At 42.7% G+C, this 72,089-nt stretch overlaps 1 long non-coding RNA gene across 1 annotated transcript; it reads right to left on the reverse strand.

Moving 5' to 3' along the window:
- Positions 1-9,054: 9,054 nt before the first annotated feature.
- On the reverse strand, positions 9,055-31,245 carry LOC147417980 (uncharacterized). The gene is made up of 3 exons (XR_015187238.1): positions 30,991-31,245; positions 28,884-28,939; positions 9,055-9,223 (listed from the first exon to the last, which is right to left on the reverse strand). It is a non-coding gene; the product is annotated as an uncharacterized LOC147417980 (long non-coding RNA).
- Positions 31,246-72,089: the final 40,844 nt, after the last annotated feature.

Here is a 72,089-nt window from a genome sequence, read left to right on the forward strand (position 1 = left end):
ATCTACCTGTGATGGTATTCTACCCATAAAACCAAATACCAGGGACAAATTGTCTTTTTAATTAGCACTGGTGGGACAGATATCATGTACGCATTTTCCACTTCCACCACATGTGGTAAGCTTTTCTTCAAGGCCTGGAAGGCCGTCTCCCCAACCGAAGGGATGCGGGTAGACTCGCCTCGCTTCGCCCGTTTAACAGACCTCTTAAGGTGATCATCCTACTGGGTCTTGCTGCTTTCTTGCTCCCCTCCCTTGGGACCGGACGACTTTGCCTCCGGATGATGGCCCCGGGAAGGCCCTCCGGCCACTACCTCCGCATATGAGACCTTTGGTGGGATCTCCATAACACTCAATAGATATTAAGTCCTTGTAGCGGACTTGCACTATTCGCCTCCGGTGGGAACGGCACCTAGGTAGTCAAAACTAACCCAAAGTGGGTAGTAAAGGTAATGAGCGACGAAGATAAGTCACGCACAAGATAAGAGCGCGCCTATTATGATAGAGGAAGGGACGTTGAAGAAAAAGGTGTGCCTAAGATACCATGCAACTGTCGAGTACGGAAAGGCTTAGCGCACACCACTCCATTATAATCTGCACGTCGAAGATACAAAAAGCCTAGCAACTGCCCCCACCCCGTAGCGATGCTATTCCAAGAGGTAACACCTCCTTCTTCAAGGAGGTAGCTACCGCAAACAAACTTGCGCACCGACTCCTAGAAAATACCGTAAGCAAACTCCACTCACTTCCATTCCCCACACCCACGATCCAGGAGCTCCGCCCGCAATCAAGGAGAGAACCCTCGCTCACAGCTACTTCACATCTATGCCATCGCTCTGAGCCCGCCAACATGACTTCTGCAACTTCTATGTGATCACTCACTATGCTTAAGTCTTGGATTTGCAATTGATTAGTATTGGTTCGTTGCTATGATTTTGCTTACGATTTACGATCACTAGTACAACGGCGCCGCCTTCGGCGGCGGCACTACCTTCTCCTCTCTCTCTCTCTCTCTCTCTCTCTCTCTCTCTCTCTCTCTCTATATATATATATATATATATATATATATATATATATATATACATCTTGCCTCAAAATGTCTTCTCTCTCTAAAATACCTACCCACCCACTCTCTCAAGGTGTGTAAGTGTGTGTGTGCTTCGACCTACACACGACTCTGTGTGTGTGTGTGTGTGTGTGCGTGTGTGTGTGTATGTGTCAGTTCGGGAAAAATCATTTTCCAGGACGTACAAAATTCCTTTGCTTGAATTTGCCAAGAGGAGATTTCAAAACGTTGGGTTACTTTCTTTATTTTGGGATAGAATTTTTACTTTTTCCACCGGCATATTTGAAATTGAAAACGACGTGATATTAAGTTGAGACACATTTTTCCCGAGCACATCCAATGTGTGTTCTTCTTCTTCTTCTTCTTCTTCTCTCTCTCTCTCTCTCTCTCTCTCTCTCTCTCTCTCTCTCTCTCTCTCTCTCTCTGTGATTTGTGCACCTTGTCTTGTTTTCATAGATTCGTTGGCCTACCCTGGTTCACCACGCTGTAGCTGGCAGCCCCACAACCTGCTACAACGCTGCAACGATTGACCCCAGGAGCCCGAGCCTGAGGCCGTGCCATTGTCCTGACCCGTACATCTCTCTCTCTCTCTCTCTCTCTCTCTCTCTCTCTCTCTCTCTCTCTGGGTGAATTCGGGAATTTTTTTTTCCAAACGTACAAAATTGCTTTGCTCGAATTTGCCAAGAGGAGATTTCAAAAAGTTTAGTTTTCTTTATTTTGGGACGGAATTTTTTCTTTTCCCCTTGTCCTCAATCGGCATTTTTGAAATTGAAAATGGCAGGATATTAAGCTGAGACACATTTTTCCCGAACACAATGCGGCAATGTTTGTTCTTCTTCTTCTGTGTGTGTGTGTGTGTGTGTGTGTGTGTGTGTCAGTTCGGGAAAAATCATTTTCCGAAACGTACAAAATTCCTTTGCTTGAATTTGCAAAGAGGAGATTTCAAAAAGTTGGGTTACTTTCTTTATTTTGGGACGGAATTTTTCCTTTTCCCAACGGCATATTTGAAATTGAAAACGACATGATATTAAGCTGAGACACATTTTTTCCGAGCACAGCCAATGTGTGTTCTTCTTCTCTCTCTCTCTCTCTCTCTCTCTCTCTCTCTCTCTCTCTCTGGTTTGTGCACCTTGTCTCGTTTCCGTAGATTCGTTGGCCTACCCTGGTGCCGCCACAACCTGCTATGATGCTGCGACGGTTGATCCCAAGAGCTCGGGTGTGAGGCCGCGAGATTGCCTCGGCCCGTACATCTCTCTCTCTCTCTCTCTCTCTGTGTGTCAATTCGAGAAAAATCATTTTCCCAATCATACAAAAATCCTTTGCTTGAATTTGCGAAGAGGAGATTTCAAAAAGTTTACTTTTCTTTATTTTGGGACTGAATTTTTCCTTTTACCCTTGTCCTCAACAAAAAACGTTTTAGACACGATATTAAGCTCAAACACATTTTTTTCGAACACGACGCAGCAATGTGTGTTCTTCTTCTTCTTCTTCTTCTTCTTCTTCTTCTTCTCTCTCTCTCTCTCTCTCTCTCTCTCTCTCTCTCTCTCTCTCTCGCCCACTACGACTAACCATCTCCCTGGTTCTCGGGCTTCGCGCACAATTGGGACAGCCTCTCCCTCTCTCTCTCTCGTTCGTGCACCTTGGCTTGTTGCCACTGATTTGTTGGCCTACCCTGGTTCACCACGCCATAGATGGAGCCCCCACAACCTGATACGACGCTGCAACGATTGACCCCAGGAGCCTGAGCCTGAGGCCGTGCCATTGTGCTGACCCGTACATCTCTCTCTCTCTCTCTCTCTATCTCTATCTCTATCTCTCTTTCTCTCTCTCTCTCTCTCTCTCTCTCTCTCTCTCTCTCTCTCTCTCTCTCTCTCTCTCTCTCTCTCTCTGTCTCTGTGGGTGAATTCGGGAATTTTTTTCTCCAAACGTACAAAATTGGGACGGGATTTTTTCTTTTCCCCTTGTCCTCGATCGCCTTGTCCTCGTCGACTGCAGGCCCTGAGCCTCTCTCTCTCTCTCTCTCTCTCTCTCTCTCTCTCTCTCTCTCTCTCTCTCTCTCTCTCTCTCTCTCTCTCTCTCTCTCTCTGCGAAATGCCCCCTACACCATCGATCGTTTATGCCTCCATTCCTATGAAACCCACAGCTTGAAAGCTAATGAACCCAAAGTATCGGTGATCCTTCTGGCAACTAAAACGGGCACGGTATTAGGCTGAGACGCATTTTTCACGAAACCCAAGAGTCAAGGACTCCAGCAGTGTTAGAAAAAAACCCGAGCCTGAGGCCGTGCCATTGTCCCGACCCGTAAATCTCTCTCTCTCTCTCTCTCTCTCTCTCTCTCTCTCTCTCTCTCTCTCTCTCTCTCTCTCACTCACTCACTTTGTGGGTGAATTCGGGAATTTTTTTCTCCAAACGTACAAAATTGGGACGGGATTTTTTCTTTTCCCCTTGTCCTCGATCCCCTTGTCCTCGTCGACTACAGGCCCTGAGCCTCTCTCTCTCTCTCTCTCTCTCTCTCTCTCTCTCTCTCTCTCTCTCTCTCTCTCTCTCTCTCTCTCTCTCTCTCTCTCTCTCTCTCTCTCTGCGAAATGCCCCCTACACCATCGATCGTTCATGCCTCCATTCCTATGAAACCCACAGCTTGAAAGCTAATGAACCCAAAGTATCGGTGATCCTTCTGGCAACTGAAACGGGCACGGTATTAGGCTCAGACGCATTTTTCACGAAACCCAAGGAGTCAAGGACTCCAGGAGTGTTAGAAAAAAACCGGGGTCTAGTGTATTTTAATCGGTTGAAATCCTAAAATCCCGATTAGATTTTGAGCTTGCCTTGAAGAAAACCGGGCAATTTTCATAAGTTTTAGTGTAATTACCGGCAAAAGCATTAAATTTCGACCAAAAAACCGGGAGTATTTCAAGTTTGCCCTTATTTTCTTCGGGTAGGAAAACTGTTTTTCTCTAGCCCTGGACTCCAGGAAATTGAAAAGGGCACCGTATTAAGCTGTTGCCCCTACTGCACGTGCAGAGTGCGTATCCGTTATGCGATAGAGAGGGAGGCTCTCTCTCTCTCCCCTACTGCACGTGCGCGCAGGCCAGTGCTCGAAAAAACTTTTTTCTAAAAACTTGGCAAACCTACATATTTGAAACAATAGAGGTAAATTGACAAAATTTGAAGGTTTTTACACCAAATTCCACTAATGTTTTCATTATTTCGTAGGTTTTGTGACCTTCAAATATAAAATTTAGAGGTAAATTTTAAAATTTTATATTTGTAGGTGGGATTACACTGAACTTAGGTTTTTTTCGAGCACTGGCGGAGGCACTCTCTCTCTCTCTCTCTCTCTCTCTCTCTCTCTCTCTCAGACTCTCTCTCTTTCTCTCTCTATCACGCAGCCGGCGGCCAGTGCAGGCTCTCTCTCTCTCTCTCTCTCTCTCTCTCTCTCTCTCTCTCTCTCTCAGACTCTCTTTCTCTCTCTATCACGCAGCCGACGGCCGGGGGTAGACTCTCTCTCTCTCTCTCTCTCTCTCTCTCTCTCTCTCTCTCTCTCTGTGACTCACTCTCTGACTCACGCGCGAGGGGCAGCGTCTCTCTCTCTCTCTCTCTCTCTCTCTCTCTGACTTACGCAGGGCACATGCCACGGAGCGCCGTCTCTCTCTCTCTCTCTCTCTCTCTCTCTCTCTCTCTCTCTCTCTCTCTCTCGTGCAGTGTCTGTCCGCTGCCGTTCGCCAGGGAACACCTGTCGGATCATCCTGCTTCCGCCACGTGTTGGGGGGGGAGCCGACTCCCCTCCCCTATTATCCGTAGTATAGATTATCGACCTATCTTGATCCAATCAATGCCGCCCTAGTATTTACACACACACACACACAGAGAGGGAGAAGAAAAAGAAGAAGAAGAAGAAGAGAGTTTTAACGTCGTAGGAAACTATCCCAAGAGCGAGCTGTGAGAGAGAGAGGGGGAGGGGGGGGGGGGGGGGGGGGGGGGGGGGGGAGAGAGAGAGAGAGAGAGAGAGACAAGAAAAGGGGCGGGGGGGGGGGGGGGGTTTACTTTGCTCTCACTTTTTTTAAAATTGATCTCATAGGTCATTTGGGCTTTTTTTTAATCTCATAGGTCGTTTGGCCTTTTGAAGACATTAATATAACATTTCATCTCTCTCTCACTCTCTCTCTCTCTCTCTCTCTCTCTCTCACACACACACACAGCATTTGACGACGTTAATATAACATTTCATCCCTCTCTCTCTTATGTGACATGCATGGCGGCCTATGAGCACTTGCGCCATGCTCTTCCCCCATTATGGCTGCCTCTGACTGAGCCCAACAAAGGCGGACAGTCGGACTCTCTCTCTCTCTCTCTCTCTCTCTCTCTCTCTCTCTCTCTCTGGCTCTCTCGCTCTCTTTGGTACGCGCTTGGAAGAGAAAGTGGCGCGCCCATTCTCTCTCTCTCTCTCTCTCTCTCTCTCTCTCTCTCTCTCTCTCTCTCTCTCTCTCTCAGCAGCCCGGTTGCAGTGCACACACCTCCGGAGCTAGCCGGTTGAAGCTGCTCACGCCACGTGTCACGAGGGGGAGCCGGAATCCCCTCCCCTATTATCTTTTCCCCTTGTCCTCAATCCCCTTGTCCTCGTCGACTGCAAGCCCTGAGCCTCTCTCTCTCTCTCTCTCACTCTGCGAAATGCCCCCTACACCATCAATCGTTCATGCCTCCATTCTTATGAAACCCAGAGCTTGAAAGCTAATGAACCCAAAGTATCGGTGATCCTTCTGGCAATTGAAACGGGCACGATATTAGGCTCAGACGCATTTTTCACGAAACCCAAGGAGTCAAGGACTCCAGCAGTGTTAGAAAAAAACCAGGGTCTAGTGTATTTTAACCGGTTGAAATCCTAAAATCCCGATTAGATTTTGAGCTTGCCTTGAAGAAAACCGGGCAATTTTCATAAGTTTTAGTGTAATTACCGGCAAAAGCATTAAATTTTGACCGAAAAACCGGGAGTATTTCAAGTTTGCCCTTATTTTCTTCGGGTAGGAAAACTGTTTTTCTCTAGCCCTGGACTCCAGGAAATTGAAAAGGGCACCGTATTAAGCTGCTGCTCCTACTGCACATGCGCAGTGCGCATCCGTGACGTGACAGAGAGGGAGGCTCTCTCTCTCTCTCCTACTGCACGTGCGTGCAGGCCCCTGCTCGAAAAAACGTTTTTCTAAAAACTTGGCAAACCTATATATTTGAAACAATAGAGGTAAATTGACAAAATTTGAAGGTTTTTACACCAAATTACACTAATTTTTTCATTATTTTGTAGGTTTTCTGACCTTCAAATATAAAATTTAGAGGTAAATTTTAAAATTTGTAGGTGGGATTACACTGAACTTAGGTTTTTTTCGAGCACTGGCGCATGCGCTCTCTCTCTCTCTCAGACTCTCTCTCTTTCTCTCTCTATCACGCAGTCGGCGGCCAGTGCAGGCGCTCTCTCTCTCTCTCTCAGACTCTCTCTCTTTCTCTCTCTATCACGCAGTCGGCGGCCAGTGCAGGCGCTCTCTCTCTCTCTCTCTCTCTCTCTCTCTCTCTCTCTCTCTCTCTCTGACTCTCTCTCTTTCTCTCTCTATCACGCAGCCGGCGGCCGGGGGCAGACTCTCTCTCTCTCTCTCTCTCTCTCTCTCTCTCTCTTCGTGCAATGTCCATCCGCTGCCGCGCGCCAGGGAACACCTGCCGGATCATCCTGCTTCTGCCACGTGTCAGGGGGTAGCCGGAATCCCCTCCCCTATTATCTGTAGTATAGATTATCGACCTATCTTGATCCAATCAATGCCGCCGTAGTATTTACACACACACACACAGAGGGAGAAGAAAAAGAAGAAGAAGAAGGGAGTTTTAACGTCGTAGGAAACTATCCCAAGAGGGAGTTGTGAGAGAGAGAGGGAAGGGGGGGGGGGGGGGGGGGGGGCGGGGCGGTTTTGGTTTGACCTTGCTCTTACGTTTTTTAAAATTGATCTCATAGGTCATTTGGGCTTTTTTTTAATCTCATAGGTCGTTTGGCCTTTTGAAGACATTAATATAACATTTCATCTCTCTCTCTCTCTCTCTCTCTCTCTCTCTCTCTCACAGCATTTGATGACGTTAATATAACATTTTATCTCTCTCTCTCTCATGCGACATGCATGGCGGCCTGTGAGCACCTGCGCCATGCTCTTCCCCTATTATGGTTGCCTCTGACTGAGCCCAACAAAGGCGGACAGTCGGACTCTCTCTCTCTCTCTCTCTCTCTCTCTCAACAGCCCGGTTGAAGGACTCTCTCTCTCTCTCTCTCTCAGTGACCCGGTTACAGTGCACACACCTCCGGAGCTAGCCGGTTGAAGCTGCTCACGCCATGTGTCAGGGGGGGAGCCGGAATCCCCTCCCCTATTATCTGTAGTATAGATAGATGCCATGTTGGCAACTTACATGTTTTGTTGTTAGCATGGACTATTCTTTTCTTGTGAAAGTGAATCTGACACATACGACTAGTATATACTCGTTTACAAGCCTTATAATTCAATTGTTGAATTGGCACATGGCTTATTCAACTCAAGATTTTTCTACTCTTGTTTTTGAGGTCGAAAACATCTACTAAGATAATATGGCGGAAGGGGGAGCCCTTTACACGTGTTGTAATCTGCGATCTGAAAGCTAAAATCTAAAACAAAACTAAACCCCTTTGCACACGATAAAGAGAGAGTTTTGGGGGGGGGGGGGGGGGGGGGGGGGGGGGGGGGGAGGGAGAGACCGCCGTACTAGTTTCCAAAAAGGGAAAGTAGTGTCAAGACCAGGGTCTTGTGAGCATGGTCAAGCTAGGACAAGGGTCCTAGGGCATGAGCCTACCACATGTTAGACATATATTGGGGAAAGGAGAAGGGGGGGGGGGGGGGGTGTGTGTGTATGTGTCTTTCTCTCTATAGGAGAGCATGGTTGGGAGGTTAGTGGCATGCCTCGCACTTCCTTGGTCTTACAAAAAGAGAGTTCAATACATGAGTATAGTATCATGGATAACTTACGAGGCAAGGATTGAAGATTAGAGTAACACCATAGACCATCAAAACTCTCTCTCTCTCTCTCTCTAAATTATACCACTCTTGACCATCCACACACATTAAAATCCAAGGTGTGCAAAACTTCTACACACTCGTTTCCACATGTTGACACAAACAAACACAAGGAAAATGATAGAATGGCATGCACAAAACCTTATAGGTCCACAACTCTTATTATCTACTCAACACATAATCGCGCATCAACTAGCTATTGAACGCCGTAGCCACTCACAATGTACAAAGTAGGGAGTACTTAAGAGCTTGAGAGCACCATTATCTCTAGAAACTAGTAGAAGCATTACCATGGCTTGAACTTGTCAAAGGGGCATACATTAATTTATTAATGTACCATATTCCCTCCTGAGATTATTAGCCGAAGGAAAAGTGGGCTCTCTTGGGGTTCCCACGGCGTCAACAGGTCACTGCATTCAGCTGCAGACAACACCCGTCTCTGTTGTCCGTCCCCTTTGCTGTGCAACCTCATGCTCTGGATTGTGGGCATCGACGTCCTTCCCATCGCATCCCTACTCAACACACCTCTGTTTGTGTCCGCCCTCAAAACCCCCAGCAACCTCCCCGTTTCGTTCCTCCCAAAGCACCCGCCATGGCATCTACAAAGCGATGCCTACAGCAAAACCCCCCCAACACACACACAAAAAAACAATGCGGCCAAAAAAATCTTCTGACGTGGCACCGCTGTCTCTCTTCTCTCTCCCTCTCTCTCCTCCACGTGCTGGGTCTAGCGTTCTTCTCCTCGAAGGCATCAGAGCATCTACCCACATTCCCGTCAATTTGACTTGCTTCAGAAATTAGAGCCACATACTCATACGGAAAGTACAAAGAAAGTATCTTCTGTAGCGGGTGAAGAAATTTGCACAACATTTTCCACACATTCAATTGCATACTCTTTAATAGAAACGAGACCAAAATTGAGCACGCCTATTTAGGATTATACCTTGTAGTGTGCACATATTATTACATGCTTACAAAGGCCAAAAGGCACAAAAAAGAAAGAAGGATCTTTACGTATCACCAATCCATGGTTAATCCACGCTTTATTTATTGATAGTTCAAAAGTCTCCCAAAACTTGCAAATTACCTGAACAAGAAGTAAAAGATGAGGATGATTAATAACAGCAAGACTATGCTCACTTAATAAAAAATGAATACGAGACTTACATGAATTTTTTATGAAACGAAACCTAGGAACCCTTTTTTTAGAGAGAACACGGCGGGGAGAACAGAAGCGGCTTTTCTTCTACCCCTTTACCCCACACAGCTTGCATGAACCCTTTTCTTCAGAGCATCATGCAATTATATTGATTGGGATAAGCCGTGCTTGCGTGTATAGCATTTGCGAGAGAGAGAGAGAGAGAATAAATGCAATGGAAAATTATTTAAATATCCCTCTAATTTGTGGAAATTCCCAAAATACCCCTCAAATTTCAAAATTCCCAAAATACCCCCTATATTTCCTCATAAATTCCCAAAATACCCCTGGTGTGAGATTAAATTTCTCCAAAGATAAACAAACTTGTAGCTTTTCATAAGAAGACGATTGCCTATCAATATAAGAATCTGATGCTAAATTTAGAATTTGAGTTCGTTATGTAAGCTTTGGAGATGAATTGCTTCATTATTTTTAGACATAATTGTTTTTTTCGGTGAGGGAATTTGTGACCATGTGCTTACATCTTTCGTAGACACAAACACTAAATTTGGAAAGCTTTTTCTAGATGAACTCCCTCTTCGAGATGTGGTCTTCTGAGATGCATTGATCATTGCAGGGTACACAAACAAAGCGAGCCCAAAAAGTAGCGAGGAGTTGTGTTTGCGACAAATGTATAGGAAAATACCTCTAAAAGTCCCTGGGAACTTCTGTGTCCGAATCCTCCGCCCAACCTCCCTTTTATAGCCGCTTGGCCCTAGGATCCCTTCTCCACTGGGCAGCCGGCCCTTGGCCAGGTCCTTGACCTCCAGGGTGGCCCTTGGCCAGGTCCTTGACCTCCAGGGTGGCCCTTGGCCTAACATTACTCCCCACTTGGAGAAGCGTTCGTCCTTGAAAACACGTGGTAATATCTTCGTAAGAACACTGATGTTTTCCTTATTGGCATCCCATACGCGAGCCAATTGTCCATATGATACTTGGTGAAGTGAGGAGGTTCAATGAAACCAAGAGCAACATCTTGATTTTCAACATTGTTGTCCTTTTGCAACCACTTGTATCTAACCAGTTTTCAGACTTTCTGAAGCTACTGGAAAAAAGCAAGAAAGCCTTGGTGCAACTTTTCATGAAGTTGTGAGCCAGGTTTCCAACTCACTGTTGGGGCATAAAGCCCAATGTGGTCGCCCAGGTAAGTGGGCAGGCCGCCAGGTATGTACACATATTCTTTTGTTAAAACCCAATAAGAACTCACTATGCTCTACACATTAAGATAGAGCGAGTTCACCTATCGCCATGCTCTTCTTCTCGCACTCTCTCTCTCGCGTCGCACTTCCGCTCGTACTCCTTCAACTGGTATCAGAGCCGACGGTTTGGCACTCGACACATGTGCGAGCTCTACCCAGAGATAAGGTGCAGGAAGCCTTAGCAGCTGAAAAAATCAAAAGCTGGAGATTTTCTGTTGAGTCTGGAAGAGGTCGAATCTGAAATTTCAGATTTGTTGTGAGAAGTCGAAGGCTTTAATTGCAACCTACGAGCTGTAAGTTTTCAACTTGCTGAGAAGAAATCGACAATTTGCAAAGAAAAAGCTACGCTATCAAGCACAAGGTAGCGTGAGGCTATTTTTGCAACAGCGTTATCAATTTTTGCTGTGAAGACCAAAAACGAGCTATAGCAAGAGAAGCAACGCTATGAGAAGGCATTGATCTACAGCACGCCATCTGCAGAGCTCGACTTGCAGCTACTCTGAAGCGCTGTGTGAGCTCGTGGCCGAGCAACCCGGAATCGGCAACTCTGTGTGAGCATTGATTTGTTGTGTGAGCTTTGATTTGTAGCAACTCTGAAGCGGAGGTGTTTGTTTACGACATCTACACACAGACTGTAGGCGACATCCACTAGTTCATCAGGTAGCTTGTGTTTGCTGCTTGATATTCCAGATTTCATCCTGACATTGCAGGTACTTTCCCATGGGATGTATTGTCAGAGTTGATGTATGTATGTTGAGGGTTTGCTGGCTGTGAGTCACGCAGCAAACAACCGCCGCAGCGATTACAACATAGAGTGGGAAATTTGTGGATGTATGGCTTTGTGGGAAGTCTACCTACTGTCAGATTTATTGCAGTCTTTGTTGAGGGTCGAGTGATGTTTAATTGAGCTGGGAGATTTTCGAATGTTGAGATCCTTTCGGTGATACAGGTCTTGGAGCGATCCCTCGAGCACCCTTAGATAGGCAGCTAGGATGTATTGACTGTGAGTTAGACAGTTGGGATTTCATCTTTGCTTTACTGCCGTTGAGGCATTGTCACAGTCTATGCTTATAGGACAGTGAGGGTTAGTACAAGTGTAGGACAGCTTTACCCGCAGCTTACAGTGTTAGAGAGACAGTGTTTTTTGAGCTGTTTTAGTCTATTTTTTAGTACACCAGAGCCATTTTACAAAGGAGACTGCCGAAATTTCTGCAGAATCTGAAGCTTTCTTGGTTCATTTGACAGGTTGATATTGGTTCAGAGGTCAGTTTACAGGGGAAACTCTGCCGAATTTTTCCCAGGAAAGTAAACTACTGTGAAGCGTAGCTATGGCTAGATCACAGGACACTGCTCTTTACAATATCAAGAAGCTGGATGGAACCAATTTCCCATTGTGGAAGAAGCAGATTTGGCACGTGTTGGTACAAAAGAAGCAGATAAAACCTATAAAGCTCAAGGGGATAAAACCAGAAGATATGGACGAAGATGAATGGAGCGAAATGGATGAATTGGCACTTTTTACCATTATGCTGACTTTGGCAGAAAGCGTTTACTTCAATGTAGCAGACGAGGTGTCGGCTTATGAAGCATGGACAAAGCTGAGTGATCTTTATGAGAAGCAGAGTGCAGCTTCACAAGTATACTGGCTTAAGAAGCTTGTTGATTTGAAGATGAAAGAAGGGACACCTATGTCCAATCATCTGAATGAATTCAACACCATCTACAGTCAGTTGTCAGCTCAAGGTGTCAAGTTTGATGAACCTGTTAGAGCTATGTTCCTGTTGATCACATTGCCGAAAAGTTGGGATACTTTTCGCACAACTTTGAGTAATTATGCACCTCTAGATGGTTTGACCATAGCAGGTGTAGAAGGCAGTCTGCTTACTGAAGAAACCAACAGAAAGACAATGGACAAAGGCAAAGGAACAGCCTTAGTTGTCAGGGGAAGGACCAAAGAATAGTACAAAGGTGGAAAGAGGAATCAGTCTCCTAGCAAGTCCCGCAGTGCTAAAGGCAAGAGTGACATAGAATGCTACCATTGTGGCAAGAAGGGTCACATGAAAAGAGACTGCAGAGAATGGAAAGCAGAAAAAGGCAAAGAGAAAGCTGCAGACCATGGTGAGAAGAACAAGTCCTCAGTGAAGATTCAAGAAATAAATGTGACAAACACTGTTGCAGAGGATGACAGTCTAGTGTCAGGAGACATCTACTTCTTGAAGAATACAATGGACTCAGCTCTTCTTATAGCATTTGATGGAAATGCACTAAGTGACTGGATTATAGACTCAGGGGCATCACTTCATGTGTCTCCAAACAAGGAGTGGTTTACCTCTTATGTGACCACTAAAGATCATGTTCGGCTAGGCAATGGGTAGACATGTGAGATCTTAGGTGTTGGAGATGTTCAATTGAAGTTTCAGAACGGCTCTTCTTTCACGCTGAAGAATGTGAGACATGTTCCCGCAATTACAAAGAGCTTGATCAACATAGGTTTACTTGATGATGCTGGCTACGTCACCACTTTTGGACAGAACATGTGGAAGATATCCAAGGGTTCTATGACAGTAGCACATGGAGTAAAGTCTGGAGGAGTTTACATGATTTATGTATCAAATGTCTCTAAAAATGTAATCAATGTAACCGAGCAGCCGAACGTTTCTTTGTGGCATAGCCGGTTAGGACATATGTCCAAGAAGGGAATGGAAATCTTGTCTCATTCTGGTTATTTGCCTGGCTTTTCATTTAATGATTTTGAATTCTGTGAACATTGTCTGTATGGCAAGCAAACACAACAGCCACATAAGCATAGAAGTAGTAGAAGAGATACACAGTTGGCACTTGTTCATAGTGATTTGTGTGGACCTATGCGTAACCTATCTCTAGGGGGAGCTTCTTACTTTATGACATTTATAGATGATTACTCGAGGAAAGTATGGGTTTACTTTCTCAAGCACAAGGATGAAGCGTTTAGTGTTTTCAAAATGTTTGTGACACTTGTGGAGAATCAGAGTGGCAAGAAGCTTAAATACTTACGCACTGACAATGGTGGAGAGTATGTTTCAAAGGCCTTTCAGGACTTTTGTGAGTCAAAAGGTATAAAACGTGAACTTACTGCTCCTTACAATCCTCCTCAAAATGGTGTTGCTGAGAGGATGAATAGGACCATACAAGAGAAGGTCAGAAGTATGTTGTCTAATGCACAACTGCCAAATGGGTTTTGGGTTGAAGGTGTATCAACAGCTGCTAATCTTATAAATAGATCTCCTAGCAAGGTTTTGCAGAAGGATTCAGTGGCAGAGATGGTATGGTCAGGCAAGGTGCCCTCATACAAGCATCTCAGAGTCTTTGGTTGTGAGTCATATACTCATGTTCCAAAGGAATTTAGGAACAAACTTGAGCCAAAGAGTAAAAAGTGCATCTTTCTAGGCTATGGTAATTCTGGTGAGATGGGGTACAGACTTTGGGATCCCGAATCCAGAAAGGTTATCCGCAGCAATGATGTTCACTTTAATGAAGCCAAATATCATTCTAAACCAGAGAGGGTTGAGGAGATTAGAAGAGTTGTCTTCCAAGAAGATGGACCTGCACGTGTAAGACAAAATGTCAGGGCTCAAGAGGAGCAAGGATAGGATAGAGTGGAACCACAGGTTGTGGCTGAGCCTGAGCCACCTATTTTGTGTAAATCTGGACGTATCTCGCGACCTCCTGATCGGTTTGTTCCATCTATGAACTATGTCATGTTGATTGATTGCAATGAGCCTTCATATTACAAGGAAGCAGTGCAAATGAAGGACTCCTAGAATTGGCAATTGGCCATGAAGTCAGAGATGACAGCTCTGCATAAAAACCAGACATGGAAGCTAGTTAAATTACCACAAGGCAAAAAGGCTCTACCTTGTAAATGGGTTTACAGGTATAAGATCACCGCTCATGATAGTCAGCCAAAGTACAAAGCAAGGCTTGTTGCCAAGGGCTTTAAGCAAGCACAAGGCATTGACTTTGATGAAGTCTTCTCTTCGGTGGTCAAGATGACTACATTGAGATGCTTTCTTGCATTGGTTGCCATATTAGATTTGGTGTTGCACCAAATGGATGTCAAGACAGCGTTCTTGCATGGTGATTTAGATGTGGAAATTTACATGCAGTAGCCAGAAGGGTTTGTTGAGAAAGGCAAGGAAGATTTGGTATGCCAGTTGTTAAAGAGTCTTTATGGCTTAAAACAATCACCGAGGGCATGGTACCATAAGTTCCACAAGTTTATGCTTTCTCAAGGCTACAAACGTAGTGAGTTCAATCATTGTCTATATACAAAGAAGGCTAAGGATGGCAGTTGGCTGATCCTTATTTTGTATGTGGATGACATGTTGATTGCTGGCAAGCACTTGGAAGAAATTTCAGCATTGAAGTCAAAGGTGGCAAAATCGTTTGACATGAAAGACATGGGTGAGGCAAGTCATATACTTGGTATGCGCATTGAGAGAGACAGATCAAAGAAGTTGATTTGGTTATCTCAAATAGAGTATATTGACAAGGTTTTGCAACGTTTCAATATGGAGAAGGGAAAGGCATTGAGTGTTCCAGTGCCACCATATGTGAAACTTAGCAAATAGGATTGTCCTGTTTCTGAGGAAGAACAGGCTGAAATGGATAAGATTCCATATGCGTCTGCAGTGGGTAGTTTGATGTATGCAATGATTGCTACTCGCCCAGACATTGCATTTGCAGTGGGAATAGTAAGTCGATACATGTCAAACCCAGGCAAGAAACATTGGGAGGCAGTGAAAGGAATATTGAGATACCTGAAAGCTACAAAGAGTATGCGTATATGCTATTGGGAGTCAGGAGCTAAGTGTAAAGGGTTCTACAGACTCAGATTATGCAGGTGACTTAGACAACCGAAGGTCTACGTCAGGGTATGTCTTTACATTGGCTGGTGAAGCAGTATCATGGCGTTCTAGATTACAAGATTGTGTTACTCAGTCTACTAAAGAGGCTAAATATGTTGCAGCATCAGAGGCATGCAAAGAATCATTTTGGCTTAATCGACTAGTAACAGATTTGGGAATCAAAGAAGAGATGCCTGTGTTATATTGTGATAGTCAGAGTGCTATACAATTGTCTCGCAATCCAGTTTATCACTCAAAGACAAAGCATGTGGATGTGAAGTATCATTTCATCAAGGAAATGATCGAGGATAAGCAAATTCAACTTGTCAAAGTAGACACCACAGAAAATCCTGCTGATCTACTTACAAAAGGACTTCCCTCAGAGAGCTTTGCGCATTTTCGCAAGCAGTTAGCTGTAGAGTAGAACATCACTTCTCTACATCTCTTGTATTTTAGCTTGTATAGTATCTTCTCTCACACTTAAAGTACCACATTTGACTTTAAGTGGGAGGTTGTTGGGGTATAAATCCCAATGTGGTCGCCCAGGTAAGTGGGCAGGCCGCCAGGTATGTACACATATTCTTTTGTTAAAACCCAATAAGAACTCACTATGCTCTACACATTAAGATAGAGCGAGTTCACCATATCGTTGTGCTCTTCTTCTCACACTCTCTCTCCCGTCGCACTTCAGCTCGTACTCCTTCACTCACGTGAGTATCTTAAAAAGCTCATAGCTACTAAGAAGTAGAATAGGGTGTGTCCTTATGTCAGACTTCTGAACATTTTACAACACACAGAATTACATGTTCACCCCTAATGAAGGTTACCTGCCAACATACTTTGTCAACACACCTATTAAGTCCTTGACTTATGAAACTATTGAAACGGTATCCAACCCCACCACAATAGGTGTTCAAAGTTGAAAACCTTACTTAAGCAAATTCTAGAATAGGGAGAGAATCGCGCATTCAGAATGCGTTGTGCTAACATATGCTCTTAGCAGATCCTTTAGCAAAAAATATTGGTAAGCTGCCCATCCAACACGGGATAAATAGCAGCAGTAAGAGTGAGGTGCTTTCCCCCAACCGCTTACAGACAGTCTTCCACAACTGATGATAGACTATGACTCAACCATTGAGTATGCATCCATATATTTGATATGGAGTGGAGACAACCAATTAGGTTGAAAGCGGGTTGGACTGGAGTAAGCTCATAGAGTTTAGACCATCCAACCACAGACACCCATCTTGAGCCATAACCTTGTATGGGAGGGTGTAAACTCATAATAAATCTGCAAGAAAAATTGCACTTGAAGTGCAAAAAATTGCATAAACAAGAAAGTCCATGTATTTGCATGCCGCTTCGAACAAATCTGTGTTAAACACTAGGTCTCATAACACCTAGTGTGCATGCATTTAACACAAATAAATTCGAACTGCAATTCCATGGCGATACTTTCCACGGCATTTACGTGAAAGCCTTCCAACAAGAGTTGGACCATAATAGAATGTTAAAGCTTAGTCACACCTAGGTACTAACTGTGAGACATTCTCATGAACGTAGCATACTTGTCTATATGTAGAAACGACCCGCCATTAAGGTGGTTTCACAGCACTTGAAATCGGAACATGCCTGTACTTAGTACCCGGCAATTTCTCGCCACTGAAATTGTTCATGATACGGTGTGCTCCAAATGGTCTGATAAACAAATGCGACCAACACGTAGGGACGTCGTCGCAATACATCATTAGGAATTAGGCGCCACTGTCAGTCCGAGAGACTCATATTCTCCACATGTGGAATATGTTTCAAATGAGGATGCCCGAAAAAGCAACATCCATCAAGTACAAGATGTACTTGTGTGTGGAGGTAACTACAAAACACCCCTTAACAAGAGTGAGAGGGACCCTCATTATCATTGCTCCACAAAGGCTAAACTAAACTCCTTGAGTTCCTAGACCATGTTGTACCCTATGTGACAACATGTGCCAAATCGAACCCGACAAGTGGGTTCATAACAGCATAATGTATATTGGACACTACGGCCCAAAATACTTTGTTCCGACATGTCCTTGGCATGGCTCATAAATATTCAAGCATATTTATACGACTTGAGCAAGCAAAGCATACTAAAAAATGGAATAACACCAAATCAATAGATGGGTATCTTACTACCTGGAGATTGAACTGAATGTTCACTTACCCGTATTCAAATACACAGGAGCACCTCGCCCATCTGTGAAAAAAAACAAGCAACATTGCACTGAAAACCTTGGGTGTTGCCTTCGCAATCCAAACCCTTTGGTTAGAATCTGCGTAGGCAAACCCGTTGGTAAGACTCATTGTAGGAACTGCTCAATTAGCAGGTCACGATAACCAACATATTCAACCGTATACAGAATGATTGGAATCAACTTGAAAAGTTGAATTTGTCCACTACCGCGTGGTAGCTTGCGGACGTCTTTCCTTGAAAGTATAATGGGAATAGATCAAATTGTGATCCTTAATGCCTATGGATGATTTAGTAAACATCCATTGGGTCTTATCCCAAAACTATGATGCGATAGACACTCGTAGTGCTATAGAGAAACCGGGAGGTCCATGCATGGCGGACCCCTAGCTCTTAGGGACAACCATGTTGTTTGAAATGTTTGCTGCATTTATACGCCGTGCTATAGATCAGCTTATGTGAGTGTAAGTTTAAAAAACTCAGCTCAATCGTCGCACCAAAACATGTAGTGCTTACAAAATACCCAAAAACATATGTAATGGCAAGACTCTTGCTTGGCCATTAACATCGATGGGGAGTCCACTAGGTAGGTCTGCTCAAGCTGGAGAACAATTACCCAAGAAATGCCAACAGTTGGGTCTTACCCTAGATCTGACAATGTCTCTTACCCAGCATGTGTGGGTCTTAGCAAGTATGTCAATTAGTTTTCAATCGACGAACCGATGAAGACTAATTTGGATGGCGTCTTGGCCAATTTCTAGTTGAGAGTTAGAGCAACTTGGCTCAGGCTGACTCACAAGCAAAACATGTATCAAAATCTTCTTAGAAAGTTTTCATTATTCTTTGGGAGAAGTAAGAGAGAGAGAGAGAGAGAGAGAGAGAGAGAGAGAGAGAGAGAGAGAGAAAGAAAGAGAGCATGCTGGGCTAAGGAAATTTCCTTAAACAACTATGACATGTATAGTTGATTGCCATGCAATCCCTGTTGTCACGCCAGGAGACAGGGAGAGATTTTTTGCTATGACTCTCTCATTGAGAAAGGTAACAAAAAAACACAAACAAGTCACCGACGGACCCACCTACCGTGTATGTGGTTGTGATGACACCAGTGTGACTTAATGACAGCAGTTTGCCTTTGAATGAAGTCAGAGTTTTAGGTTCTTTTTAGTGTTGTTGTGTTTGGACAACAACCCAAAAATCATGTTAAATAATCCAGAACTTATCTTGTCCTTGACAAAGTGTCTGGTGTTATAGTGGAAGCATAAACCAAAAAGTGGTGCAGGTCATTCCACCTGGCTAGCATGCCTTGCATACAGACTGGTAAGCCCTTAGCGAGAATAATGGCCTCAAACGTGAGAGCCAAAACAAGAACTGCCTTGCACAGTCTATACTGGTAGGGATTTTGTGAGGTGATATTCCCTATTTTACCAGTTTCTCCAAACTTGTGTGCAAATGCCCCTTGATTCCAAGTCAATGGACAATATCTTGGCACAAGTGAGAAGCCTTGCTTCGTATTAAATTGTCAAATCACTTTGGTTTGCACAAAAATAGTAATTTCCAAGCAAAGGTATAAACATGGAAAAATAAGAAGAATTTAAAATTGGCTAACCTAGTCGTTGCGATAACCAGTGGTCTTGAGATTTGGAAGGAAAAAACTCATTCCCAATTCATAGCGATATCTGCTTTGCAAGAGATTGTTGCAAGAGAGTTATTGTGTATGCACATACACCCTCTTGTATCATATACGTCCGTCTTGTACGTGATGAGACAGCTTGCAAGCATATTGCCAAATCCTTCCCAAGTGTGTATGCGCTGATCATATGCCAAAAGTGGGAAAGCTCAATGCAAAATGAAAAAATGGAAGCCTTGCTTCACATAAGTACGGATTTATTAGCCAACAGATGCTGTTGCCAACATACAGATATCATTGTAAACAAAAATTGACCTTGTCAACGAAAATTGGCTAGCGTTGTGTGGCTAGCATCTTTGTTGGCTTCTAGAAGCAATGACAAGAATTTGGCCATGCTGAGCCCTATGCACCCCTCATGAAGGCGAGCCACATGGTGTGCCGATCTCCTTGAGAGTCCATTGGCACAAAAATTGAACTGCTAATGATCTGTGCGGCAGATCAGTGCGGCAGGTACTAAAGCCATGCTTGAGTCAATTTCGCAAGTTAAGCATTGAGGGGATGCCAACAATGAATGCGAAGAGCACCATACTAGGCGCATACCTTACTGGGTGTTGAGATACCTCAACTACCACTTAGCACTTGAGGAGTCAATACAAGCCGTGCTTGTAAAAGACAATCAAGCCGTGCTTGTTACATGTCAAGGATTCATAATAAAAAACAGTTGATTGCATAACTAATTGAAGAAGTAATGCCAAAACGTACACAGAAATACCTGGAATCATGTCGAAAATCCGTGAAGGCAACACAGTACTAGAAGGCTCCTGCTCTTAGTCGAGCATGCCAAACATCTTGACTGTCTTCATCAATCCTTGTTGGCATTGCTTTTGCTCTTGAAAACTTTTTGCCACGAGCATAATCCTTGAAACTACAACCTTGTCGTGCATGGTATGCTTGGTAGGCCTTGCACTTTGCTTGCTATGTCAAGTCCAAATCCAGTGAAACTTGCTAAATATTGAAAGCTTAAAAAGTCAAAATTTTTGACATCCGTAGCTTTTCCCAAGTCGATTGTTCATGATTAATTCCTGCAGCCTTGAGGATCGTCCACCCTCACATGGTCGCACAATCCCCGCACAAATGCATATGGTTGTGTTTGTGGTGCATGTGGGTGGACTGGGCTATTGTAGCGGGTGGGAAAGGCCAATTTACTCAAGGCCCAAAGGGCGGCCGAATCTGAACGAGGGGGTTGGAAGCCATGGTGGCAATGGGCAACAGCGCAGAGGAGGAAACGAGAGAGAGCTCGCGCTCTGCAAGGCTCCTCACACCGCCACAAAGCAATGAGATCTCCACCTTGCGCATCCAACAAGCCTACGCATGCAGGATTCTGCCAAACTGTCAGGGTCAACCTCGATCCTCAATCAACTAGGGCGCTTGCCCACGGTCCTCAAACCTGCTCGACTTCGTTCCCGCCTAAGCGGCCATGCCCACCATGTTGCATGAGCATGCTAAGGAAGACCACGCCCTCCTCCTGCTTTCCCAGAATAATCTAAGGCTCTGATACCAGTGAAAGGCCCTGGGAACTGTCATGTCCGAATCCTCCACCCAACCTCCCTTTTATAGCCTCCTGGCCCTAGTATCCCTTCTCCACTCGGCAGCCGGCCCTTGGCTAGGTCCTTGACCTCCGGGTGGCCCTTGGCCTGACAACCTCTTTGATTGTCAAAGAGCTTTTGAAGTGACGAGGCAAAGAAGCACTAGATTGTTTTGATCGAATGCAAAGCGAGGATACCTCTTGAATGTGATTGCCTATGCTTGCATCTGGAAAGTATGTGGCACTATGTGTCTTTCTGATGCAAAATGAGGGCCTCTCCCCAAATGAAGTCAACTATGGAAATTTTGACAACATTAATAAGTTGTGAAGAGCTGCCAACCTCATGCCAGCTCTCCTTCAGAATGTTGTCACTCGAAGTGAATTGAAATTAAGGTTATGCCGAATGGAGCTAAGGCCACAAAGTAGCGGTTGATTTTCTATTTGGATGCAATTACCTATGCTCACATCTGAAAGGCATTATAAGCTATGCCAGAAGTCGATTGAGGAAAATAATTCATGATAAGAGGGGATCTTGAACAAAAACATCGTGATTGGGTGAGGAAGCTGTAGGTTGTCTTCATCATATGTATAGTGAGGGCCTCTATCCAAATGTGACCACCTATGCATGCATCTTAAAGAGACGTAGATGGATAAATATATGCAAGGTGGAGTACTCGAAAGGGGCAAATATTTCAACAACCTGCTGGTCACCTATTGGTTAGTATGTATACCAAGTGCAATGTACATATGTTTGTATTTCGATAAATATTCAATTTGTTCTCTACCCATCATTCACCAACATGCCAATCACCCCCACCCACCCCGTACTAAGGATGTCCAATTGTGTCTGAGTTGGCATCCATCACCAAGTTTCCTCAGTTGACATCAGGTAGCATTGTACAGTGGTAGAGCATGGATTGGCGATGTATAGAAATAGACACATATACACAATATACATGTACTGATGGTAAGAGTGAGCGAGACCTGCTAGTAGGCGGAGCGCGCAAGCTAGTTTATGAGAAAGAGAATCTTCACGCATAGCACCTAGAGGCTAGCAATGAAAGGTCCTTTCTACAAGCAGTTGGGTGCACCATCAAATGTGGATGATACGTCGACTAGGCTGTGCCAATGTTGGATTCATTAGTTTTGAGGGAAGATGCCATTTGAAAAACTAAAGCAAAACTAGAGTGGGTGAAAAGGAAAAGCCTTGCCAGGTGGACGTGGAGTGATTTTGATGTTGCAGGTCTTGCTGCAAGGATTGCAACTATTAGAGTTGTTTTGCCTACAGCAGAACAAGATCATTGGGATGTAAAGGATGCACAGGCTCATGCATTGATTGCATTGTCTGTGAAGCGCACCATTGTTTCTCACATCCGTTCAGCAAAATCTGCAAAACAGGCTTGGGATATTTTGGCTAGTCTTTATGCAAGTCGCAATGAGGCTAAAATTGCTTTACTACGTAAAGAGCTGGAGTCGAAGATTATGCATGAGGAAGATGATATGGACACTTTCCTTGCTAGTGTCAAGGATATCAATGAGCAACTTATTTTTGCAGGTGAAGTCATTTCAGACAGTTCCCTTGTGCAGACTGTAGTTGATGCCTTACCAGATTCTTACCATACTTTTGCTAATACTTGGAGACTGATGACACAAGGAAATCCTGAAGTTGTCAAGTTTGATGCATTATGCACATTGCTGTTGCAAGAGTCACTTTCTAGAATAAATAGGACTAGGCAGCGTGCAGTTGAACATGCTTTTATTGCTTCTCAAAGAAAGGGTGGTAACAGCAATGCAGCCACTTCTTCTGGTTCTGCTGCGAGTGGCAAAACTTCTATTCCTAATGCTTCTGCTGGCAACAATTCGTCTCGAAATTCTAGTGATAAGGGCAAAAAGAAGATACGTTGCCATTATTGTAAAGCTAATGATCACTTGATCAAGCAGCGTCCTAAGTTGAAGGCAAAAGAGGCTAAGAAGAAAGAGGGTGGTTCCACTGCAAATACTAGTTCCACTACAAATGCAGCCATTGTTGAGTCTTCTGTGAAAGGAAACTGTGATGCTGATGTTGATGCAGAATGCGCTTTTAGCGCAGAGTGCACTTACAATCCTGCTGTCCATGATGCATGCTTGTCAGTTGCTGCAGATTCACATGTGTGGTATTTCAACAGTGGTGCTACAAAGCATATTACGTCACATCATGAATTGTTCACCTCTCTCGAGTCTGTCCCTCATGGGAATTCAGTCACTTGTGCCAACAATGCCTCTTATCTGGTTCAGGGAGTTGGAAAGATTGTGCTTACTGCTGCAAATGGTAGTTCTTTCACACTTATTGATGCACTTTATGTACCTGGGATCAAGAAGAATCTCTTGTCTGTATCCACACTTGCTAGACTTGGGCTTGTAGTCAAATTTGTGGATGACAGATTTACAATTCATGATCTCAGTTTTGGTGATGAAATTGTTGCATCTGGCCTTTTGTGTCGTGGGCTGTATAAGCTCACTTTGTATGACAAGTGTGGAAAAAAAATTTCAAATGTTGTTGCAGATTCAAGGACTGTTTCATATGCAAAATTTTGGCATGCACGTTCTGGTCATCTGAATTTTGGCAGTTTGTTGCGTTTGCAGAAATCTGATATGGTTGCTTCTTTGCCGCCTCTTGAAGTACCTGTCAAACATGTTTGTGAAGGCTATATTTTGGGTAAGAGGCAACCTTCTAAGTTTCCAAAGGATGGTTCAGTTCGGCGGGCCACATGCAGGTTGCAACTTGTGCATATTGATGTTTGTGGGCCCATGCAAACTCCGTCCTTGGGCAATTACCTGTACTTCGTGACTTTTATTGATGATTACTCCAGGCATGCATGGGTATTTCCGCTTAAAGCAAAGTCCGAAGTTTTTATGTGCTTCAAACAATTTCTGTCTATGGTTGAAAATGTGTCGAAATGTACTATGGGCACCCTCCGTTCCGATCGAGGGGGGGAGTATATGTCTCATGAATTCAATGCATTTTTGGCTAGTCGTGGGATAAAACACCAATGTACAATGGTGTTGTTGAGAGAAAAAAACAGGTCACTTACAAAAATGGCACGATGTATGGTCAAAAGTCAAGCTTTGCCGCATTCTTTTTGGCTAGAGGCCATCATGTGTGCCACTTATGTACTAAACAGGTGTCCTACGAAAGCTTTGCAGTCTATTACTCCATATGAAGCATGGCATGATAGAAATCCTTCTATTGAGCACATGCGTCTTTTTGGTTGTTTGGCATATGCTTTGGTGCCGCAAACACAATGCTAGAAATTGGATAATAAGGCTGTCAAATGTATTTTTGTTGGTTATAGTGTTGAAAGCAAAGGTTACACGTTGTATCATCCGCAAACAAAACGAACTTTGGTTTCACGGGATGTAGTGTTTGTGGAAGATTTTGTTCAGCCCTTGCTGTTATGTACTAGAGACAGTAATGTAAGCTCACAGGACATTTATGACACTTTGTTGCCTCTTTCAGTGGTGGAAATACAAATGTAAGTTCCAATGAGGCAAATGTACAGCCTATGGGGGTTTCTGAAAATGTTCTAGATCAGCCTATTATTGATACAGATGTACATGATGTACTTGATGAGGAAAGGACTGAAAATGAGTAGGCTACAGGCATGCCAAAATGGCTGGTGCACACCTTGCGTGACAGTAAATTGGATGCACCTTTGTCTAGTCGTACTCGTTCAAGCTCTCACCATGCATCTTATGCATCAAATTGTTATGCTTTGGCTGTGTCTAGCTTACATGATGTTGAGGAGCCTCTGTCTTTTGATGAAGCACAGAATTCAAAAAATTGGATGGCTGCCATGCAATCAGAATATGATGCGCTAATAGAAAATGACACATGGAATTTATGTGATTTGCCTCCTGGCAAAAAGGCCATTGGTACGAAGTGGGTTTACAAGTTGAAACGCAAGCCGGATGGTGAGATCGATCGCCATAAGGCTCGACTTGTTGCAAAGGGTTATGCACAGCAAAAAGACATAGATTATGACGAGACTTTTGCTCCCACTTGTCGTATGACTACTGTGCGTTTTCTATGTGCATGGGCAGCTCATTTTGGTTGGGATGTACATCAATCAGACATTGTTACTGCTTTCTTGAATGGTGACATATTTGAGGAAGTTTATGTAATGTAGCCTCGCGGTTTTGTCATAAAAGGACAAGAGGACAATGTGTGCAGACGTAAGAAGTCTTTGTATGGGTTGAAGCAATCTCCTCATGCTTGGTATGAGAAAGCTGACACTCATTTGGTCAAACGAGGCTTTCGTAACAGTCCTACAGAAAGCACATTGTATGTAAAGCGTGGGGGTGATGTACTTCTCATTGTGGTTCTTTATGTCGATGATTTGCTTATCACTGGACCAAATGAGAGACATATTGCTTAAGGCTTATTTAAATGCTACTTTCAAGATGAAAGATTTGGGGCTGTTGCATCATTACTTGGGTATACAGTTTAAGCAGTGTGATGGTGGTACTGCCTTGTGTCAGAAAAGTTACATAGAGACATTGCTATGTAAGTTTGGACTTGAGGATTGCAAACCTATTGCCACTCCCATGGAAAGTTGAGTCTACATGATGTTGGTGATACTGTTGATGTCACTCTTTATCAAACTGTTGCTTGCTGTCTTATTTATGTATGGCAACACGAGGCTGGATATTCAATTTGCAGTCTCACAGGTCAGCAGATTTATGCATAGCCCAGGGTCTAAGCATTGGCAAGCTGTCAAGAGGATTTTCTGCTACCTTAGTGGCACGTTACATCTTGGCTTGTTTTATCCCAAGGGGGGATCATTGCCGCCAGACTTACATGCTTTTTCGGACTCAGATTGGGCTGGTTGTTTTGACACACGAGTAACCACAAGTGGTTTTTGCTTCATGCTTGGCAGTTCATGTATATCATGGTTGAGCAAGAAGCAACCTACTATAGCCACTTTGAGTTGTGAGGCTGAGTACAAGGCAGTCTTCACAGCTACGGTTGAGTGTGTATGGCTCAGACGCCTTATGGCTGATTTGGGTGTTGGACAAGACACTACCAACACTATCTACATTGACAGTCGGAGCGCATTGGCAGTTGCGAGGAACCTAGTTTTTCATGCTCACACAAAGCACATTGAGGTGCATTACCACTATGTGAGGGAGAGGCTCTCAGCAGGAGGGATCAGCTTGGCTTATGTGCCAACACAGGACAGCCTTACAGGTCTTTATTTTCTTGTGAGAAGCTCGAAGCTTTCCGCAAAGCTTTGGGCTTGCTCCCCTTTGTGGACTAATCATGTCCTCAGGGCATGGTACTTCCCTTTACGCATGTGCCAGCTCTCGTTCACCGAATCACTCCAGGGGGGGTTTGTTACCATATACATGTGGTAGTGATGTGTGTGAATGCACTAGGACCGCCGGGGCATTTTTTCCCTCTTTCGGAGGTTTTTTCCCCCCGAGCATTGGATATACGCCCATCACTCTAGGGCTATCCATCTTTCCAGTGCACACTAAGTAACACACTCTCTATTGTTTGCCTTGAGCTTCCTTCGTCTTCTCCAAGCTGTGTGTGTTTCTCTGCAAGCCTAATTCCAACGGAAATTCTAAAAATACCTGTCAAATTTCAAAAATTCCCAAAATACCTTTGTATATGTTTTGGTCGGATTGTTCAAGATTTATTAATCTTTATTCCTTTTTGACAATTGAGATCCGTTTTTCAGTGTTTAGCATGTAATTTGCCACAAATCACTTGGCAAAATAATGATGATTATGTCTCAAAATAATGAAGCCATACATCTCCAAAGCCAACTCAAATTCTAGTTTTAGCATCTTGTATTCACAGACAATCAGTCCCTTATGAAAACCTACAAAAAAAATTATCTTTTGAGAAATTTAATCTCATGACCAAATGTATTTTTTATTTTTATTTTTATTGGAACAGGAGAAGTGCAGGGCGCATGTGGCGGGAGAGATATGAAGAGAGAGAGGAAGGGAAGAGGTTTCCTAGGAGAGACAGTCGTTGTAGAAGCGTCGTATGGCAACAAACTCTCTCTCTCTCTCTCTCTCTCTCTCTCTCTCTCTCGCAGGCGAGGACATCTGTGTGTGTGTGTGTGTGTGTGTGTGTTTGTCTATCTTGTTTGCATTTTGCTCACGGCTTGAAGCAGACGCAAGTGGCGCAGTGCATCTACTGTACGCAACAAAGTATCCTGCATGCGACATGTGACAGGGAGAGCAGGGCGCCACGCTTAGGGCATCAAGGCGTTGCCCTTTTTATGCGATTACTTGATGAGGAGCCAGCAAGGGAGGCATTTGCATCTGGCCTCTCTCTCTCTCTCTCTCTCTCTCTCTCTCTCTCTCTCTCTACACGAAAGGAGCTGCTCCTATAGACCAGTGCTAGCGATCGCATGCATCAAACTGTTGGCCATGGCAAGCATCGTGTGCGTCACGATGCAGAGATGGGGACAGGGGTAGGAGTTTGTAGACATAGTGGTAGGGGTTGACGATGACACTTCACTTCCTTTTGCTTTGATATTAGTATTCTTAGTGAAAAATTAATTGGGCTTCGAATGTGGACCAACGGCAGAAGAGAGGGGAGTCGCCAGCTGCCTGAAGAGGGGGACCTGGCTTTCAAGTGCAGCAAGTACTAGAGTGGAGAGCATGAAGGAGGAAAAAGTGTGCTACTGTCTGAAGAGATTGATGCATGCAATCGGGAAAGGGGAGCTTCGCAAGCAGGGATCAAGCACGAAACCAGTTTCATTCGCGATAGCAAAATGTCTGGCTAGGACTGCAGATGCGACGGCAGTTTCTCTCTCTCCTTGTGGTTGCGAACGACATAGAACAGATCCTCTTCTCTGCAGACTGAGTAACAAGCAGTAGAGAGTGAGGAGGATTCATGTGGGTGGGAACTATCGCAAAGGGTGTAGGCTTTACTTTGTTTAAAGGGAGAGGGAATCTCCCAATCTAATTAACTAATCGATTGAGAATGGACCAAGGTGACCACGAATCGGAACGGGAGGAAGTCAATTAGAGGGTGAGATACCCTCTTGAAAACGAAAAGGAAAGAAAACTCGACCACGCAAGGGCAAAGATAAGTTAAAGGAAAATAATACAAACTTTTGATCAGAACAAAATGTTTTAAGGTTAAATGGTAGCATAAGGGTGCATTCACACACCTTCAAGGTAGTGTTTTGTTGACGCAAGACGTCTTGGCAAACATCCCTCAAATGCTTGTTGTCTTCTTCTTCGCTGTAGTGCACAAGATGAGAGAAGGTAGAGAGAGGAGGGTAGCGTTTTGCCAGCTCTGTCTAAATAATTGGCCGAGTTGAACACTCTAGGGCACCGTTTCGCTAACCGACAAAAATTGCATATGCCATCAAAGTGACCTTATAGAGCCCGCGTCATAAAATGCCAGATGCAACAATTTCATCGCTAAAGCTGAGATCATGTATTGTATTTCTGTTATCCACAAATTTGACTACAAGATCAAATCTAGCAAGTGTAAATACAAACAAAAGATTCTTCTTGATCATAGGTACATACAATGCATCAACAAGTGTGAAAGAACTTCCATTTGCAACAATAAGCACAATCTTTCCAACTTCTTGAACTCGATAAAAAGCGTTGTTGGCACAACGGGAATGTGCCCTAAGACACCATCTTAGAATGCCTCTTGCAAAATGAAAGGGAAAAGCAAGGAGACATGCAGGTCGTAATTTTTTGTATAGTGGTGGATCGAAAGTCATGATAGCATCATGCGCACAAGCAATTGCGTCAGGGCAAATACTTGCCCTAAACTAGAAGGTGATGAGCTAGGCTGTGAGGGCTAGAGTGAACATTTCCTTGAAAGGTAGGTATGAGGAATCCAACAAACGGATGCTGAAAGATTCCCAAGTTCAAAAAACATTGTGAACGTACAAAACTAGAGTGCTCGAAAAAAAACCCACAATTAGTGCTATCTCACCTACAAACTTTAAGTTTTAATTTTAAAAAATTGTTCCTTACATATTCATAAAGACTTACCTGCTCCGTGCAAAATCTCTTTTATCAGGATGCTCAAGTTGATTCGGAAATGGCACCTATACAATTACATTTAGATTATCAATTTAGGGAAAATTACTAAAATACCCCTCAAACTTCAAAAGTTCTCAAAATTCCCTTCAAATTTTTTAAATTTCTCAAAATGCCGATTAAATTTCTCCAAAGATAAAAATATTTGTAGATTTTCATAAGAAGACTAATTCTCTAACAATAGATGCTAAAACTAGAATTTCAGTTGGTATGTAGGCTTTGCAGATGAGTTGCTTCATTATTTGTAGGCATAATTGCCATTCTCGAGAGATAATTTGTGCAATTACATGCTAAGCACTCAAAAATGGGTCTCAATTGTCAAAAAGGAATAAAGATTAGAAAATATTGAACAATCCAACCAAAATAGATACAATAATATTTTGGCTCCACCTAGAGGGAGAAAAAGCTAAATGTTTTATGAAAAAGCTCGCGTCTCATCCCTCCGTGCACGTGGACGCACACAGGGCGTCCTGCAGAGGTGAAGCTTGATGTCATATGTGGCGCAAACACACACAGAGAGAGAGAGAGAGAGAGAGAGAGAGAGAGAGAGAGAGAGAGATAGCCCTAGCACAACGAGGGGCACGGCCAACCAGCCAGCAGCAACAGGTTGGAGAAAATGGCATGCCGATGAGCTTCGAGGTCTTGAGCACAACAAGAGAGTTAGCCGGAGGATCGAAGGTGCAGAACGTGCCAGCTAGGTGGGAAACAGGCGGAAAGCTCAGGGGAAGCAGGTAGCGAGCTGAATGGGAAAGGTGAGGCTTGAGCTACACCGGCCAGCCAGCCATGCTCCGACCATGAAATGGGCTTGCCACGTTAGCACACGACCCTGCAGACCTCCATTCGGTTGGTTGGCTGGAGGAGTTGTGTTCGTCAATGTTACGATTTGACGCCCTTCTTCCCTTATTTGACTCTCGAGCCCTTCGTATAAAGGCCACTTTGAGGCAACACCGGTGTTTTGAAGGAAGAAGGAAAAATATGCCCATCCTCATGGAAGGATGCTAATCCCACTCTCCTGTCATTAGAAGGGCAACCCTTAGGAAAGCCCTTCCTGGACTTGAACTGAGGTCAAGGCCCACCAAAGGTAGGAGTGGAGACATTTGCATTTTAGATATTGACAGGAATTAAAAGTAGATGAGGGGATCGGGGTCTGTGGTTAAGCCATTCATAATTTGGTAATTTTATAAATTCTAATGGGAAATGGGCTAGTGGCCATTGCTAAGTTCTAACGTAACCTAACGGGAAATGGGTGACTCGGTGCTCACCCAAAATTTTGAACGAGCAAGACTCCAAAGCCGTGGTGCTAGCACCGCGAGTGTAACTCTTGCTCTCAACCTCTCTGTGTAGGTGCCTGTAGGAATTTGGAAAGATATTGAGTGTCGATGGTCACATGGGGCTAACATCATCCCCACACACAGCAAAGGATCTGCAACAAAAGAGGGGAAAAAAATGTGGGATTTGCTACGTCAACGCATGAGAGAGTTGGAAGGTCTTGTGACAACACAAAGATTCATGAGGAGAGACTTGCGAGCAACCTTCGGACTCTTCTCAAGCTCTCAATCTGCCCCCTATTAAGCTTCAGCCTCGGATAGTGTAAAAATTGATTAGTTTCTCCAATAGAGTCTACTTGTTTCTTGTATGGAAAATGGATGCCTTGACGTTCAATTTGCATTGGTACAAATGAATGTTGCTACGACTCTTTGCTGGCGTTTGTCATGAACAAGTATTTGGTAGTGCTAGAAATTGCTTGTTCTTTAAGTTTTCTGTGTTGTGTAAGGGGACATTTTTTACTCTTCTGTCATTGGAAGGGCAATGTTAAATTTTTCCCTTCTATCCAAAAGGGCATACTTCTTGCATACCTGTCTGTTGACATTTTGAGTTGAGAATCAAATCCTAACACTCGTGCCCGTGCTAAGAGAGGGGAACTAGAAGATTGATCCCAAGAAAGAGGAAGCAAAAAGCAAATGGTTTATGATCTCGAAAAAAAAGAAGAAAAGCTTTGTTCGCTCTCTCTCTCTCTCCACCGGCCCCAAAACAACACACAACAGAGGAAGCAACCTACCGAGGAGAAGCTTGACGTAGTGGCAGCAACTGACGATGTCCTGCCATAGAGCTCGGGCTGCGAGGACCGTGATACGCCGCTTGTGGCGAGGGTAGTGGGGGAGGTTTGTTGGGGGCTTTCGTAAGGACCCCCCGCCCCAATGAGACGAGGAGCTGGAGAGGGAAGATTCACAGAGTGTACTTGCCTCAGAGAGGGTAGACACTGATCCAGAGCTGATAGCCATAGCTTGGTGTTGAGAGAGAGAGAGAGAGAGACGAGCTAGCTTGATGAATGCAGGGTGGTATGCAGCACTCAGGTGAGTCACCACGCCTTTCTATACATGCAACAGAAAAAGGGGCGTGGAGTCTTTGTGGCAGCCTTCCTTTCGTCCAAAAGGGAGTGGACAGTCTAGACAGGTTCCGGACCTACCACATGGAAGGGCGATCTCCTACGCTATTTTTTCAGCGTGACAGGACCAAGCTTGATTCTTGAAGGTTGCTTGCCGCTCCGTAACTGTCTTGACTTGTGGGAATGCACAGATACTGTTGAGGCCGACTGCCTCTACGCAGTCTGAAGTTTGGACCGCCCTTACAGCCCGGGTAGTGGGGCCACTGTGGGGTAGTAGGGCTCGATGGAGATTAATCGACCCTGGATGGACACGTGTCATTATTAACGAGGCACGTTGATTTGTAAATTATTAGCGAATCGCAGCAAAGCACGCGCGTAACGGCGCGTTGGGTTGTCAGCAATCGCAGCCAAGCAGGCGTTGGTTTCTGCTGACCCAGGTGGGCGCACAGATCAAGAGAGAGAATGCAAAAAGTAGGAGAGAGAGAGTGGCAGCGTTGAGCCTTTTCCCTAGCACTGGCAGTGCTCGAAAAAAACCTAGGTTTAGTGTAATCCCACCTACAAATTTTGAAAGTTACCTCTAAATTTTATTTTTGAAGGTGAAAAAACTTACAAAATTGTGAAAAAATTAGTGTAATTTGGTGTAAAAGCTTTCAAATTTTGTCAATTTACCTATGTTGTTTCACATATGTAGGTTTGCCAAGTTTTTGGAAAAAAGATTTTTTCGAGCACTGCCTAGCAGCCAAAACCTACCTGCGTACATCAGCAAAACTCTGCCTTCAGGAAATTGACCTAATACCTTTATTTTTGAGTGGATTAGAGTGCTTTCTCATAGCCCTGATAAAACTACTCCTGAAAGTGCAACTGAGTTGAAACGTCATCCCCATACTCCATCCAAAAACGCTACTGGACCAAAAAGTGCCTCTAAACTGGAGGGTGCTTGAACCACCCTCTACAATCGCATTTGCGTAGCTTAACGGGCTACCTCCAGTTCATCTTAACGCTCCACCTATTGCACGAGCCATATTTAGCCCTGTTTTTTAACTGTTTGGTTGCAACAGTGCCTTCTCCCTCTCTGCAGCTTCTTTTGCTAGTTCGCTTGTTTTGTATGGACACGTCAATTGATTTTTGGAGGGCCATCCCATTTAAAAGGCCCTTCCGTAGAGCTGCAGTCCTTTCCTGCCTATGAGAAGGCGCTCTTAGTGGAACGATTGCAGGGCTACGAGAATTCAACGACTTTACTATCAATGGCGTTTACGGCTGCTCCTTCCCCTACTGTCCCCGAGTGAGACCCAGCCCTAAGAAGCGAGTTCCCGGATCCCGTAGCAAGCGAGTTTCTAGGAAGCTTCTTACTCCCCCCGTGGCCCCTTGGTTCCCGTGCTGTCCCAGCAAATCCCCTCTCTAAGCCTCTCTTGCTCTCTCAGACTCTCTTTCCACGGAGTCCGGCTCCTCTCTCTAGCGGGCGCGCACACATGCCACTGGTGCCAGAAGACTTGTCTCTCGCTCTCTCTCAAACTGTCGCACAGTGTCCCACTTGCGAATCCGCGTCTCTCTCTCTCTCTCAAACGCAGTGACGCTTAGCAAGAAAAAGCAGACCGGCAACACATTATTATTGCATCAATGCGCGTCTCTCACACTCTCATATTTGTCCTTTGTGGGGCCATAACGACGAACCAAATTCGCCCATCAGAGACTGGCCCACAAGGGCACCGTCTCTTTCCCTACCCCGTCACTGGTGCCTTCACGTCGATTGCAGCCATTCCTATGGACACTATTGGGCATTTTCAAATGGGATCAAGGGTGGGGATCATTTGAGCAGTCGGATGCGTTTTTGTAAATTCGGTCTTTCTTGTCGAATCAGGGCGAAAAGTAAATTTGGGCCCACACCTTGAGCAGCAAGTGCTTCAAGTACAAATAATGGGGAGGTGCAAGCACTTAGATTGTTGATGGGGGGGAGCTCTTGATGCCGTGAGGTGTTGGTTTATATAGAGCTATTGATGCACTGAGGTATGGCATTGTGGCCTCGTCCCCACACACACACACACACACACACACACACACACACACAGAGAACGCATCAGGAAATTCAGGTCCGAGAGACCTTATATATGCGATTTGACCCAGAGAGAGAGAGAGAGAGAGAGAGAGAGAGAGAGAGAGACCCGCATGTCGAGGAGCTGGCAAGGCCGCTTCACCTCTTCGATTCAAGGAAAACAACAATGGCAGGATCGCTCCTTCGATTCGAGGAGAACAACAACAGATAAAGCATAATAAAGAATCATTTTTCTTTGGAAGTGTAAACCACCTATTTGAATATTAAGCACAAGAAGGTTCCAAAGTACCCATCTAGATCTTTTTATTAATCAACTCAAGGAGTTTTGGCAAATGAGTCTTTGGGACTAGAATGGGGCACAAGTTTCAAGTACATGAGGGATAATGAATATTACCATAGGAGCAACAATGGAAGGATCAACACACCCTACCTCATGCGGACCAAATGTAAAAGCCTTTCCATGTTTGGCAAGCTCTCAAGCCAAGGGCTAGGATGGACATGCGGTCAAGGGGCACCATATGGGACGGCTAGGAGCTATATATGGCACGGTTGGGTGGAGAGTTGCATGATCCAGTCCCCTCTGTTCTGACATTGGTATCAGAGCTCAGGGGAGAAGGAGAGGCATGGAGGAGCAATCAAGGCTTGACATGGTTTCTCTCCGATCTCTTTCTCTCAGGCGTATCAATTCTCGTTTTTCCTCTCGCCATGGAAGTAGCATAGCATTGGAAATGGAGGGGCTGCATGTTGCTCGTGGAAGCTTTGCATGCTGCTCCGATTTCGCATGGCGCTGGGATGCCACAAGGTGGGTAAGGCCCCTTGGAAATCTCGGCATGCAGGGCCGTGGGAGCAGTTGCCTGCACACAAAGAGGACCAGTGGCAGACCTGCACCGAATTGGCTTTGCTCGGCGTCGTTGGGTTCGCATGAGGCTGCCGGAACATACCTCAATTCCAAAAAAAAAATTCCTTATCAAAATGATGAGCTCTTTGACATGGTCGTTAGCTGCACATTGTCAAGGATGAGATATTCGACATGGTAGATTCAATTTTCTTAAGATATATGGAGGTCGATAACAGCATTTGTTGGCTACACATTACTTACGTGAAGCACGGCTTCAATTTATGCATTTTGCATTACGACTTCCCGAGACTGGCATATGCTATGAGCATACAACCTTGGGAAGGATTTGGCACTATGCTTGTAGGATATTTCATTACGTGCCAGACGAGCGTAAATGATACTTGAGGGTGTATATGATACACGTGACAACTCTCTCTCATGTAGCAGAATTGTCTATGAGCCAGATTTGAACGAGTTTTTTTCTTCGAATTTTCCACGCAAGGGGTTATAGTCCGGATGACCAGGCTAGACAGTTTTACACGAAGCAAGGCTTCTCGCCGGTGCCAAGATACTGCCCATTGACTTGGAATCACCAGCTTTGGCACACAAATTGGGATACCTCCTCTTATGTGTGGCACCATCTAGTTATGACGTATCTCCACCAGTACATCTATGCAAGGCTCTTATGGTTTTGGCTTTTACGTTTGAGGCCGTCACTGTAGCCATGGGCTTACAATTCTGCATGCAAGGCATGCTAACCAGGTGGCATGAATTCCACCACTTCATGGATTACGCTTCCGCTATCACACTAGCAGCTCTATCAAGGACAAGATACATTATGGATTGTTTCACATGATTTTTATTTATGTTCTTCGGTGGTTGTTAATGCACAACACCACTAATAGAAACCTAAATCTAAGACTTGATTCACAGGCAAAGTGGCATATTCAAGTCATCCTCGTACAGTCACAACCCCATACAAGGTAGATGGGTCAAGATGTGACTTGTGTTTTATGTTGCCTCTCTGGATGAGAGCGCCATACAGAAAGATTGTTGCACGCTTATCAAATAAGCTACACGCTAGGCATAAGATGCATAAGAGCATGGGAACCAACTATACACGTCATAGTAGTTTAAGGAAATTTCCTCAGCCCAGCATGCTCTCCTTCTCTCTCTTTCTTATTTCTCTCAAAGAATAATGAAAATTTTCTAAGAAGCTTTTGATACATGTTTTGCTCGTGAGTCATGCTCTCCTTCTCTCTCTTTCTTATTTCTCTCAAAGAATAATGAAAATTTTCTAAGAAGCTTTTGATACATGTTTTGCTCGTGAGTCAGCCTGAGCCAAGGTGCTCTAACTCTCAGCTAGAAAGTGGCCAAGAAGCCACCCAAATTAGTCTTCACCGGTTCTTCTGTAACAATTAATGGCCTAATAACTTATGTGTAGCGGAAATTAGCATGAACATAGTGGGCATTTCATTAGAATAGATTCCTAATGAAAATTACAAGAGTGCTTGGGTGGAGAGAGCAACTAAAAGCATAACACCTAGTTAGATAGCATCGACAATACTTTCAAAAGAGAGAGCAATTAAGCTATTGACAACAGTTGAGGACCGGATTTTCATGGAGCCGGTCCCCCCTCCAAAAGGCTTTGTATTATGGTTTCTCCCATCAAGAGAGACATTGTACAATACAATTCTTTGTGTTCCTTCAAGACTAGCTAGTGCAATGAAGATGGAAACTTCATGCACTAAGCAAAACACTTAACAAACACAACTTGAATTATCCCCGTTCTCAGACCCAAGACCTCACACACCTTCGAAGATGGTGAGAGCTAGCAGGGTATGAGAGTAGATTGAGAGGAAGAAGGAGTATCTTACGAAAAAGATGTACATCTCCTCACATAATCACTCATATGTAGCATAGCTTAGCTTAGTAATTAGCTTGGTAGAGGAGATGAGCATGCATTGAAGCTTGGCTCTTGTTCGGATTTGCATCCACATGCCAAGAGAGTGTTGATGTAGGCTTCTATCTCACAAGCTTGGAGTAGGTGATGAGTTCTCCATTAAAGCTTGGGAAGAGATAGTCTTCTCCTTCTTCACACATGAGCTTGTGTGAGTGTGTGTGTGATAATGCCTTGCAAAAATCAGCCCCCTCTCTCTCTTGCTAATTGCTCTTGCTGAAGCCTCATTGGCCCTCCCCAAGTCAAGCCAATTAAGCAACATAAGTGATAGCCTTCTGACATGTGTCCCCCTTTACCCTTTTGTGAGAGCTTTAGGTAATTAAATAATTAAACTAAAACTCTCATTGGACCCCTTTGCCTCCTGGCCAATAGGAATCAGGCAACCTATGGGGCTCCAAAATGCTCATTGGACCCCTTGGGAGACTGCCCAATAGTCTTCTAGGAGACTTAATTCTCATTGGTTTCTTTTATTAAATGTTTTTAAATTAATTAAACTAGATTTACTCTAGCTTAATTCTCATTGGTCCACTTCAAGGGTCATCCAATAGAAATTGGGCACACTTTGTGGGCATCTGGCCTAGGGAGCTGACATGTGTCCCTCATTCCCTTTGTGTAAAGGGAGCCTGTGTGTGTGTGTGTGTGTGTGTGTGTAGCTTTCTCTCTCATCCCCTACCTTTAGGGCTCGCCCCCTCCCATGTAGGGATGTGCAAAGACTTTTAGGGCACACACAAAGCATCCAATTTTCCCTAGGGTTGACCTTTGGACACAACCTTTGAATTTTGGAACCTTAGCATTTTGGAAGTCTTAATGGGCTGAACCTTAGGGTCTTTTTAGCCCATTGTTGCACATGGCTCTTTTGCAGATGGCCCCCCCTTTGGATCCCTATTTTCCCTCCTTTGGATCCCTAGTGTGGCCGGTCTGCTAGCTTAACCAATATTCTAGCTTTTTCTCCCCTGGCCTTCCCCACATTAAATGATCAGTTTAATATGAGAAAATCATTTAGGAGAATTAGATATTGACTATTATGACATTACCTCTCTCTTGAAATCATAGTCGTCCTCGACTATGGCGTAGAGAAGATAAAGCATATTCATGAGTCCTTTTCTTAGCGGGTAGAGGATCCCTATGTTACCCTACGACAACCTTCCATAATGGATGACTAGTCCATTTGGCGCTTGAGAGCCTGAGGCTGCCGCAAGCATGTCTGCACATTAGTCCTATCAGTCTTCCATAGTAGAGTGACAAGCTCTACTTGGTGTTTGGGAGACGTCGTCTCCGCAAACTTGATCTAAGCATGCATACTACTTCATTTTTGTGCACAAATAAAGAAAAAGAGAGTCTTATAAGACAAAAATTTTGTTCATTTTTAACATTTTGTACATTTGCTTACTCTTGGGAAGCATTATAAGCATTGACAAGGTTTAGGTTATCCTTTAATTGTATGCCTTGCATCCATCTAGCATCTTCAAAAGGATAATTCTTAAACTTAATAAGATATCGTCAGATAGTCTTACCGCCTCTTAATACCTTGTCTTCATGTCGGAGAATGGACTCGGGCTGCAGCACCTCCTCTTGGTCCTCGATCTCCGGTGGGTCTTCAATAGTTGGTTCTTGAGGTGGCTCTCCTTTGTAAGGCTTTAATAGGCTCACATGGAAAGCATTGTGTATGAGCCAATGATTGGGCAACTTGAGTTGATAGGCCATCTCATTGATTGGCCTAAGAATCTGAAAGGGACCATAGTACCTTTTTGCTAGTTTAGCATAGTACTTTTGGTGACCCGTAGGATTTTTGCCCGTTTTGTGCCTTAATCGAGCCTTGGGAAACTTTAACAAGACCCAATCATTTTCTTTAAAGGCTTGGGCTCTTCTGTGCTTGTCAGCAGTAGCCTTTTGCCTTTGCTGTGAGATAGAGATAGCATCCTTAATCTTTTGGAAAGATTCTTGTAGGTCTCGGCTATACTCATCTGCAGCGAAGATCTTCCCATGTACCTTAAGTAGCAAGGGACTTTTTGATCTTCCCTCAATTACCTCGAAAGGTGCTTTTCCCATGGAAGTATGTATAGTGTTATTGTAAGCATACTCCACTAAGGGTAAGTACTTCTCCCATTGGGATCTTTGATCTACTTCCGTTACATAGGCTTTTAGTAGATCGAGAATGGTTAGGTTAGCTATTTCACTTTGGCCATCAGTTTGTGGATGATAGGCCGAAGAGAAGTTTAGCCTTGTTCCTAAATTCTCAAAGAGACCCTTCCAGAAATTACTGGTCATTCTAGGATCTCTATCCGACACTATGGACATGGGCAAGCCATGGTACTCGAAAATTTGTGAAATAAAGAGGGTTGCCATTTGATGGGCTTTGATAGTCTTTTTGACAGGTATAAAATGAGTTTGTTTGTTAAACCTGTCTACTATCGTCCATATTCCCATATTCCCATGGATAGACTTAGGCAATCCAAAGATAAAATCCATGGATATGCTCTCCCATGCTGAATTAGGGATTGGCAAGGGTTGAAGCAATCCAAGTTGCTTCCCTCTATCAAATTTTGTCTTTTGGCATACCACACATTTGGAAACATACTCTTGTATGTTCACTTTCATGGTAAGCCAATAGAAATATGTTTCAATTCCCTTTAAGGTAGACTGACTCCCTCTATGCCCCGCATAAGGTGGAGCATGAGATTCATACATTACTTTCTCACGTAGTGAGTTAGTAACGCATAGTCTATTGCCATAGAGAAGATAACCATCTTGTAAAGTAAACGGTTCTTCTTTCTTCACTAATGCAAGGGCTGAAATCACATCTCTAAAATCGGGATCAATAGCATACTCATCTATCATTGAAGATAGATCATTGTGAGTTGCTATGGAAACCGCATTCACTCTCGGCTGTCTTGAGAGTGCATCAGCTACTTGATTATGCTTGCCAGCAATGTGAGCAATATGAAAATGAAATTGCGAAAGGAAATTTGCCCACCTCATTTGTTTGTCGGAGAGCTTGGTCTACGTCATGAAGTACTTAAGACTTTGGTGATCCGTTCGCAGAATGAAAGGAGTCCCCAATAAATAGTGCTTCCATGAATCTAAGGCATGTAGAAGCCCGTGAGAAGCTCGAAGCTTTCCGCAAAGCTTTGGGCTTGCTCCCCTTTGTGGACTGATCACGTCCTTAGGGCATGGCACTTCCCTTTACTCATGTGCCAGCTCTCGTTCACCGCATTACTCTAGGGGGGATTTGTTACCATATACATGTGGTAGTGATGTGTGTGAACACACTAGGACCGCCGGGGCATTTTTTCCCTCTTTAGGAGGTTTTTCCCCCCGAGCATTGGATATGCGTCCATCACTTTAGGGCTATCCATCTTTCCATTGCACACTAAGTAACACACTCTCTATTGTGTGCCTTGAGCTTCCTTCGTCTTCTCCAAGCTGTGTGCGTTTCTCTGCAACCCTAATTCCAACAGAAATTCTCAAAATACCTGTCAAATTTCAAAAATTCCCAAGATACCTTTGTATATGTTTTGGTTGGATTGTTCAAGATTTTTTAACCTTTATTTCTTTTTGACGATTGAGATCCGTTTTTCAGTGTTTAGCATGTAATTTGCCACAAATCACCTGGCAAAATAATGATGATTATGTCTAAAAAAATGAAGCCATACATCTCCAAAGCCAACTCAAATTCTAGTTTTAGCATCTTGTATTCATATACAATCAGTCCCTTATGAAAAGCTACAAAAAAAATTATATTCTGAGAAATTTAATCTCATGACCAAATGTATTTTTTATTTTTATTTTTATTGGAACAGGAGAAGTGCAGGGCGAGGACATCTGTGTGTGCGTGTTTGTCTATCTTGTTTGCATTTTGCTCAGGGCTTGAAGCAGACGCAAGTGGTGCAGTGCATCTACTGTACGCAACAATATATCCTGCATGCAACATGTGATAGGGAGAGCAGGGCGCCAGGCTTAGGGCATCAAGGCATTGCCCTTTTTTTGCGATTACTGGATGAGGAGCCAGCAGGGGAGGCATTTGCGTCTGGCCTCTCTCTCTCTCTCTCTCTCTCTCTCTCTCTCTCTCTCTCTCTCTCTCTCTCTCTCTATACACGAAAGGAGCTGCTCCTATAGACCAGTGCTAGCGATCGCATGCATCAAACTGTTGGCCATGGCAAGCATCGTGTGTGTCACGATGCAGAGATGGGGACAGGGGTAGGAGTTTGTAGACATAGTGGTAGGGGTTGACGATGGCACTTCACTTCCTTTTGCTTTGATATTAGTATTCTTAGTGAAAAATTAATTGGGCTTCGAATGTGGACCAACGGCAGAAGAGAGGGGAGTCGCCAGCTGCCTGAAGAGGGGGACCCTGCTTTCAAGTGCAGCAAGTACTAGAGTGGAGAGCATGAAGGAGGAAAAAGTGTGCTACTATCTGAAGAGATTGATGCATGCAATCGGGAAAGGGGAGCTTCGCAAGCAGGGATCAAGCACGAAACCAATTTCGTTCACGATAGCAAAATGTCTGGCTAGGACTGCAAATGCGGCAACAGTTTCTCTCTCTCCTTGTGGTTGCGAACGACATAGAACATATCCTCTTCTCTGCAAACTGAGTAACAAGCAGTAGAGAGTGAGGAGGATCATGTGGGTGGGAACTATAGCAAAGGGTATAGGCTTTACTTTGTCTAAAGGGAGAGGGAATCTCCGAATCTAATTAACTAATCGATTGAGAATGCACCAAGGTGACCACGAATCGGAACGGGAGAAAGTCAATTAGGGGTGAGATACCTCTTGAAAACGAAAAGGAAAGAAAACTCGACCTCTAATTCACTTCCTCCCGTTAACTTATTTTATTTTTAACTTATCTTATCGTTAACTTATCTTATCCTTTAACTTATCTTTGCCTCTAATCGACTTCCTCCCGTTAACTTATCTTATCTTTAACTTAACTTATGCTTTAACTTATCTTATCGTTAACTTATCTTATCCTTTAACTTATCTTTGCCCTTGTTTTCTTTCCTTTTCGTTTTCAAGAGGGTATCTCACCCTCTAATTGACTTCCTCCCGTTCCGATTCGTGGTCACCTTGGTCCATTCTCAATCGATTAGTTAATTAGATTGGGAGATTCCCTCTCCCTTTAAACAAAGTAAAGCCTACACCCTTTGCGATAGTTCCCACCCACATGAATCCTCCTCACTCTCTACTGCTTGTTACTCAGTCTGCAGAGAAGAGGATATGTTCTATGTCGTTCGCAACCACAAGGAGAGCGAGAAACTGCCGCCGCATCTGCAGTCCTAGCCATACATTTTGCTATTGCGAACGAAACTGGTTTCGTGCTTGATCCCTGCTTGCGACGCTCCCCTTTCCCGATTGCATGCATCAATCTCTTCAGACAGTAGCACACTTTTTCCTCCTTCATGCTCTCCACTCTAGTACTTGCTGCACTTGAAAGTTAGGTCCCCCTCTTCAGGCAGCTAGCGACTCCCCTCTCTTCTGCCATTGGTCCACATTCGAAGACCAATTAATTTTTCACTAAGAATACTAATATCAAAGCAAAAGGAAGTGAAGTGTCATCGTCAACCCCTACCACTATGTCTACAAACTCCTACCCCCGTCCCCATCTCTGTATCGTGACGCACACGATGCTTGCCATGGCCAATAGTTTGATGCATGCGATCGCTAGCACTGACTGGTCTATAGGAGCAGCTCCTTTCGTAGAGAGAGAGAGAGAGAGAGAGAGAGAGAGAGAGAGTGGCCATACACAAATGCCTCCCCTGCTGGCTCCTCATCCAGTAATCACAAAAAAAGGGCAACGCCTTGATGCCCTAAGCGTGGCGCCCTGCTCTCCCTGTCACATGTCGCATGCAGGATATATTGTTGCGTACAGTAGATGCACTGTGCCACTTGCGTCTGCTTCAAGCCCTGAGCAGGAAACAAGATAGACAAACACACACACACAGATGTCCTCGCCCTGCACTTCTCCCGTTCCAATAAAAATAAAAATAAAAAATACATTTGGTCATGAGATTAAATTTCTCAGAAGATAATGCGCTCTGACTATCAGTATAGATAGTGTTTGCAGTGTCCTGTCCAACACCCAAATCAGCCATAAGGCGTCTGAGCCATACACACTCAACTGTAGCTGTGAAGACTGCCCTGTACTCAACCTCACAACTTGAAGTGGCCACAGTAGGTTGCTTCTTGCTCAACCATGATATACATGAACTGCTAAGCATGAAACAAAAACCACTTGTGGACACTCGCGTATCAAAACAACCAGCCCAATCTGAGTCCGAAAAAGCATGTAAGTCTTGCGGTAATGATCCCCCCTTGGGATAAAACAAGCCAAGATGTAAAGTGCCACTAAGGTAGCGGAAAATCCTCTTGACAGCCTGCCATATGCATAAATCTGCTGATCTGTGAGACTGCAAGCTGAATATCCGGCCTCGTGTTGCATACATAAATGAGGCAGCCAACAGCAGTATCGCCAACATCATGTAGACTCAACTTCAAACCTGTTTCCATGGGAGTGGCAATAGGTTTGTAATCCTCAAGTCCAAACTTACATAGCAATGTCTCTATGTAACTTTTCTGACACAAGGCAGTACCACCATCACACTGCTTAAACTGTATACGAGCAGACAACTTTGATAAAACCCCTATATACGACTCATATAAGGGAATATGACCCCTCTTTCTATGCTTATACGACAATCAATAAAGAAAACTACCATACCCCTATCTTACGTATAAAATCTAGGTCTTACATGATCTAACTAACTAAAGCTAGCCAAAGAGTGTGTAGCATAGTGACTGGCAACGTACTAAGGAACCACTCCTACTGATAACTACATGTACCTCAATGTGTTGTAGTTTTACTTTCAAACTATGTGCCTGATCAGTCTGCACTCTAACTACTTGTCCCCAAATTCTGACCCATCCAAAGATGGTGTAAATCAACACTTGACCTGCTCTACATCAGCCCTTATCTATGACCGGCTTGATGCAAAATTTGATGTGTGACCTAATAAAAACTTCCCCAAAATTCATTCGACTTGTAGTGCACAACGAGGTGACCAATTGTTACAAGTAATCAACCCGGGTTAGGTCCCCCCCCCCCCCCCCCCAAAAAAAATATGACACCCCCCTCCCTTATTTCCAAGCTTGGGAGATAAATTATTGGGGCCTTCCCCCTAACTTATACACTTATGTAACTTGTAAAGAAAACCCCCTCCCCTGCACTTACGTGGTGCAATAAGTTTTCCATAGTGAATCCCCCAGGCGTTAGGTACACATGGTCTGTTGAAGAGAACAATGCTTTCGAAAAACTTAAAGAAAAGCTTATCTCTCAACCTATGCTTACACTACTGGATCTCTCAAGGCCATTTGAGGTCCAATGTGATGCTTGTGGTGATTGCCTTGGAGTTGTTTTGATTCAAGAAGGGCACACCATAGGCTATGAAAGTCGAAGGCTCGACCCAGTTGAGAAAGCTCTAGGCATATATGAAAAGGAACTCCTTGCAGTTCTACATGCCTTAGACTCATGGAAGCACTATTTATTGGGGACCCCTTTCATTCGGCTAACGGATCACCAAAGTCTTAAGTACTTCATGACGAAGACCAAGCTCTCCGACAAATAAATGAGCTGGAAAAATTTTCTTTTGCAATTTCATTTTCATATTGCTCACATTTCTGGCAAGCATAATCAAGTAGCCGATGCACTCTCAAGACGGCCGAGAGTGAATGCGGTTTCCATAGCAACTCATAATGATCTATCTTCTATGATAGATGAGTATGCTATTGATCCCAATTTTAAAGATGTGATTTCATCCCTTGCACTAGGGAAGAAAGAGGAACCATTTACTTTACAAGATGGTTATCTTCTCTATGGCAATAGACTATGTGTTACTAACTCACTACGTGAGAAAGTAATGTATGAATCTCATGCTCCTCCTTATGCAGGGCATAGAGGGATTCAGTCTACCCTAAAGGGGATTGAAACATATTTCTATTGGCCTACCATGAAAGCAAACATACAAGAGTATATTTCTAAACGTGTGGTATACCAAAAGACGAAGTTTGATAGAGGGAAGCAACTTGGATTGCTTCAACCTTTGCCAATCCCTAATTCACCATGGGAGAGCATATCCATGTATTTTATCTTTGGATTGCCTAAGTCTATCCATGGGAATACGGGAATATGGACGATAGTAGACAGGTTTAGTAAACAAGATCATTTTATAGCTGTCAAAAAGACTATCAAAGCCCATCAAATGGCAACCCTCTTCATTTCACAAATCTTCAAATACCATGGCTTGCCAATGTCCATAGTGTCGGATAGAGATCCCAGAATGACCAGTAACTTCTAAAAGGGTCTCTTTGAGAATTTAGGAACAAGGCTAAACTTCTCTTCGGCCTATCACCCGCAAACGGATGGCCAAAGTGAAATAGCTAACAATTCTCGATCTACTAAAAGTGAAATAGCTAACAAACGGATGGCCAAAGTGAAATAGCTAACAAACGGATGGCCAAAGTGAAATAGCTAACCTAACAATTCTCGATCTACTAAAAGCCTATGTAACGAAAGTAGATCAAAGATCCCAATGGGAGAAGTACTTACCCTTAGTGGAGTATGCCTATAATAACACTTTACATACTTCCACGGGAAAAGCACCTTTTGAGGTAATTGAGGGAAGATCAAAAAGTCCCTTGCTACTTAAGGTACACAGGAAGATCTTTGCTGCAGATGAGTATAGCCGAGACCTACAAGAATCTTTCCAAAAGATTAAGGATGTTATCTCTGTCTCACAGCAAAGGCAAAAGGCTGCTGCTGACAAGCATAGAAGATCCCAAGCCTTTAAAGAAAATGATTGGGTCTTACTCAAATTTCCCAAGACTCGATTAAGGCACATGACGGGCAAGAATCCTACGGGACACCAAAAGTACTATGCTAAGTTAGCAAAACGGTACTATGGTCCTTTCCAAATTCTTAGGCCAATCAATGAGATGGCCTCTCAACTCAAGTTGCCCAACCATTGGCTCATACACAATGCTTTCCATGTGAGCCTACTAAAGCCTTACAAAGGAGAGCCACCTCAAGAACCAACTATTGAAGACCCACCGGAGATCGAGGACCAAGAAGAGGTGATGCAGCCCGAGTCCATTCTCCGACATGAAGACAAGGAGCTAAGAGGCGGTAAGACTATCCGACGATATCTTATTAAGTTTAAGAATTATCCTTTTGAAGATGCTAGATGGATGCAAGGCATACAATTAAAGGATAACCTAAACCTTGTCAATGCTTACAATGCTTCCCAAGAGTAAGCAAATGTACAAATGTTAAAAATGAACAAAATGTTTGTCTTATAAGACTCTCTTTTTCTTTATTGTGCACAAAAATGAAGTAGTATGCATGCTTAGATCAAGTTTGCGGAGACGACGTCTCCCGAACACCAAGTAGAGCTTGTCACTCTACTATGGAAGATGATAGGACTAATGTGCAGACATGCTTGCGGCAGCCTCAGGCTCTCAAGCACCAAATGGACTAGTCATCCTTTGTGGAATGATGTCGTAGGGTAACATAGGGATCCTCTACCTGCTAAGAAAAGGACTAATGAGTATGCTTAATCTTCTCTACCCCATAGTCGAGGACGACTATGATTTCAAGAGAGAGGTAATGTCATAATAATCAATATCTAATTCTCCTAAATGATTTTCTCACGTTAAACTGATCATTTAATATGGGGAAGTGCCAGGGGAGAAAAAGCTAGAATATTGGTTAAGCTAGCAGACCGGCCACAGTAGGGATCCAAAGGAAGGAAAATAGGGATCCAAAGGGGGGGCCATCTGTAAAAGAGCCATGTGCAACAATGGGCTTAAAAGACCCTAAGGTTCATCCCATTAAGACTTCCAAAATGCTAAGGTTCCAAAATTCAAAGGTTGTGTCCAAAGGCCAAACACTAGAGAAATTGGATGCTTAGTGTGTGCCACAAAAGTCTTCATTCATCCCTACATAGGAGGGGGACGAGCCTTGCAAGTAGGGGATGAGAGAGAAACTCTCTCTCTCTCTCTCTCTCTCTCTCTCTCTCTCTCTCTCTCTCTCTCACACACACACACACACACACACAATCTCCTTTTACACAAAGGGAATGAGGGACACATGTCAGCTCCCTAGCCCAGATGCCCACAAGGTGTACCCAATTCCTATTGGATGGCCTTGGAGGTGGACCAATGAGAATTAGGGTAGAGTAAATATAGTTTAATTAATTTAAAAACACTTAATAAAAGAACCAATAAGGATTAAGCTCTCTAGAAGACTATTGGACAGTCTCCCAAGGGGACCAATGAGCATTCAGCAACCCAATGGCTTGCCTGGTTAGTAAGAAGTTTAGACTATGGAGTCTACCGAAACCTGCATTAGTATGAAGTAAACACAAAAATATCCATAATCCATGCTTAATAAACATCCCATCCAAAGTCAAGCTAATATACAGTTTAAAATTCAGCAATAAGCCTGCACAAACATAACCAATAAGTAAATCTCTCTTTATCCCAATTCCTCATCAGCCCATACCCGGTTATGCTGTTTTAAGTCGGCAAAGGCTAGTATAATGTCACAACATTAGTACTAAATGAGTATAGAGTAAACCAATGTCATCAGTTGTACTGGACTTGCTTCCAAAGTAAACCAATAAATGAAAGCTACCAAAGCAACCAGTCAGCATAGCAAGTATACCATGACAGCCTGGATTGTTAATCAACATATATACTGCCCCATTCTAGATTCATACCTTTGAATATAACTTAGTTAATCTACCCAAGTATGGGCCTCTATCCGCGGTCGAGTCATTCTACAGCCTCACTTCATGTCAATGAAAAGATAAGGTCAAGGGTTACACAGTTATGAGGGCTTATCCCTGCCCGCCTAAGGTGAATAACTATTCTCCGACCCCAACTATCAAGCCAATTTTCTCAAGTTTTTCAAATACAATGAACATCCCTTGAGTTTGATATCCAAAGTCTAGCTGATATAAATCCTAACCTTTAGCAATGAGCCTGCACATACATATATACCATCAAATACATGTCTCCTTATCCATAACCCTAGTTCAGTAACATAACAAGCTATGGTCCAGAAAGCCAAGTTTAGTACCCTTTTAGACCTAGTCCAATGAGCCAAATGAAGCTGCCCGGTTAGTAAGAATTTTAGACTATGGAGTCTACTGAAACCTTCATTATTATGATGTAAACATGAAAATATTCATAATCCATGCTTAATGAACATCCCATCCAAATTCGAGCTAGTATACTGAAATTCAGCAATGAGCCTGCACAAACATACCTAGTAAGCAAATCTCTCCTTATCCCAATTTCTCACCCCGCACATACCTGGTTATACTGTTTCAAGTCAGCAAAGGTTAGTATAATCTCACATCGTTAGTACTAAATGAGTATAGAGTAACTCAATGTCATTAGTTAGATTGGACTAGCTTCTAAAGTAAACCAGTAAATGAAAGCTACCAAAGCAACTGGTCAGCATAGCAAGTACACCATAACAGCCTGGACTATTAATCAACATATATACTGTCACTCTCGAAATTGCATACCTTCAGATATACCTCAGTTAATCTACCCAAGGATGGGCCTCTATCCGTGGTCGAGACATTCTACAGCCTCAATTCACGCCAATGTAAAAGTAAGGTCAGGGGTTACACTTTAATGAGGGCTAACCACTGCCAACTTACGATGAATAACCAGTCTCCGACATCAATTACCAAGCCAGTTTTCTCATGTTTTCCAAATACAGTACGCTAACTAGTAAGAACTGCATATCGACCAGGTTAACTATCAACGAGATATATTCACTAGCAGTTAAAGTAGTATTTCTCATTACCATACAAGTTCATAGGGATACCGCATGCAGCTCATATCCTTTTTCCTATTACACAGATAGAAATTTGAACATGTGTTTCACAGTACCAAGATTTTCCACTCATTATTAATCAACGTAAGGAACTCGACCTGAGATGAAGTAGTCGAAGCCAACGGTTGGACTTCCAAGACATGCTTTCCTTTCACCATAATGTAATACACTCCAAGCTCACCCTCTCATGCACTAACCCTCGTAACACACAGAGATTACAAAGGTATATACAAGCCAGCTAAGTTAGGGAGACCCTCACCTGTATAGTGTTGTTGTACAGCAGTCCAATTTACACAGCCCAAACATAGCGTCCAACTGATCATCCACATCCTTGCATTCGGTGGAGGTAGATTGCAATGAATGGCCATGTGCCTTGCCAGCTTTCCTCTACAGATGCGCAGATTCTTGGACTCGTAGGTCGAGTAGGCGCGCTGCAGAGTTCCATCAAAACCCCCTTATTTATTCGATCTCAGTTTTCCTCAATTTAGTAAAGCAAACTAAGTAAAAAATACCTCAAAAGGATTTTTTATGCTTAGTTACACACGAAGCAGGAAATATTATCGGCCTAGGGAAATTTCTTTTCCCCATTTTAAGTCATGTGTGTGTGTGTGTGTGTGTGTGTGTGTGTGTGTGTGTGTGTGTGTGTGTGTGTGTGTGTGTGTGTGTGTGTGTGTGTGTGTGTGTGTGTGTGTGTGTGTGTGTGTGTGTGTGTAGCTGTTTAAATCTTAACTAATAAGACATAATTGAATTTTTACATTCAAAACACAGCTGGCCAAGGAATAAAGAACTGATATGTACAAAAATAACTCAGTATCGGAATTATTTAGGTACAATGATTGTAGGAAAGAGATCCTCTTTCAGTAAGATTGGTAGTAAAAGAACTTCACCGTTCCTCAGTGGGTATTTCATTACAGTAAGGTTGCTTGCCAAAGAAAAGAAAACCCTCCAAGATAAGATAGAGTCCTTACCTGCATCCATCCAAACAAGACAACAATTCAGTTAGCCTTGGATGTGTATTACAGGTATCAATGGACCATATCAGTTGTTATCCATGTCCATCTTATAGGTTTTAGTTACTTTACACAAGTTAGGTTATTCATTAGAACTGGTATTTTTATCAATCTTTTCTTATTACTTCACAAATGAGTGTTATAGTCTACTTTCTTACATGGTGAAGTCCATTAAGAGTCAAACTATTTCGAGAGCCGTAGCTCAGTAACCATATACTTACCTTTAGAATTAGTAAACCCATGGTATCAAAGGTACCCCTTTAGCTAAGGGGATGTGAAATCCGACTTACTCTTTTGTCAACCAAAGGTATCAAATGAGGGTGATAACTACCTCGCTTTCTTTTAATAACCAATAAGATACCAGTATAACTAGTTAGTAGAGTAGCAAGACTGCTAGGTACACTCCTTTTCGAGCTCCTGTTGAAGCCAAAAACTGCCATATACTTACCTTCTCAAACAGTTTGAACAGAGGACCATTTCATAAACCATAAGTAAACCCAAAACGTTGGGTTATAACCAGCTTTATTTTCAAACATAGATGATGATCCTTTCTTCAGCATGTGAGCACGCACAGTGATATAGAGTACCTAGTGCCTCAATTGCTACACAGGGTAAGGGTACCCCCATTTTTTGAAAAAAACAGTTATGCCAAGACTAGGAAATGTGAGAATCGTACAATAATGCAAAATTAAACAGCGCCTTAGTTATTATAAAGGTCAAGAATAACCGCAATTTTTTTGAAAAAGACCAGTTATGCCGAGATTAGATAAAGCATGCAGACGGTAATTCCCTGTAGCGGTTTTAAAAGAAACCCATTTATAAGATCATATCGCAGTATACTGCACACAGCTCCTTTTCAAAAAAATGGCAAAAAAACCCTATCTACCAATGTATGCCAAATCATTCCAGCCAGTCATTATCTTTTTTTGGCCTAAGAGGTGCCAACCACACACAGTTATGAAGAGCTGACAGACCTCGACAATTTACCAAAAGACGCGGCAAAACCAGTCCAAGGTCATGAGCACCTCCAATTTGCATTACCATGATGTTATCTCATACCATGTCAGCCCATAGCAGATAGGGGTGTAACATGCCCTAGTTACCATACTAAGCAAATACCATTACCTCATGTCTTTATCTCCATTGGTACAGTCATAAGAAAGGCCAAAATAACATTTGTTTTTTTGTGCACAAGCAGTCCCAAGGCCCACAATAACGTCCCATTCTATGCATATGAAGTCTTAAGGCAATGCTAAAACATGCCCCGGCCCAGTAGTTTCATTCAAAAAAAACCAGTTAATCAGTGTTTATACCAACAGGCTCCCAATTGAAGCCAACCATGCCATAATCCATAACCAGGTACCTTACCACAAAATCCATAACCAAAAACTCATGCCCAAGTACCTTTCCTTAAAAATCCTCGGTAAGGTCCTAAAGCGGCAGAAAATAACCCAATATGGCCATTTGTACAGTTAACATCACTCCCTTAGGTGTTTTATCCCCATTGGTATAGAAAAATGCCTTGCTCCAATATCTAAGAGCCACAGCAAATGTCTGTCAAAAAAAAAAAAACCAGTCAAGCAAAGTTCTGCCGAAAAGACCAGTCAAGTAGAACCTTTAATTAAAAAATCGTTTGGCTGTTATACAGTTTAACGCTACTATGAGAGCTAATGCAAACAGTACCAACCAAATGTTATGCTACTAGAAGTAACAAATCATCAAAGTACAAAGATTCTTTCAACACAGGTGTGAGGTAAAAAAGCCTAGAAGAAAACCTGAGTAGTTTGAGTAGTGAGCTCCATAGCTCGAACCACCTTTAGTCAAAACAACAAAAAATACACACAGGCTAAGTGAGGGGCAAGGTGCACCCTCACCTTATTTATAGAGGTTTGGACAGCTTGTTCCCGAGCGTGACCGATGAGAGAGGCGAGCCGCCCTGTAGAGTCATTAAGCGATGCACAGAAAGCCTTGCAAGGGGAGATCCAAAGTCAGGATGCGCAGGCCGCCTAGAAAATGTAATGAAAGCCCAGTGTTTCACTCATGCTCCTTATTCCAGGAGAGTCATTTATGCAAGGGCATAGTCCCATAGCCCATTAGGGGTATTTTGTGAGTTAGTATCCCATTGTTGTTTAATGAGTGCTAAGAAAGGAAGGGGGGGGGGGGGGGGGGGGGGGGGGGGGTGGGGTGGGGCGGATATATAGAAGAAGGGAAGGAACCAAAGTATTTACAGTATCCAAGTAAGTGTGTGTGTGTGTGTGTGTGTGTGTGTGTGTGTGTGTGTGTGTGTGTGTGTGTGTGTGTGTGTGTGTGTGTGTGTGTGTGTGTGTGTGTGTGTGTGTGTGTGTACCCGCCCTAACCCATGCACCACACACAATGGGTCGGTAGTAGGCCCATTGTGTATGGGCCTACTACCTTATGAGAGAGATGAGACTCTCTTTTTGGAATAATAGTCCAGGCCAATTATGCCGAATGAGAGCTTGAATGATGGTGTTACGGATCTGACTGAGATTAAATCCGTTATGGAAGTATTTTTTAACTAGTACAGAAATTTCTTCCCAGGCCAAGGAGGAGGTAGATGAAGAGTAACAGATTAAGTAAAGGAGGCCAATACAGGAGCAGATAGAGGCTTTGTATGGCCTATTGCTATTTCTTTTGATGAATTCTATGTGAGGCAGCTTAAGAAGATCCTTTCTCTAGATAAATCTAAGGTCATATCCACCTGTAGATGGGGAGTGAAGGGATATTGAAAGGTTAAGAAATTGGGCTGATTTGGAAAAGTCCCCAAGAGTCGAATTTTTTGGGAGGGAAGTAGGCTCAATTCTTAGGCAGTGGGGGTATATCAGATCAATCTCAGTAGAGAATAATCTGTTGTTAATACTAAGCAGGTCATCCATATATCTAAAAGTATGATTGAATAGTGGAGGAATTTTATGGTTAGCTTTTGTGTTCTTAAGACACCATCTGTATTCAAAAAAAGCCAAGTAATGTTACACATAAGTGGTGAGGAAGAGAAGCCCATAGGGATGCCAAGGCATTGATTAAAGCAGCAGCCACCTGCAATAATAGTGCAGTTATTCAACAGCCAAAAAATAAAGGAGCCAACTTTTGTTTCATTGAAGTGTAGAGGGTGTCCGGAGTGAGATGCTTGAATCCATCGAGGTTTCTTGGCTAGGGAGATAAAATGATACTTTCTTTTTTTAGCATTGGTAAAGGCTAAATTAATAACCTTGGCTAAAATAGTCTTAAGGCCAAGATCCCCACTAAGTGGGATGTTTTCATAGCATTGTGTAATATCAGCTGTAAAGATGTGGAAGATATGTTGAGGAAGGTTGAGTGTGATTTTTGTAGCATTTTTTGTTAGCCAGATGAGTTCAAATTCTATGAGAATAATATCATGGCAAAGAGTAATATCTTTGGTGATATCTGTGAAGATACAGTTAGAGGCATCAGATATCCATCTGAATTTATGTTTGTGGAATTTATATGTAGGAAATAGTACTGGTAACCTGGTGTTACTAATAGAGTAACCAAGTTGTCCTAAATGTTTAGAGATCTTGTTAGAGATATCTTGCGGCGTTTTGTTAGTATGACAAAATTCTTTCCCTGATACTTGATCCCGAGCTGCTTTCCAAGCAAGGTATTTGCACATAATAGTAGGATAGTTGGAGCTTTTGTCAAGCCCGACCACAAGCCATTTATCTGAGATTAGTTGAAAATCAAAAGTTAGTTGAGGTGTAAGCCAAGAACTATCAGAAGAAATCCACTCCTAGGAAGTAGAGAAATTTTATGAAGGAAGCATTCCTTCACTAATTCCTTTAAGTACGGTAGGACTGTCATCTCCAGTTGGAGAGAACTGACAAGGTCAGTGAGGCAGCTAAGTAAATCTGATAGGGTAAGGTAAGGGTTTTTTGGATAGTTGGGTATGTGATTGAGTCCTTTGGCCAGTAACTTACGTATTGTGACATTATCGATAATGCTGAGGTCCTGAGTACAGACATGGTTACCAAATCCTTCAAAATCCCTGCAGAATGAGGCAAATTGAATGCATGTATAGTAAGGGATTGTTTCTTGTCTAAGAAAGTCATTATTTAAAACTAATCCTTTTATAGGATGATGGTATTTCCATCCTATGAGAATATTGTCAAGCAGTTTATGATTCCCAAAAAATAAGTCAAAGCACTCAGAAAAAAGACTTTTTGGTAAGATCCAATCAAGAAGTATATTGTGAAACAGACAGTGTATGTAGATAGCACCACAATTAAAATCTTCTTTGCTGAGAACTTTTCTTCCACATGGGTTTGTAGAGACCTGCAATATATTCATGGGTTAGATTTCAGGGAAGTTTCTAATTGCAGGGAATCTGCCTCTCCCTCTTGTAAAGCTACGAGACTCTCCTCGATTAGATGAGGAGCTAGGTGTAAAAAATGAGGTGAAAGAGTTGGGAGATGCCAAGGAATTAGCTCTTTTCAGAGCAGGAGAATCATCATCTTCTATACAAGGTTTAAGCATATTAGTGATGAACTTGACTCCTTTAAAGTTAGCATAAGTGGTGAGGTATAGACCGTGCTCATCAACTTTAAGCTCTTTCAGAATATCATCCATAAGACCACGGAAGATATTAAAGGCAATTTGTGCAATCACAATCTGCTTAGTCTGTCCACCTAGCCATGAGCAGATGAGGGATAGATGAAAGTCGATTGGTTTCTCTGGGAATAACAGATCCAAATGGTTGAGGATATACCATATTGCATGATCAAACCACATGATGCTTGATTCACAGGTAGCTTTGGGGTCAAGAAATCTGCAAGCACATTTCACATAGAGGCAAAAGATATTCCAGATGGACTCTGTGTAGAAATCTGGGTTACTTTTCGCAAATTCCATGCAACCCTTAGTACGTATCTACAATCTAGCATTTGAGGGGCATTTGGAGTGGTCGATGAGATGAAGGTTAAAGGGGGCTTTAATCAGTTCTCCCTTGTCCAAGAACTGCCCACCTTTAAGAATCTTGAGTTTACAGTCTTCCACGGTTGAGGCGGGAAGGTTGGCCAAGTATACGCAGGTTTCACTAAGAATAGGAGCCAGGAAGGATTTGTTTGGTAGAACCCATAGTTGATGGTCAACTTCGAGAGATTCAATTTCTATTTGTCTTATTGGTAAGACAGGAAAGACTTTTGAGATTTTTGGTACCATCTCAAGGAGGTTAACATCATTGAGAGAGCAAAGATTATTTTGAAATTCTTTTACTGCTTCTAGTGCTACACTATCTCGATAGAAAATGCCACATGCTGGAGGGATGGAGGGGGTATTTGGGGTGCAGACAAACGAGGGGTTAAGCCCACAGAGTTTTCTAAGGAATTTTGACAGCTCAGCTCCAGATGAGGAGAACAGGGCAAGCTCTTGCTGGTATTGTGAAGCAAGGACAGGAAGTTGGGCAATATATTGGATAGCAGATTAACACCTTCTAGGGGGTCTTTGTCCAATGTAGCCATAATTTTTACCCAATCATTAAATGACAACATATGCAAGACAGATAGGTTTTTGTCCGAAACAAGAGCTGAATCATAAATAAGTTGTGAAGCATCCAAACTGCTAATACATCTGAGGACCAGAGAGGAGGCCACAAAGAGGGGCTCCAAGGTAAGTTCCAATCCTTGAGATAAAGCAAGAGTCTGCAAAAGCAGTGAGGTCAGGATTACTTTTTCTTGCCATAGTATGTGATACGTAATTTGGCTTTCCTAGCAAGGAAAGGTCTAGTTCTAGTAGCCAAGGCATCCTTTGGTGTATGGTCTTTAAGGTAAAGCTTAATCTGATCAAGAATCTTTGCATGATTCTCAGGGCTGTGATTAGTACTCATGCGAACTGTCATTTCATAACGTCAGCAGTCCTGAAACACAGGTGACATAAAAATTAGTAGAGTGTCTATATTGTAAAGTCTTTTTGGACCTGCAAACCTTCAACCGGCAAAGTCAGAGACTATGGTAGCCGTGAGCAGGGAACCAGAAAAAGAGTCTAAAAGGGGCCACCTAACACCAGTCTACCAATGAGGGACTTACAGACTCTGGGTCCAATTTAGAGCTCAATTCCTAAGATAATTTCCTAGGCTAGCATCCCGCTTTTCCCCGAAAAGAAGAAACCTTATGTATAGGATGTGTGCGTAGTTGTTTAAATCTTAACTAATAAGACATAATTGAATTTTTACATTCAAAAGACAGCTGGCCAAGGAATAATGAACTGATATGTATAAAAATAACTCAGTATCGGAATTATTTAGGTACAATGATTGTAGGAAAGAGATCCTCTTTCAGTAAGATTGGTAGTAAAAGAACTTCCCCGTTCCTCAGTGGGTATTTCATTACAGTAAGGTTGCTTGCCAAAGAAAAGAAAACCCTCCAAGATAAGATAGAGTCCTTACCTGCATCCATCCAAACAAGACAACAATTCAGTTAGCCTTGGATGTGTATTACAGGTATCAATGGACCATATCAGTTGTTATCCATGTCCATCTTATAGGTTTTAGCTACTTTAAACAAGCTAGGTTATTCATTAGAATTGGTATTTATATCAATCTTTTCTTATTACTTCACAAATGAGTGTTATAGTCTACTTTCTTACATGGTGAAGTCCATTAAGAGTCAAACTATTTCGAGAGCAGTAGCTCAGTAACCATATACTTACCTTCAGAATTAGTAAACCCATGGTATCAAAGGTACCCCTTTAGCTAAGGGGATGTGAAATCCGACTTACTCTTTGTCAACCAAAGGTATCAAATGAGGGTGATAACTACCTCGCTTTTTCTTAATAACCAATAAGATACCAGTATAACCGGTTAGTAGAGTAGCAAGACTGCTAGGTACACTCCTTTCCGAGCTCCTGATGAAGCCAAAAACTTCCATATACTTACCTTCTCAAACAGTTTGAACAAAGGACCATTTCATAAACCATAAGCAAACCCAAAACGTTGGGTTATAACCAGCTTTATTTTCAAACGTAGATGATGATCCTTTCTTCAAAATGTGAGCACGCACAGTGATATAGAGTACCTAGTGCCTCAATTGCTACACAGGCTAAGGGTACCCCCATTTTTTGAAAAAAACAGTTATGCCGAGACTAGGAAATGTGAGAATCGTACAGTAATGCAAAATTAAACAGTGCCTTAGTTATTATAAAGGTCAAGAATAATCCCAATTTTTTTGAAAAAGAGCAGTTATGCTAAGATTAGGTAAAGCATGCAAACAGTAATTCCCTGCAGTGGTAGTAAAAGAACCCATTTATAAGATCATATCGCAGTATACTACACACAGTTCCTTTTCAAAAAAACAACAAAAAAACTCTATCTACCAATGTATGCCAAATCATTCCAGCCAGTCATTATCTTTTTTTGGCCTAAGAGATGCCAACCACACACAGTTATGAAGAGTTGAAAGACCCCGACAGTTTACCAAAAGACGCGGCAAAACCAGTCCAAGGTCAGGAGCACCTCTTATTTGCATTACCATGATGTTATCTCATACCATGTCAGCCCATAGCAGATAGGGGTGTAACATGCCCTAGTTACCATACTAAGCAAACACCATTACCTCATGTGTTTATCTCCATTGGTACAATCATAAGAAAGGCCAAAATAATATTTGTTTTTTTTATGCACAAGCAGTCCCAAGGCCCACAATAATGTCCCATTCTATGCATATGAAGTCTTAAGGCAATGCTAAAACATGCCCCAGCCCAGTAGTTTCATTCAAAAAAAACCAGTTAATCAATGTTTATACCAACATGCTCCCAATTGAAGCCAACCATGCCATAATCCATAACCAGGTACTTTACCACAAAATCCATAACCAAAAACTCATGCCCAGGTACCTTTCCTCAAAAAACCTAGTTAAGGTCCTAAAGCGGCAGAAAATAGCCCAATATGGCCATTTCTACAGTTAACATCACTCCCTTAGGTGTTTTATCCCCATTGGTATAGAAAAATGCCTTGCTCCAATATCTAAGAGCCACAGCAAATGTCTGTTGAAAAAAAAAAAAACCCAGTCAAGCAAAGTTCTGCCGAAAAGACGAGTCAAGTAGAACCTTTAATTAAAAAATCGTTTGGCTGTTATACAGTTTAACGCTACTATGAGAGCTAATGCAAACAGTACCAACCAAATGTTATGCTACTAGAAGTAACAAATCATCAAAGTACAAAGATTCTTTCAACACAGGTGTGAGGTAAAAAAGCCTAGAAGAAAACCTGAGTAGTTTGAGTAGTGAGCTCCATAGCTCGAACCACCTTTAGTCAAAACAACAAAAAATACACACAGGCTAAGTGAGGGGCAAGGTGCACCCTCACCTTATTTATAGAGGTTTGGACAGCTTGTTCCCGAGCGTGACCGATGAGAGAGGCGAGCCGCCCTGTAGAGTCATTAAGTGATGCACAGAAAGCCTTGCAAGGGGAGATCCAAAGTCATGATGCACAAACCGCCTAGCAGATGTAATGAAATCCCAGTGTTTCACTCACGCTCCTTATTCCAAGAGAGTCATTTATGCAAGGGCATAGTCCCATAGCCCATTAGGGGTATTTTGTGAGTTAGTATCCCATTGTTGTTTAATGAGTGCTAAGAAAAAGGGAGGGGGGGGGGGGGGGGGGGGGGGGGGGGGGGGGTATATATAGAAGGAGGGAAGGAAGCAAAGTATTTACAGTATCCAAGTGTGTGTGTGTGTGTGCTTATATATATATATATATGTATATATATATATATATATAATCCAATGGATCTTGCTCGCTTTTACCAAGGCTTGTAAGAGCTTGAAGAAGGGCTCCTCGGATGTTCGGTTGCATGGATTTTGGTGGTTGATGTTACTATGGCTGCGATGGTTTGCCTCGAGTTACCAGGTGGCGGTCCCTTGTCTCTGGTTGATGCAATCGAGCTCTCTTGTATTGTGGTTGGACCCTTTGGTGGAAGGATTTGTTTCCATGCTTGTGCAATGGTCCCTTTTTTGGTGTGTCTTTGTGGTTTCAAGCATTTTATCTGACGCCATCCGATGGTAAAGTGGACATGTAGGGACGGGGTGGTAGCTCCCCAGGCATGGTGGCATCCCTATGATGATCACGTTCGGTTTTATTTTTATTATGTTTGTAGTGGATAGGGTGGCTCCCTTGTTAGGTGAACTTTGTGATCTGATGACTCTTTGCTTTGTTGATGCCATGGCTCGGTTCGAGCATGGTTAGGCTTGTCATTTTTTGGGTTTAGTTTATATTAATTCACTATTTGTGAGTATTGCAAAAAAAAAAAAAGTAGCATTATGAACTTTGCCTTTAAATAAAGATTTGTATTTTTATTCAATAGCATAATTTCTTGATCTCAACTTTTATTCTCCAGTTATACTCTTATAGCTACATTCGAGGATATACACTTTTGCTATATGTCTTTATATTATAGGTGAACTCGTGCTTCATTTCAGTAGGTCTGCCAAAAAAAATTTACATTTGTTTTGATGAGAATCATGGGAGATGCTGATATGCCTTGGGGGGGGAGAAGAGGCGACACATGGAGTAGAGAAAGGGGATAGATAAAGATAGAGATAGGTATGCCATGTGTGCAGAGAAAGGTGCAGGGAGACAAGGAGATTTCTTTGTGTGCCAGAGCAGCGTCGCCGTCGTCTCTGCATGCTTTGATGAAAGGGTAGCACTAGGAGCTTTCGCTCTCTCCCTCTGCTTTAGAATTGGCAGATGAGAGAGAGAGAGAGAGAGAGAGAGAGAGAGAGAGAGAGAGAGAGAGAAAGAAAGAACACCCACTATGTAGAGGGGGTGCATATGCATGTGTGTGTAGCTGTTTTTACTTATATAATAAGACATAAATGAATTTTAACATTCAAAAGATAGCTGACTTTAGAGAAAATTCGGTTTTAGAATTATCTTTGTACATGGCTTATGAGAATGAGGCCTCATTCTAGTTAAAGGATAGAGTCCTCACCTGCATCCATTCAAACAAGACAACAGACATGTTACTCTTGAATGCGTTTTAGAGGTGTCAACGGACTATACCAATTGTTATCCATGTCTAACTTATAGCTTTTTCAATTTAAAATAACCGACCAAAGTGCACATGTATTACAGTTTTGTAAAGTACAAGATGTATGTTTTTTTTATGGTTCATTTTAATGCTTGTAGCAAAAAGCCATTACCCCTTTAACATACAAGCAAATTATAATAGTAATTATATGTATGATTTTTATATAGCCCAATTTTTATTAGACCTTAAATAGATATTTACATACATATCATTCTGATCGAAAGAACACCACCCCTTCCTATCCAAGTGTCTTAATACCTATATCGGCCCAAAGTTATTTTGCACCTACTCCTCATCCATACAACACCATATATTACATTGCAAGGTTTTCATGCTCTTTCTTAATGTAGCAAAATTTGTCGAACAATTCATCTAGACGAAGCAAGTGTACGTGGTAACCCTCTTATTGCCTCCATCCCTAAAACCATCCGGTAAAAGCCTTATCCTCAACATCAAATATGACCCCCAAAGAAAACAACAATGTGTTATCTATCAAACAGTTATCTCGTGTTTGGCTTTGGCATCTATTTAGCTAAGTATATCAAGCCAAAACAAATCACCAGACTAGATTGTGTACGAGGTACCAATCCCTCCTATTTTTTGAAAAAAAAAAACCTCAAAAGAAAAAAAAATGTATCAACAAGTGTAATGAAACCATGCCTTATGTGTAATGACCACAACTATATTTAGTCTGCTCAACCACAACATCCGCCAGCAAGGGTTATCAAAAAACCTCTATCGTAGTATGCAGTACAACCCAAACCACAGTATGCAGTACAACACTCCAAAAAGCGATACGATCATTACGCCAGCATCCCAACAGTAATCAGATATCAAATGCAACAAAGGCCCAACAGACCGTGTCACTTTTTATACAATGACTCCTAATACACCTTTAGCCCAAAATGGTGAGTCAGTATGCACAGCCTCAAAAGCTTTACCAAGCTTACATGTGAAGTGCATGGGAACGACCCGGTGCCAAGTATCTTCATTCATCCAAAGATGGCCTCAATCTCAGTTTTTACAGAGTACATGCCCCACCCAAGCATAAAATAAAATAAGGTGTAGTGAACATTAAAATCCGGTAGTTGGCCATCAGACAAGTACCTATTGGGCACTTAATGTGCGCCTCCCCTTTTTTTCACAGTTTCTAAGTTAGCCCATAACAATGTCTAAGTTTACCAGTGGCAAGGGTTTAACCCTCCAATCTTCATTCATCTTCTTAGGCCAAATAACTTTTATGCCCAAAGTCAAAGCAAATCAAAAAAATGTATGTCGATCACTATTTTTTTACCTGGGTCGTCTAAAAAGACCAAAGAAAGCACATAAGTTAATGGACAAGATTCTTTTAATGTTCATGGCTGCTAAATCTCAAGCCACACCATCTCTCTTAATTTAGTTTAGAAAATTTTCCTGCAGACCATATAAAACCGGAACGTCTAGTGCGAAAAAAACCAGTAAAAATACTTTTACAGAATGCGGACTTGAGAAGCACCATCTTTTTCTACAAGCTCCATGGTTAGACAGTAGGCAAGCTTCCAAGAAAAGCTCCACGATTAGACAGTATGCAAGCTTCCAAGAAAATCCCTCAAACCTATCTTTACTCCAACACAAACACCACGCAAAAGACTAAGTGAGGGGCTCAGGGCCATCCTCACCTTTATATTGTACCTCATCAGTGGAAGGAGTGATGATGCAGACCTGCATATTTGTATTCTGCTTTGGTTTCCAATGCATCTAGCTACAAACGGTAGTCGCCATGGCCCCATAGGGGATTGAGTGGGAGAGAAGAGAGAAAGAACATCATCATGCAGCATACAGGTGTACAGAGCTCATGTGGCAGTAAGGTCGTGAGGTAGATACTGTAAGCAATAAGCGTGAACTATTCGATATGCACAAAGTCATTTAACTCAGTATCCAGAAATGCCCGCCGGTTACCATTATTTTGGGGTAGTGTCCCATACTTCATGCACCTTTGAGAGGCTAAAAATATAACAAAGTGATGCTTGAGGGGCCTGTCCCAAGGGGGGGGGGGGGGGGATTTTATTTTGTTTTAAGGGGTTGTGGGGGTTTTTTTTTTAAACCAATCCTAAACCAAACCTGGTAAGAGTCGGCTTTTATACTAGGTTAAATACAAGCTTGCCTTGAAGTAAACCAAAAAAAAATTGCAAGGTGGTATAAATATGATCAATTCTTCAAATTTTGACCTAAAAACCAAAAGAATTTTTATTGTGCCCTTATTTATTCTAGAATTACTTTGATTAAGAAAAATATTTTTGGCAAACCCTATTCAAAACCTCTCTCTCTCTCTCTCTCTCTCTCTATCTCTCTCTCTCTCTCTCTCTCTCTCTATATATATATATATATATATATGTAGCCTCATGTTGTCCCATATGAGGCACATATAGTGTCAGTCGGATTGTGGAACCATCCGACTCTGCCTCTTTGTGCACAGTTGCAACGTACAATGTGTACATCCCCAAATGTAGTAGGACAAGGATGCATGGAGATGCTCAGGCCAAAGTTTTAGCTCAACATTGCTTCATGCAAGGAAGCCTTGAGTGTTTGGCATTTCTTTAAGTTCTTTAAAATACGGTATAGAAGTCCTTCAAATTTGAGGGCTATGTGTGGATTTGTGTAGAAAACAAGGTGAAAATTCACTATGGCCTACATAAGGCTATTGTGAGAAGAATTTCATAATAAGAAGCTTCTTTATGACAGAGAAAAATAGAAAAAGTGACACTAGTTTTTTTTTTGGCAAAACTCACAATGGTGAGTGTATTATATTAGCTTTACCAAAAAATTACAAATTCAAGTCATGCTCGAGCCGAGCCATGATGTCTCCTCAGTAACCATAGGTACATCGGCTTGAATCTTCACACCCATAGGTAAGGCCCCCCATAGTACTGTCCAAAGAAAAACCTTCATTTCAGGTGGCAGATGTGGGCCCCAATAGTTATTAGTGATTGACACCCATCTTAATTCCTACCACTCCTTGCCCCATTCGTTACTCAAAGGGAAGAACCAATCCGACAAGATCATAAGGGTGTTTTACACATCCTTTGTTTGCAATTTAAGGAAATGTCTATCCTTGGGCCACCGCCATGCCTTTCACTCAACACTAGATTCACAAGAGGGCAGCCCACCTTTATCTAGCCATTCCAAAGCTCTACTAGCAAGCAAAATTTTAGTCCCATAAAGGTGGAAATGGGAGGCCAGTTGATCTGTTCATTTCCAACTTCTGTTGTTGTTATCCCAAAACTGGTCCATACATCTAAGTCCTTTGTTACTAATCTTTATGGCAATTTCCCGCTATAATGGATTCAATAACATGCTCTGTCTTAGATAGCCAAGGGGACCAGTGAGTAATAGAATTGTGAAAGTGCCTGACTAATTCTCCCCATTGCAAGGCTTCTGTTACTCTGTTGCAGTTATGAACTAGTTTGCCCGTTGTGCCACCAAGTTTCAAGACAACCCACCGAGGGGCAAACAACTTGTCGTGTATCTCCAGCCCTTTCCATTGTCCACTACGAGCATAGTTGGGCCCTATCTATCATTGCCTTAGTCATGATACCACATGCCTAGTCTTTCTTTGTGATTGCTACCACAAACTTGGCACATTGTGCTTCTGCATGAATGTTAAGGATCCCTTGCTCAAAAGGTCTTGTGATGGAATCCCACCTGCCCACTGCCAAGACGTCGAGTCTTTACTGTAGTTTTTCCACAAGAATATTTTCACAAGTTTTAAGAACATCTTTGAGTTTCATTTGGCTAGGTTAAGCAAAGGCAACTTTAAGGCTTTGTAAGGGAGCATAATTGGATTGACCACCTTCACAAGACTTGGGAAAGGCAAAGCAGATACTTCCATCTTCACATGTTTCTCCTAACCTTATCCAAAAAGAGTGACACTCGTGATTTAAATCATGTAGTATCATAGTAAAATATTATGGTTTTTGGAAAAAAGTGTAACGATGAACTATTTAGATTACAATACATTTCAAAAGCATAAAAATAATCTTTGACACAATACTCAATGCCCCTCTTTAAAAGAGAGAGGCACACAAATGTCAACATCCTCTCAAAAGGGCCTAAAAGAATTTTTAAAGAAGTTCATTATCATTTGCTTGTCATGTGGCACTAATCCGCAATCCTTATCCAATGGTTCGAGGATGCACCCAAAATCCAACCCTTTACTAAGGACTACTTATGTAGTCCACAAAAGAGGGAAGTTCTTTATGCCTTTCAAAAGGCAAAGTAGAGTCACACTTCAAATGGATTTCAAAGGAGAATTAAATGGCTTTCAAATGAAAAGTAGAGTGAGCTTTCCAAAGGAAAACTAGAGCCACTCTTGTAATGGAAATGGCCTATGAACTTTGAGAATAACAAAATTAGGAGAATTAAATAGAACATTTTTGTGAAACTACTTTGAGAACATAGAGGGTGAACCTAATTAATGGTAGCAACATAATCATAGTACTTAATTAACTTGGCATGAACAATACTTTTGCAAGAAAGAGAGAGTTTAGAAAACTTGACAATAGTTGAGGACCAAATTTATGTGGAGCCGGTCCCCCTTCCAATAGGCTTTTGTATTATAGGTTCTCCCATCAAAGAGACTCGGTACAATACAATCTTTGTGTTCCTTGTGAACTAGGTGATGCAATGAAGATGGAAAGCTTCATGCATCACGAGCATAACATAGACTTTGTAGAAAGCATTAACTATCCCCAGCCTCACTCTGTCCCAAGGCCTCAAACACCTTCAAAGGTGGAGAGAGCTAGCGGGGAATGAGGGTAGGGAAGAGGAAGAAGAAACATTCATAGGAGAAAGAAATAGTTCCTCACTTATCATCACTCTTCTTGCTAGCATACATAATAACATAGTAATGAAGATGGAGAAGATGGCAAGCTTAAGCATTGAAGCATGGCTCTTGGTTGGATTTGCATTCCATAGCCAAGAGTGTTGGTGTAGGCTCTCAACTTCTCTACTAGCTTGGATAAGGAGATGGAGCTCTTGCACTTTGCACTTCACACAATGTGTGTGTGTGTTGGGGAGGGGGGGGGGGGGGGGGGGGGGGGGGGGAGGGGGGGAGTATATCCTGCAAGCAGGCCCCCTCGTTGCTTGGGTCGAGCGACCCTCTCTTCTAGCTCTAGATAAAAGCTCATTGGCCTTTCCAAGCCTACCCAATCACAAGTTGGGTGCATACCAAGCAGCAAGGGTAGCCCTGGGACAAGTGTCCTCCTTTCCCCTTTGAGAGAGAGGACTTGATAAATGCAAAAATAATTAATTAAATTAACTAAATTATCATTGGATCTGTCTAGGGATCAACCAATAGCTTTGGACACTCCTTGAGGGCAACCTAGCTAGGGGCTTGACATGTGTCCTACTTGCCTCTTCAGCAAGGGGTGCCCTTTGGGAGAGAGAGAGGTCAAGCAACCATCCCTCCCTACCTGCATGGCTCGCCCCCTCCTTATAGGGATATTTGTTGACTTTTGTGACACCTCAAGCCCCTCAACCTTGGGCCCCGTTCTCACCACAAGCTCGGCCCTTAAGCCCCTCAAGCTTGGGCCGGGTTCCCGCCTCAAGTACAACCCTAGAAACTCAAGCATGACAAGCATCTCAATCATGAAGCACCTCAAGCATCTCAGTCATCAGGCACGACAAGCACCTCAATCTTGGGCCGGGTTACAGCCCTGCTTTTTTCCTAAGGTCAAAGGACTTTTAACACTAACAATTGGAGGGCTTTAATGAAGCTAACCGATCTTTAAGCTCCATTGGCTAGCCTTTCTGTTTGACAGATCATCTCTCATTTGGACCCCTTTACCATTGGCCCCGTGTTGAGATAGACCCGTAAGCACATGTCTATATTCTAACTCTTGTTCTCATCTATTCTCCCACATTAAATGATCACTCTAATATGAGAAAATCATTTGGGTTGGTTAGATATTAGATTCTATGACAACCCTTCAAACAACACAACACATGGAGGCCCTCTCCTTTCTTGAAAATTTTAAGATCCATTATATATAGTGTAGAAGTATAGATTGGTACAAAACAGATATATGTACCTTTGAAACGTAAAATCAATCATTTTAGAGAAGGTGGTATGTTTTGGAGGAGTGCTGTTTACAACGTTAGCATCACAGAGCCATCGTCTCCTCATTGTTTTTTTGCTAGTATCATAGAGCCATCATCTTCTCAGTGATTTATTGCTAGCACCCCATTTGATTCTGAACCAAAACACTACAAAATTCATTGATTTAAGCACCCTTGATGAGAATCATGTGTCAACGCAAGATTGTTTGCATACTTCATGAACCGTTCACAATAGACGGAAAAATCCTTGTGGATATTTTTGAGTTCCGTGTCAAAGAAGAACATCTTAACAAAAATCATATTCGACATTGATCTCATCGTGAAGGTGATAGAGGTTGCCACAATTTACAACGATGATGTCATTTTTGAGCTTCCACTAACCAAGGAAAAAGTACATGCAATGAAGTCAATGGAGCATCAATACAACCCTTATCTCTGGACGAAGCCACAAACCTCAACAATAGCCTTCTCTGGGGTTGCACAACGAAGCCAATGCGTTGGTTCTTTGGAATGCATTAATGAAGATTGTCCTAAATTTTTGAACTATGAATATTCAAATTGTGCACACTTTTGCAATAGCTTGTTGAGGGTACTAACACCCAGCGACGTGTGTGAAAGAACATTAAGCAAAGTGGTATGTCACTTTTGTTCCAACGTTGCACTATGCACTCGAACTTGTGAATGTTTTTTGTATTATATGATGTCGCCAGATGAGACATGCAATAGGTTGTTAATTCATCGAGGGACACAACGACACATCAAAGTCACTCTTGGACAAAACCAAAGAAATGGTAAAAAATGTCATTTTACTATTGACCATCATGCAGGAGCTAAGAAATTCTAGAATGTCACTAGACGTCTATAGTCATCTTGGTCAAAAGGGTAAGCGTGCGCAGTCGGAGAGATGTTCTCTACTAAGTAGGGATCGGTCATGGTCAAGAGACGTATCAGCCATTCTAATTCCTCAAATTTTTTCTCACACGCTAGCGTATCAACCAAATCCCATTCACAGGCAAGCACCGTGTAGACTATGTGAAACACTTGTGAAAAGTAAAGAGGGTACGTCTCACCCACAGTGGATGACTCTAGCATACTAGCCATATCTGTACACAGAGATAGATTTTGATTAGTGTGCAAATATTATAAGGGTCGTGTCCTTGTGCATGATGTGTTTTTATGATTTTTGGGTCCTGTACTAGAATTTGTAGGTTTCCAGATTTTTGTTTGGTGGCTCTTTCTCTTTTACTTTTTTATTTTTGTTTTCTTGAGTATAGGGCTATATTTATACATTCCCTAAGATTGGGAGATTGAGAGGTCACGGAGGAAGGTTAAGAGGGGAGCAAGTGAATCACACCCTTTTGCAAAAAGTGATGCATCCTTGAACCAATAGCCTGATTACAACACCTTTCTAGCAGTTAGTTCCCCTGAGAAATGTATTCCGGCTATACCCATGTGGGCTTCTTGTAGTATGTATAAATACTCATCCTCATGAGCACAACATCTAAGAATATTGTCCTTCTCTAGCTTGTAGAGAGTTCCTGCAATTAGAGAATAAGTTTCACATTCCTTTAACAATTTTCGAGCTCTATCCTTACGAAGCTCTTTGGGTGGAAAACCATTAACTAAAAAGTTCACAATCTTCTCACTCCATTCAGGCATGGTCTCGCCTAAGAACAGGGACGTATCGGGCAAGGCAATTCATCATCAATTCTAGTAGAGGCTTCACCAATGGGTATGCGAGACAAATGATCCGCCACGACATGTCTTTTATCGAGGCCTCTCATTGGCGATCACCTACACACCTAAAGGACCGACAAGCCCAGTCCATGACTCAAATAAGTAATAAGGCATGCATTGAAGGTAATAGGGTGTCCGTAAGGGTTAACATAGAGCGGCAGTGCTCTAGTGAGACATAGAAGGTGTTGTCAGAGTTTGTGCAGGCAGAGGTAGAGCAGGTCTCCTCCCTAGAGACACAGATAGAGCTGATAAACATGGAGTTCTTTGATATGCTCATATTAGAGGCTGATGAGTTGGTGCCAGGACGCACAGTTTTTCCTATAGGTGACAGGGACATAGGTTTCCCAGTGTCGGTGTTGACACATCCATATGTGATGGATAGTCCTGATGATGTAGTGATTGCAAATAGCACAGGAGAGGCGAGTACAGTCAAGTTCTGTAGATTTTTTCAACGTTCGGGCATCTCATGTACGACCTGCTAGTGTCGAGGCCCGACTTAGCAATTGCAGTGGGAGCATTTGCAGCAGGGATTGTCAGTCGTGCGATGAATGACACTAGCATGATGCATAGTGGAGTTTTGTAGACCATACAGAGTAGTATACAAGATTTACATGGAGGTTCTAGTGTGGGTGCACACGCTTGCCTACCAAGAGAGCCGATACGACTGCATGTAGATCGATTGAGTGAGCCAGTAAGTGTAGATTGAGAGAGTCTCTCGCCTGTTTTCTTGTACATAGTAGTAGTTTTGCTAGTAGGACCCACTTATCAACACATTCGCCTTTAAGTGGGAGATTGTTGGGGTACATGTGCATGTGCCTTGCCTAGCTGCCCAGGTTATGGGCGCCTGCCCATAACCACTGACACCTTATTTTTGTGTACATATACAAAGAATAAGGGGCAGCTCATAGAATAGCCTTGCTCCACCCACACACTGTATACTCTCTCCTTCTCTCCTTTCCACGTGCACATCGCACCGCGCATGTATGCATCCATGCACACACACTCTTCAAAGCTCCTCCCCAAGTGTTTGAATCCTATTGGTTAGACTTAAAAGGGGTCCAATGAGCATTTAGTTTAATTAAACAATTATCTAGGTATTATCAAGCCCTCTCTCTCAAAGGGGTAAGGAGGACATTTGTCCAAAGACTACCCATGTTGCTTGAAATGCATTGTGCATGTGATTGGCTAGGCTTAGAGGGGTCTAATGAGCTTCAAGCTTGAGCTACAAGCAGGGGTCGACCAAAGCAAACAAGGGGGGTGCTTGGGGGTATAGTCCCTCTCACACACACTCACTTTCTCTCATTCTCACTTTGTGAAAGTGCAAGAGTTCATCTCCTTCTCCAAGCTTGAGAAGTTGAGAGCTTACACCAACACTCTTGGCTATGGAATGCAAATCCAACCAAGAGCCATGCTTCAATGCTATGTTAGCCATCTTCTTCATCTCATTACTATGCTACTATGCTATGCTAATCTCTATGAGTAATGGTATGAGAGGATGCTACTTCTTTCTCGTATGTTACTTCTCCTTCTTCTTCCCTACCCTCATTCTCTGCTAGCTCTCTCCACCTTCAAAGGTGTTTGAGGTCTTGGTACTGAGGTCGGGGACAAGTTAATACTTTGGTAAGATAGTTTAGGGCATAATCTTGGTGCATGAAGCTTACCATATTCATTGCACCAACGAGGTCACAAGTAACACAAATCTTGTATTGTACCAAGTCTCTCTTCATGGGAGAACCTATAATACAAAAGCCTTTTGGAGGAGGGACCAGCTCCAAGTAAATTCGGTCCTCAACTATTGTCAATTTCTCTAATCCTTTCTCTCTCTCTTTTACAAGTATTGTTCATGCCAAGCTAATTAGGTGTAATGTTCATTTGCTACTTCTAATCGAGTACTACTCTTATGATCTTTAAGAATTCTCTTAAAGAAAATGCTCACTATTGTTATTTCAATTCCGCTACAATCTAAGTTATAGCCATATTCCATTACAGATAGATATATTTGGTGCATCAGCTCTCATGAAAGATGAGAGATTGACTAATTGCTAGGAGCTCTTTGTAAAACTCTTTTAATTATTCTACAACATTGGATAGATATACCGAGTTGTGTTGCAGCTTTGTTTTTTTGTTATTTGCATTGCTTAAGTTGTTCATTTATGGATAATGGAACTAATGTATTATATTTGTGTTATTTGTGAATCTGTAGCCATGGCCAATTGTAATGGAATTTGCCTATTCAATTTGAGAATAGCGGAATTTAATGAGAGTACTTTCAAGAAATGATTTTGTGAGCATAGCGGGTAGACATAATTGAAGATAGCAACATAATCATAGCAATTAGTTAACTTGGCATAGACAATACTTTTGCAAGAGAGAGAGTTTAGAGAACATGACAACAATTGAGGACCAGATTTATGTGGAGCCGGTCCCCCCTCCAATAGGCATTTGTATTATGATTTCTCCCATAAAGAGAGACTTGTTACAATACAGTCTTTGTGTTCCTTGTGACCTAGGTGATGCCATGAAGATGGAAGGCTTCATGCACCACAAACATAACATAAACTTGAAGAAAGCTTTAACTATCCCAAGCCTCAGTCCCAAGACCTCAAACACCTTCGAAGGTGGAGAGAGCTAGCAGGGAATGAGGGTAGGGAAGAGGAAGAAGAAACATTTCGTAGGAGAAAGAATTAGTTCCTCACTTATCATACTCTTGTTGCTAGCATACATAATAGCATAGTAATGAAGAAGAAGGATATGGCAAGCTTAAGCATTGAAGCATGGCTCTTGGTTGGATTTGCACTCCATAGCCAAGAGTGTTGGTGTAGGCTCTCAACCTCTACTTGCTTGGAGAGGGAGCTCTTGCACTTTGCATATCACACAATGAGAGTGCTTGTGAGTGTGTGTGGGTGAGTATACCCCCTAGGCACCCCCCTAGCTTGCTTGGGTCGACCCCCCCTTGTAGCTCATGCCTGAAGCTCATTGGACCCCTCCAGGCCTAGCCAATCACAAGCAAGAGCCATTACAAGCAACATGGGTAGCCTTGGGACAAGTGTCCCCCTTTCCCCTTTGAGAGAGAGGACTTGATAAATGCTAAAACAATTAGATAATTCATGTAATTTATCATTGGACCCCTTTGAAGCCTAGCCAATAGGCTTCAAGCAACACATGAAGGTAACATGGGTAGGGGCCTGACATGTGTCCTTGCTGCCTCTTCAAGTTGGGCTTCCCTTGTGTGTGTGAGTGGGTGTTCTCTCTCTAGCCCCTAGGAAAAGGGCTCGCCCCCCCTCTTGTAGGAATGCTTTTGACTTTTAGGTGATCAAGCACCTTACTCACCAAGCATGACAAAGCACTTGAACTAGGGGGTGTTCCCACAAGCATCTCAGGCAAGCTTCTCAAGGCACCTCAAGTACTTTAATCATGCAGCAAGTCAAGCACCTCAAGCATGGAGCCATTCAAGCACCTCAAGCATCTTAATCAAGCACCTCAAGCATGAAAAACACCTCAAGCATGACAAGCACCTCGAGCTTGGGCCGGGTTCCCACCTCAAGCTCAGCCCTAGCTTACTTAAGGTCAAAGGACTTTTACACACATTTATTGGAGGTCTTCAATGAAGCTAACCCTAAGGTCTTATGCTCCATTGGTTAGCCTTGCTCTTTGATAGACCATCTCCCTTTTGGGCCCCTTTACCATTGGCCCCGTGTTGAGATAGATCTATAAGCACATACCTATATCTTAACACTTGTTCCCGTTTATTCTCCCACATTAAGTGATCAATTTAATATGAGAAAATCATTTGGGTTAGTTAGATATTAGATTTTATGACATTAACTCTCTCTTGAAATCATAGTCGTCCTCGACTATGAGGTAGAAAAGATAAAGTCTTAGTCATTAGTCAATCGTACTTAGCGGGTAAAGGATCCCTTTTTACCCTATGACATCTTTCCAAGATGGATGACTAATCCATTTGGTGCTTGGGAGACATAGCTGCCGCAAGCATGGCTGCTCTTTAGTCCATTTTATTCTCCGAAAGTAGAGTGACAAATTCTACTTGGTGTTTGAGAGACGTCGTCATCACAAACATGATTCTAAGCATGCATACTAGTTAAATTTTGTGCACAATTAAAAAGAGGACTAGTCATATAAGACAAAAACATGAGTTATTTAAAAGAAATTTGTACATTTGCTTACTCTAATGTAGCATTGTAAGCATTGACAAGGTTCATACTATCCTTAAGTTGTACTCCTTGCATCCATTTAGCATCTTCAAAAGGATAATTTTTGAACTTAATAAGATACCGTCGGATAATCTTACCATGTCGTAGTACCTTGTCTTCATGCCGAAGGATAGCTTCGGGTTGTAGCACCTCTTCTTGGTCTTCAACTTCGGGAGGGTCTTCAATAATTGGTTCAATTGGTGGCTCTCCTTTGTAGGGCTTAAGTAAGCTTACATGAAAGGCATTGTGTATAAGCCAATGGTTGGGAAACTTGAGTTGATAAGCCGTCTCATTGATAGGCTTCAAGATTTGGAAAGGACCATAGTATCTTTTTGCTAGTTTAGCATAATACTTTTGATGGCCCGTAGGATTTTTGCCCGTCGTTTGCCTTAATCGAGCCTTAGGAAACTTGAGTAAGACCCAATCATTTCTTTGAACATTAAGGCTCTTCTGTGCTTATCAGCAGCAGCTTTTTGCCTTTGTTGAGAGATGGCTATAGCCTCCCTAATCTTTTGAAAAGATTCTTGTAGGTCACGGCTATACTCATCGGCGGCGAAGATTTTCCCATGTACTTTCAGTAGCAAGGGACTTTTAGGTCTTCCTTCTATGATCTCGAAAGGTGCTTTGCCCGTAGAAGTATGTACAGTATTATTGTAGGCATACTCTACTAGCGGTAAATACTTTTCCCATTGTGAGCGTTGATCTACTTCGGTAACATAAGTCTTGAGTAGATCGAGTATCGTAAGATTGGCTATCTCACTTTGGCCATCCGTTTGTGGGTGATAGGCCGAAGAGAAATTCAATCTTGTTCCTAGATTTTCAAAGAGACCTTTCCAGAAATTACTGGTCATTCTAGGATCTCTATCTGACACGATGGATGTGGGTAATCCATGGTGTTTGAAAATCTGAGATA

The sequence above is a fragment of the Adiantum capillus-veneris genome, chromosome 30, assembly GCF_014529385.1.
Source record: "Adiantum capillus-veneris isolate H3 chromosome 30, ASM1452938v2, whole genome shotgun sequence".
Classification (NCBI taxonomy): domain Eukaryota; kingdom Viridiplantae; phylum Streptophyta; class Polypodiopsida; order Polypodiales; family Pteridaceae; genus Adiantum; species Adiantum capillus-veneris.